General features: G+C 38.9%; 1 protein-coding gene and 1 long non-coding RNA gene across 6 annotated transcripts; one reads left to right on the top strand and one right to left on the bottom strand.

Moving 5' to 3' along the window:
* Positions 1-15581: 15581 nt before the first annotated feature.
* Positions 15582-42307, bottom strand: LOC125482950. Its single transcript, XR_007261941.1, has 3 exons — positions 41410-42307; positions 20506-20563; positions 15582-15897 (listed from the first exon to the last, which is right to left on the bottom strand). It is a non-coding gene; the product is annotated as an uncharacterized LOC125482950 (long non-coding RNA).
* An 83-nt stretch (positions 42308-42390) lies between these two features.
* gata6 (GATA binding protein 6) lies at positions 42391-65046 on the top strand. Of its 5 annotated transcripts, none has more exons than XM_048595961.1 (8): positions 42391-42516; positions 44780-45696; positions 53493-53659; positions 55238-55288; positions 60678-60803; positions 61287-61374; positions 61470-61591; positions 63975-65046. In XM_048595961.1, the coding sequence occupies exons 2-8, from the start codon at positions 44817-44819 to the stop codon at positions 64035-64037; spliced, it is 1497 nt and encodes a 498-aa protein (XP_048451918.1). In that variant the 5' UTR covers positions 42391-42516; positions 44780-44816; the 3' UTR covers positions 64038-65046. The 5 variants fall into 5 exon arrangements, with proteins under 5 accessions (XP_048451918.1, XP_020375802.1, XP_020375808.1 ...); XM_020520213.2 differs by lacking the exon at positions 42391-42516 and adding an exon at positions 42995-43143; XM_048595962.1 differs by lacking the exon at positions 42391-42516 and adding an exon at positions 43130-43216.
* Positions 65047-72089: the final 7043 nt, after the last annotated feature.

The raw sequence follows: 72089 nt of genomic DNA, 5'->3' as shown, positions 1-72089 counted from the left end.
AGAAGGCGTATGGTGTGTTGGCTTTCATTGGCAGGGGAATTGAGTTTAAGAGCCGTGAGGTTATGCTGCAGCTCTATAAAACTCTGATTAGACCACAATTGGAATATTGTGTTCGGTTCAGGTCACCTCATTATAGGAAAGATGTGGAAGCTTTAGAGAGGGTGCAGAGGAGATTTACCAGGATGCTGCCTGGACTGGAGGGCAGGTCTTATGAAGAAAGGTTGAGGGAGCTAGGGCTTTTTTCATTGGAGCAAAGAAGGATGAGAGGTGACTTGGTAGAGGTTTACAAGATGATGAGAGGCATAGAGTGGATAATCAGAGACTTTTTTCCAGGGAGCAAATGACTATTACAAGGGGACATAATTTTAAGGTGATTGGAGGAAGGTTTAGGCGAGATGTCAGCGGTAGGTTCTTCGCACAGAGATTGGTGGGCATGTGGAATGCGCTGCTGGCAGTGGTAGTGGAGTCAGATACTTTTAAGCAATTCTTGGATAGGCACATGGAGGACAGTAAAATGTAGGGTATGCAGGGTAGTTTGATCTTAGTAGGATAATAGGTTGGCACAACATTGTGGGCCGAAGGGCCTGTACTGTGCTGTACTGCTGTAAATCAGGAACAAAAGCAGGAAAAGTTGGAAAAGTTCAGCAGATCTGGCAGCATCTGTGAAGAAAAACGCAGAGTTAATGTTTCAGGTCCGGTGACCCTTCCTCAGAACTGATGGTAACTAGGAAAATGTCAGTTTATATGCAGAAAATAGGGAGGGGTAGGATAGAGAGTAAACGATAGGATGGAGCCTGAAGAGAGAGAAGAACAGTTGGATAGACAAAGGAGTTGATGACTATCTGGCTCAGAGGGTGAATAGCTGTTAATGGGGGCTGTTAGTGACTAACAATAGGTAGTGTGTAATGGCAGGCTATGTGATAAAAAGGCCTGGTGTGTGGGGTAGGGGGCTCGGACATGGGGGAGTTTAGGCCCTAAAGTTATTGAACTCGATGCTAAGTCTGGAGGGCTGCAGGGTCCCCAAGCGGAAAATGAGCCGTTGTCCTTCTAGCTTGTGTTGAGCTTCACTGGAACACTGCAGCAAGCCAGAGACAGAGATGTTGGCCAGGGAACAGGGTGGTGTGTTAACGTGGCAGGCAACAGGTAGCTTGGGGTCTTTTTTGCGAGCAGAACGTAAATGCTCTGTGAAGCGGTCACCCAGTCTACGTTTCATTTCCCCAATGGAGAGGAGACCACATTGTGAGCAGCGAATGCAGTAGACTAGATTCTGGGAATCTGGTGTTGCTTCACCTGGAAGGTATGTTTGGGCCCTTGGATACTGGGGAGGGAGGAGGTAAATGGGCAGATGTTGCACCTTCGCAGGTTACAGGGGAAGGTGCCTTGGGGCTGTGGGGGGGTGTTGGGGGTGAAGGAAGTGTGGACCAAGGTGTCCCAGAGGGAACAGTCCCTGTGGAAGGCGGACAAGGGAGAGGAGGGGAATATGTGTCTGGTGGTGGTATCTCACTGGAGGTGGCATAAATGGGGTCTGATGATCTTCTGGATGTGGATGCTTGTGGGTTGGTTGGTAAGTACAAGAGGTACCCCATCGCTGTTGAAGGAGGGAAGAGAACGGGTGAGGGCAGAAGTACGGGAGATGGGCCAGACACAGTTGAGAGCCCTGTCGACAATGGTGCTGGGGAATCCTCGGTTGAGGAAGAAGTTTGACATTATGGAGGCTCCCTTGTTGAAGTTGGCCTCATCTGAACATATGCGATGGAGATGGAGGAACTGAGAGAATGGAATGGAGTTTTTACAGGTGGCAGGGTGTGAGGATGTATAATCCAGGTAGCTGTGGGAGTCAGTGGGTTTATAGTGGATATTAGTGGCCAGTCTATCCCCAGAAATGTAAACAGTGATTTCGAGGAAGGGAAGGGAGGAGTCAGAGATAGACCAGGTGAAAGTGAGGGCAGAGTGGAAATTGCAAGCGAAGTCGATGAACATCTCCAATTACGGACAAGAGAGGGAAGCAGCACCAATATATCGGACAAAGAGTTGTGGGTGGGGGGCAGAATAGGACTGGAACAAGGAATGTTCCAAGTACCCCATGAAGAGACAGGCATAACTCGGCCCCACGCGGGTACCCATGGCCATCCCTTTGAACTGAAGAAAATGAGAGGAGTTAAAAGAGAAGTTGTTGAGGGTGAAGACGAGCTCAGCCAAGCGGAGCCTAACGGTTCTTAGTGCTCTCCGCTTCTTCCTGGAGCAAAGATCTGAACCATCCCCACCCTCCACCATCCTCCTCCTATGCCTGTCTCTTCATCGGGTATGTGGAACATTCCTTGTTCCAGTCCTATTCCAGCCCCCACCCACAACTCTTTCTCCGATATATCGATGATATCATTGGTGCTGCTTCCCTCTCTCATCCAGAATTGGAAAAGTTCATCAATTTCACCTCCAATTTCCACCCTGCCCTCACTTTCACCTGGTCTATCTCTGACTCCTCCCTTCCCTTCCTCGATATCTCTGTTTCTATTTCTGGGGATAGACGGGCCACTAATATCCACTATAAACCCACTGATTCCCACACCTACCTGACTATACATCCTCACACCCTGCTTCCTGTAAAGACTCCATTCCATTCTCTCAGTTCTTCCATCTCCATCACATATGTTCAGATGAGGCCAGCTTCGACAAGGGAGCCTCCGTAATGTCCACCTTCTTCCTCAACCGAGGATTTCCCAGCACCATTGTCGACAGGGCTCTCAACTGTGTCCGACCCATCTCCTGCCCTTCCGCCCTCACCCCTTCTCTTCCCTCCCGCAAGTGATGGGGTACCCCTTGTACTTACCAACCAACCCACAAGCATCCACATCCAGAAGATCATCAGATGCCATTTCCACCATCTCTAGCAAGATGCCACCACCAGACGCATATTCCCCTCCCCTCCCTTGTACGTATTCTGCAGGGACCGTTCCCTCTGAGACACTCTGGTCCACACTTCCTTCACCCCAACATCCCCCCACAGCCCTACGGCACCTTCCCCTGTAACCTGCGAAGGTGCAACATCTGCCCATTTACCTCCTCCCTCTCCAGTATTCAAGGGCCCAAACATACCTTCCAGGTGAAGCAACACTTCACCTGCACTTCCCAGAATCTAGTCTATTGCATTTGATGCTCACAATGTGGTCTCCTCTATGTTGGGGAAATGAAGGGTAGACTGGGTGACCACTTCACAGAACATCTACGTTCTGCTCACAAAAAAGACACTGAGCTGTTGCCTGCCACTTTAACACACCACCCTGTTCCCTGGTCAACACCTCTGCATCTGGCTTGCTGCAGTGTTCCAGAGAAGCTCAGCACAAGCTGGAAGGACAACACCTCATTTTCCGCGTGGGGATCCTGCAGCCCTCTGGACTCAATATTGAGTTCAATAATTTTAGGGCCTAAACTCCCCCATGTCCTAGCCCCCTACCTGACACACCAGACCTTGTTATCACATAGCTTGTCATTACAGACTACCTATTGTTAGTCACTAACAATCCCCATTAACAACTATTCACCAGATTGTTATCAACGCCTTTGTCTATCCAACTACTCTTCTCTCTCTTCAGGCTCCATCCTATTGTTTACTCCCTACCCCATCCCCCTTCCTAACCAATGTTTTCCCAGTTACCATTAGTTCTGAGGAAGGGTTACCAGCCCCAAAATGTGAATTCTGATGTTTTTCTTCACAGATATTTGCTAGACCTGCTGAGCTTTTCCAGTAACTTCTGTTTTTGTCCCATGTGCTTTAATCTTGCACACTTACCTCTTATGTGGGCCTGTATCAAAATCTTTCTGAAAATCTAAATACGTCACATCATCTGGTTCTCCCTCATCCAATTTCATCCTCAAAAAACTCCAGTATGTTTGTCAAACATGATTTATTTTTCATAAATCTACATTGATGTTGTTTAATCACATTGGTATTTTCTTCATTTTCTGCGATTACTTCCTTTATAAAAAACTCTAGCATTTTACCTTCTCCTGTTGTTGGACTAACCAGTTTGTTATTCCCTGTTCTCTCCCACCTTCCTGTTTAAATTAGTGCAGTTACATTTGCTACCCTCTAATCTGATGGGATTATTCCAGAATCTACGGAATGTTAAGAGATAAGAAAATTTTGCCCTGTATCACTGATTCTTCATCATCACTGAGTCAAAATCCTGGAACTCATTACCTAAGAGTTATGTGGAAGTATTTTCACCACAATGGCCGAAATTCATTCAAGAAAGTGCCTCATTTCCTCCAGGGCAACTAAGATTTAGCAATAAAAACTCAACTTTCTAACAGCACCTATATAAGGAGAATGAATGAAAAACAATTCACAAAAGTATTCTTCCTTTTAATTTCTAGTGGTGAAATTTATTTAAATTCAAAGCTTGGCTAGGAAGACACTGTACTTATTGCTGTAATACTTTGCAACATAGTATTCCCAATTATATTTACCACTTGGGATACTTTTGACTGGCAAACCTTCCAAGCATGAGATTAACAGCGAGGCAAAAGGTAGAAAAATAATGCAATTGCATACAATTCGGAAGAAGTTTGTGTTCAGGAGAATTTGCTTTGAAATATATAATTTAAAAGTCAGATCAATTTTTTTAGAAGTAGAATTAAAAGAAAAACTCAATGTAGGCATGAATTATTCAAACTTCAGAAGCTAGAAGGTTATGAGTTAAATGTTTAAGAACCAATTTAAGTAGCTAATTTATGAAGATTAAATTAATAAATTGTGAACCACACAGTTTCTCTTAATTATAAATATGAACAAAATGTTTGAATTCTTTCAGATTTGCGGTGAAAGAAGAGTTCTTTACAATTAATGCTGCCTGTAAAATCAACTTTATGTGTTCTTTTCCAGTAATGGAAAAAATAGGCAAAATCTTTTCTCTTCAAAGGATTTCAACTAGCAACAGAAATGACTCACATTGGTATTTAATTATTAGAATATATTGATAGAATTGGAGTGTGACATGGTGCTTGGTTTTGTTGTAATTTTTAAAAAATGAGAATTTAAATACTTCTCTCAGAAGGACAATGTTACCCTGTTTGGCAGTACTTTCAACCTAGCTTTTTTTTAAGAATCTAGACCTTGACATATTATCTCATGAAAGCAAAATATCCTCTGTTACGAAATGCAGTTAATATGTTGCTTTTGCAGTTGCAGTCTTGGAGTGTTTTGTATCAAAATAGTCCTCAATTCCTTGCATAGTTGAACAAAAAATCTGTGCTTGTGTTTCAAAATCTCAAGGCTGAGAATGGCCATATGAACATAATGAGCCCATTATTAAAAGAGCAATGTTCTTTGTAAACCTTGCAAATTTTACATGATAGGATGTTTCACGAGATAAGACACAAAAATTTTGCAAATGCAAGGAAAAAAGATGTGCAGCACAATAATTACTCAGTGCCCCCGGTTATAAAATGCAATGACATTGCAATGCCCCAAATTTAAACAGATAATTTCATCTCCATTTAAAAGTGACAGGTTTTCATGTTCAGTAGTCAACATGCATTATATTAAAGGTGCTAATAATAAGACTCATGTTTCAGTTTAATGAACTTTTCATCCACTAGCAATAACTATTTTCAAAAAATGTGTAAATGTGAAGCATTTAGCTTAAAGTACAGATTATTGATTGCTGTATAACACAATGCATGATAAGAACTGTAGCATTAGTTCCAATATCTTTTCCCAGCTATCCTTTTCTTCCTCTGCTCCCTTATCCTTGGTTCTGAACTTGTTTAAAAGCGTTTCATCTCTAACATTTTCCAGTTCTGATGAAAGGTCATCAATCTGAAATACTAATTCTGTTTCTATCACCAGAGGTGTTCCGTGATCTGTTCATTCCTGTATTTCAGTTTCTAATTTGTGGTTCCAAAGTCTGCAGTATTTTGTTTTTGATTAATTAATCGTGCTGTGTGATATTTCTATTATATATGTTAATACCTATGTCTGAAATTCTTTTATCATCTCATATTTCCCTGAATGGACAACAAATTTACTTTATAAAGTCACTGTTCAGTTTAGTACATGCTATTGATAGAGGTACCCGGTTAGTTGCTATGTTTTGTGCACTTTGGGTACAGCATGCGATGTGAGTGGTCAACATGGTTTAATGACAGTTCCTAAGGCATAACTGAATAAGGAATGTCTTTGGACATTACTCTTTGTGGAGCTCTGGTATGGTGGGGGGATTGGAGGTTTGTAATCCCCATTTGACAGATTATATATTTCTAGGAATATGTTGAAAGCAGCAATCATTTTGGTTTTTGACTGACATATGTCCCATTGATGGTTCATCTATGTGTTTGATACAGGGAAGATACTGCACTGTATTAATGAGATGATGCATCAGCTAACAGCAAGCAGTAATACGATTAATCTGAGTGCTGTAAGGGTGTGGGATTTTTTTTCCTTATGAATACACTGAACAGCCATATAATTTAGGGTCTTCTAGACTGATGATCAGGAGTGTTGAATGGCAGACGGGAAAGTGACAGTGGTTATCATCATGTGTCCAGTAGTGTACACCATTAGCAGTGGCTCTCCACCAGGAGGAATGGAATTTGTGTAGGCCAAGGTGCATTCATTATGTTATCTTGAACCTATATTTTATTGCAAGTAACCACCTACTGATGAATATAAGGATAATTAATTCTATTCTTTCCCTGTTTCTGATAGCCAAAGTCACAGAACAAAGCCAGTTTTAGGCTTTCTATGATTCTTTTGACTTGGATCCACTCACAGTAAAATGGATGGGAATATTTTGATGAGGTAAAGTCCAGTACAGGGAATTTGATTTATGTTTGAATTATGCAGGTTTAACTGAATGCAGTTTTGTTTTGCTCAAAGATGGAGGAAAACCTCATGCTTTGTCAAATTGCATTTGTCTTCCTTCAGCCTACTTGTTGTTGTAAGAAATCTAGCCTCTGTCAGTGGGTTGCATTGGTTTTGCAGGTGACTGGCAGTATGTTCATCTCCTTAAAGTGTGATAGAGTTTTAGTTGGACAGGTGCTAGCCTTGGGACCAGAGCCACAAAGTCTTCGCAGGACAGTTATTGGGTCCTAGCACTTTCATAAACTGGGGACTTCCTATCAATATTTGGATCTTGGCTGAGATTGAACAGTGTCTGCCTTCTGCCTGGCTGACATCTGAGTGTAGAACTATGATAAGACAATGTAATGTTTCCTGTGGGGTGGTCTGAGACTTTGAAGTATGTAAATGAGGTCATAAAAAGCAAGCTCTTTGTTGATTTTAATGAGGTAATAGTTTAGCTCAGCTGCTTTCCTAACCGATGTGGCATTCTGTTCTGTACCTATTGCTGCAGAGTGTGCTATAGCCTTCTTCTTGATTTGTCCTCTGCTCACAATATTTAATCTTGTCCTTCTCAAGTGCTATTTCTGCTTCAATTGACACCAGATTGACAAGTTTATATCTGTTTCGGGTTCATTCCTTGAGTGCTGGCTGTAGATCTAAGTACAAGACTCGGGTGACAGGTTATCAAGGGTGAGCTAGATAGTTACTAGTGAACAGACAGCGAACAGATCTCGATTTTGTGAGATAGGTAAAATTGATGATGGTGAATTGTGATTTCAAATTCCATTATAAGAATAGAGGGAGCTACAAAATGGTTTAGCAAATGGCTATCAGCCACTTCACACTTTTAGACAAAGACAAGAGATTGATTCTTGGAAGAATTTTATGTATGTTTGAGCAGAAGGTTAACCTCTTCACTGGGGATGCTTTGTTTTCCGGTTATCTGTAAGGACATGGTTCTTACATTGCTCACAGATTGTTCTGGCAGTTTACCATAAATTGTGTAGGAGGTTGTCAATCTGTGAACAGAAGGGACAATTTAAATCATTTCGTCTGAACGCCAAGTGTTCCATGAAAGGGAGCAGGTGAGAGAATTTAGAAAGTGATAAATTTTGGGAGGAATCCTCATTTGGTGTGCAGATAGTGATCAGCTCTCTTGTGATCTGATCATTAAGATAGAACAGGATGGACAAATCCAGTATTTTAGATTAGTTTCCAGCTCATTACGAGCAACTGGAGAGGTAGGTTTCCTCCAGAAATCACCTCCCTGCTCTCTGTTATGAAGAAAGTCAAAATTTGCTTCTGTTTTGTTTGGATGATCCTTGTCCTAGATACTTAGGGACAATATTTTGATTTTAGCGAAGGGGAAGGGCCATGGAGTGACACAGTGACCTGGAGTTTTGGTTGTCTTAGAGGCATAGAAATGTACAACACGGAAACAGATCTTTGGAGCACCTCATCTATGCTGACCAGATATCCTAAATTAATCTAGTCCCATTTACCAGCATTTGGCTCATATCCCTCTAACCCCTTCCTATTCATATACCAATTCAGATAACTTATAAATGTTGCAATTGTACCAGCCTCCACCACTTTCTCTGGCAGCTTGTTCCATACATGCACCACCCTCTGTGTGTAAAAGTTACCCCTCAGGTCCCTTTTAAATCTTTCCCTTTTCCCCTTAAACCCACGTCCTCTAGTTTTAGACATCCCTACCCTAGGGAAAAGAGCTTAACTATCCATGCCCCTATCCATGCCCCTCATGATTTCATAAACATCCATTAGGTCACCCTTCAGCCTCCAATGCTCCAGGGAAAATAGTCCCAGCCTATTCAGACTCTCCCTAAAATTCAAACCCTCCAACACTGGCAGCATCCTTGTAAATCTTTTCTGAACCCTTTCAAGTTTCACAATATCTTTTCAATAGCAGGGAGACCAGAACTGAATACAATATTCCAAAAGTGGCCGAACTAATGTCCTGTACAGCCGTAACATGACCTCCCAACTCCTGTACGCAATAAATTGACCAATAAAGGCAAGTATACCAAACACCTTCTTCACTATCCTGTCCACGCGCGATTCCACTTTCAGGGAACTATGAAACTACACTCCAAGGTCTCTTTGTTCAGCAACACTCCACAAGACCTTACCATTAAGTGTATAAATCCTGCCCTGGTTTGCCCAACCAAAATACAGCATCTTGTATTTGTCTAAATTAAACTCCATCTGCTACTCCTTGGCCCATCAGCCCATCTGATCAAGGTCCAGATGTACTCTGAGTTAACCTTTGTTGCTGTCCAGTACAACTCCAATTTTGGTGTCGTCTGCAAACTTACTGAACATACATCCCATATTCACATCCAAATCATTTATATAAATGAGGAAAAGCAGTACTCCTAGCACCAATCCTTGTGGCACTGTGATGGTCACAGACCTCCAGTCTGAAAAGCAACCCTCCACGCTATCCTCTGTCTTCTACTGTCAAGCCAGTTCTGTGTCCAAATCGTTAGTTCTCGCTCTATTCTGTGTGATCTAACATTGCTAACCAGTTTACCATGCAGAGCCTTGTCAAACGCCTTCCTGAAGTCCACATAGATACAGGGAAAGAGGATTTTCCTACTACTTTAGGATCATTTCTCCCAGTATACTTCTCAGGTATTAAGATTATCCCTTTCCTCCTCACTTCGTTGTGTGACATAAGAAAATAGTTTTCCTTGAGAGATGTTACCATGTTTATTTGCACAATAATGTATGAACGACTGCCTTAGCACTGCGTTTGAGGTATAGTTCTTGATTCAATAAATATTTTATGGTTTTTTTCCATAGATTGTAGAATTAAATCGTTGTGGCTGTAACAGAGACAAGGCTTAAGGATAGGGCAGGACTAGATGTTAATTATTCCTTATTACGAAGTGTGCAAAAAAGATAGGAAAGGAAAAGAAAATGGTAGAAGTGTTGGTTAAAGAGACAAATGGGAGTTAGAAAATATAATTGCAAACCAAGCTGAATACAAAAGGTTTAGAAGTGAAGTGAAGAGACAAACAAGAGTTGCAAAGAGGGAATATGAGAAAAAACTAGCAGCTAATGTAAAGGGGAATCCCAAATTCTTCCATAGGCATTGTTATGACATGGAAACAGATAACTGAACCAAATCAGACTCTGCTCCTATGATGCTGCTTGGCCTGCTGTGTTCATCCAGCCCTGCACCTTGTTGTCTCGGATTCTCCAGCATCTGCAGTTCCTACTATCTCAGACTCTCTACCTCTGCGTTCACAACACCGTAAAATTAAAACCTTTAAAGACCCTCAAAATTGACTGCAATTGTTCCTAACCAGACTTTTAAATAACCCAACCCAGCAGGTGCGAATAGTTAATTCCAGACACTGGTTTGTATTTTAAACAATAGATTTAGCAATTTATTGCCGACATAATAGCTTTGGCACAGTAAAACGAAACAAAAAAGTAATCTAATTGGTCCATGCTTCAAATCCAAAAACGTTTGTTTTCAGCACCATTCACACAAAAGACAGACAGCTAAACAGGTAAGTGATAAATAAAAGAAAATATCTGGCCAGATTACTTAAATGGTTCACAATGCATTGTTCCTCAGGCATAGATGGCTTCTTGGTTGATTTTCTGAAGGTAAGAGTCACCTTTACAGTTTGCACAGATAAAGGCAGTAATACATATAACTTAGTTTTCAATTTGCTCAACTTTTAAGATCTGCTTTTGGGAGGTTGGGCAGGGAGCTTTCAAATTTTCATGTCAGCATCAACAGCCAGACTCTTTCTCACTGGAAAGCACAATCCAAGAGCCAATTCAAATTCTGACCATCCCTAACAGACTGACCATCTCTTCCACGAGATTCCAGTTGCCATTCAATATCTGCCAATTGCTTGAGCATAAGCCTGTTCCAGACTTGCTGGTACTTGTTCCCAGATACTGATCTCATCAATAGTCAATGTCTGCCATATATTTAAACATAATACCCCTCCTCAGTGACGAAATGTCCGCAGAACCTTTTGATTGGGAAGCAACCTGTAATTAACTTCCAGGCCTGGCCTCATGAATAAACAAAAACGTGTTTGGTCTGTTTTCCTTTTAACACAAGCTGTTATCCACGGCTCAATATTGATCTTTAGCTTAGAGTTCCCAGTTCACAGCTCCAAACCAAAATTGGTCAAAGGATAAAATATAATTATTAAAAAATCAGCAACGTCTCTGACTCCACATAAATAGAAAAAGAGTGGTAAAAGAGAGTGGGGCTGATTAAGGACCATAAAAAGGGATTTACACATAAGGGACAAGGCATGGCTAAGATGTTAAATGACTGCATTTGTTTTTAGAAAGGAAGCAGATGCCATTCAGGCCCTGGTAACAGAGGTGGAAAAAATTAGAATTGATAAGGAGGAGGTATAGGATAAGGCTGCAGGTACTTAAAGTTAATAAATTATCAGGATTGGATGGGGTGCATCCAAGGATATTGAAGGATGTAAGAATAGAAATTGCAGAGACACTGACAATAATCTTTCAATATTCTCTAGACTCAGGGATCATGCCAGGGGTCATTGTAAATTTAGCATTCTTGATCTAGGATGGGCCCAGCAATTTCAGACCAGTCAGTCTAACTTCAATGGTGGGGATAATTCTTGAAGCAATTATTTGGAATAGAATTATTAGTCATATGGACAAATGTAAGTTAATTATGGAGAGTAAGCTTAGATTTCTTAAAGAAAAACAGAGAGAGTAAGTGAGGGGAATGCTGTTGATGTGGTGTACATAGACATCCAAAAGGCAGAAGAGGAGAAGGTGATTGGAGTAGAGGGGATGAGTTTCGGGACCCTTGCTTTTCCTGATATACATTAATAATCTCGGTCATAGAGGAGACGATTTCCAAGTATGCATCTTAACCAAACTTGGAAGCATTGTAGACTATGGAGAGGGCGCTGTAAAACTACAAAAAGACATTGACAGGTTGGTGGAGTGAGCAGGTAGGTGGCAGATGAAGTTCAATGCAGAGAAGTGAGAGGTGATACAATTGATAGAAGGAACATGGAGATACGGTATAAAATTAAAGGTGCTGCCCTAAATGGTATGCTGGAGCAGACAGGCCTGGGTGTATATGTACATAGGTCACTAAAACTGACAGGACAGATAGAGCAGTCAAGAAAGCAATGACTATCCCATCCTGATTAAAGGAGATATAGAAACAGGAGCAAGGAGCTTGTGCTGAACCTGAAGAACACATTAGTTGGACTACAGTTGAAGAATTATATACAGCCTAGTAAGAAGGTTATGAACACATTGGAGAGAATGCAAAAGATGTTTACAAGAGTGGATTCAGTAATGTGAAACTTCAGTTATGAAGCATAGGTCAGAGAATTTGGGGCAGTTTTCCTTGGAGAAAAGATTTGACAGAAGTTTTGAAAATCATGAAGGTTCTGGGCAGAGCAGATGAGTTAGTCTCATAAAAGAATCAAGAATGAGAGGGCACATATATGAGCTAATTTGCAAAAGAAGCAATAGTGATGTGGGAAAAACATTTTCACACTGTGACTGGTTAGAGGATGGAATGCTCTGTCTGGAAATGTGGTGAAGGCAGGTTCAATTGATGCATTCAAGAAGACACTAAGTGGTCATTTAAGTAGAAACAATATTTACAGTTATGGGGGGAAAGCGAGAGAATGGCACTAAGGCACAATACTCAGTCAGAGAGCCAGTGCAGATACAATGATATCCATGACCTCCTTTGCACTGTAACAATTCTGAGACTTTGTGGATTAACTGTGCTTTATGGAATGGGATAGGATAGTGCTGTCTGATCTATTCCTGGATCTTGTGCTTGCTCCTGATGCTATGAAAATAACTGGTCAAAATGCACATGAATTTACTGAGCCATTCGCATTAGGCTGATGATCATAGCTTATGAATTCCTCCATTTTTGGGGGTTTGCAACCTACATGTTGGCATAAAATATTCACCAATTGATTTGTTCCGACGTAGTGACGAGGCTAAATTTTCCTCTGCCATATTTTTAGTGTGTGAAGGCCCAAATTTGTCTGTTTAGGTAGATATGAGTAGGCACAAAATTAACAAATTGATCACATCAGAATGATAACAGATAGAAAAGATCACGTTGCAATGCGATCTATGAATGAAGTATTAAAAAAAACCAGCACCCCCATTTTTAAGTGTTTCTTTAGCTCAGGAACATAATGATGGAGTGGCCATGGATTTGAAGCTATGGAACATGCAGGCAAGTCCACAGGAAAATATAAAAACCGGTCAAATGTTCAAGATGAGGGACAAGTAGCCAGGGCCATGGATAAGAGTAGAGATATTAGAGAACTAGAAAATGCAGTTCCAGTACTGATTCAGGGCATTCCTTCAAAACAAAAAGGCCACATACAGCAGATGTCTTGATAGGACAAGTCCAGACAGGTCTCAACATAAAAAGTGAGGCCATAGTTGGACAAGGCAACCATAGACAATGGAGAAACTTCTGAGACAATCGATAACAGTAGAAATTCCCATGATAGAGAAGTGTTTGTGTCTAGATCTAAAATGGATGGTAGGGTGTAGAAAAAGGCTAAACTAGAAGTTACAGAACTGGAAAGAATTCTGAGTATATTTGGAAGTTGAAGATAGAGGTCAAACTGCTTTGTCACATGGGAAGATACGGCTAAGATCCACCAGATTGGGCCTACAAGGACAAGGCTAAGTTGGCAGCTAGAGGACCTGAGGAATGTTTTTGAAAAAGAAATTAAGGTGGTTCCTCCTAATGTCAGGAAGGTAATTTTGAAAATCTGTTTAGCCATTTTAACAGGCATTCCTTGAAGTGTGGTTCTACACATATCAAAAGTCCTTGAGGAATATAAAGGATATCAAAGTGGCATGCCTTCAGGGTAACCTGCTAGAGAGGGAAATATTCTTACAAGCTTCAAAGAAAACACCAGGAATGGAAGGCGAAAGCTGTGAAAATTACTTAAGTGCATTTATCGGTTAAAAGAAGCTTCTTGGGTGTGGTAGTTTAGAGTAGGGGTAATTCTATCAATGTTAAAGTGTTCAGAACAGAAAGTGGATCCAACGATATTCTATTGACATTACAATAGAAAATTCTCAGCCATCTTTATGATGCATGTAATGATCATTTTTTTTGTGGGGATAGGTGGATGTGGTGGTGACACCAAAGACTTTCAAGGAGACATTATTAATTGAATTAGGAAAGAATTCCAAACTTGTAGTGATGCTGCTAGAGTTTCCAAATGTGTGGGTTTGGAAATTAATCAGGGTGAGTCAAATGTAATTCTACACCAGGGGTTTTACATGAAAATGTCAATCCAATTGCAATTAGAAGTACCAGATCTGAACAGAAAGATGAAGCTGCTACCAAGAATGAGATGGAACATATGAGAAATCTCACAGGCAGCTCAACTGGTTAGATGGACAGACTAGACCAGATGAAAGATTCATTGTTCTGGAATTTAGTCAGACCATGAAAAATACAAAGGTGGAGAACATCTTCAGACCGAATAAAACTTTTAAAAAAATAGAATATATCCACTTTGGGTGATCCCAAAATATAACTTTAATAATTTTTAGTGAAGTTTGCTTGCAAATCCTGGTGATAGGTTTTCCAGTGTTGGCGGATATGTCAAATTCCTTGTGGGAGAAAATCAAAAAGTTGATTCTTGGCATGGGAGGCAAAGAAAATAAGATCAGCAAAGAGCACATTAGCTACTCAAACTCTGGCTCTTGTTGATGCTATTGATATGGTGTTCTATTTGTCGAAGATCGTGGAGGGATTGAAAAAAAACACAATAGAATGTTACATCAGTATTTGGTCTTTATGGGATAATGTGAGAATAAGCATAGAATAGATATAACCAGTTTAAAGCAAATACTGGAGAGGAGAGAAATCTCTCAGCTTGAGTGGGTTGATATTAGTCATCAGCTATCTGTAAAGGCCCTGCCTTTTTCTTTTTCTATGTTTTCAATTATAGACTGTAGTGATTGGAAAGAGACCAGGTGGATCTCATTGAACTGTGAGATCTTTGATCGGGGCTGTTAACCTGGGAATCCTGGCTGACAGTCCCAATCAAGGATCTCAAAGTCAATAGATCCACTTGGCCATTGTTCCAATCACTACAAGACCAAAATGGAAACAGGACTATTGTAAAGCCAAGGATTGTTGAAAGGTTACTGCAGTTTTTAAAACAGACACTCATTCTAAGCACTGTATACACAGCTGTTGGTTCAAGCAATGATAGGAGAAGGTGCAAATGGGCTTAAGTCAAGGGCGTGTACAAATGGAGATTCAGCTGGCAAAGAGTAACTGATTACTCTGTGGACTATTGACCTATTATCAATGAGAAAGGCTTTCTGCCTGCCAACAAAAATGTGATTTGTTACCAGGTAGCTGAGCAGCTTGAGGTGGTAAACAAGGCAGGGAGAAGTCATGAGATCTCCACCAGCTGTGTCTGTTCTGTGGAGCAAAACCCACTTTAAGTTTGAAGAAAACCATTTCGTTTTTCCTTCATCAGCTGCTGTAAGCTGTGACTCATAATTCATTTTGTAAATCCGAACCAGTCACCCTGTGCCTCCAGCAAATCAGTGAAAGCATCCAGAGCAGGGAGACCATGAAGCAGCATTCTGATCAGCACAAGAACTTTTTCAGTAGATCCTGTACACAGGGTTCACTGAACTGCTTTCCTAGTTTCCCCATAGCGCTTTTGCCCCCAGTATGTGTTGTGACAATACCAAGGCTTTAAGAGGTGTGTTTTGTCCTAAAATTTATTGTGAAGAGAGGGTGAGATGGAGGTGACAAGGGTCTCTTCCAAACCAATAAAGTAAACAGCTTGTGAGGCCTTGCATTTTTTAAAAAGTTGGAACAATAAAAGCAGCATGAATGGGTGGAGTCAGGGTTCCACAGAATCAGGATTTTAGTTTAGCTTTCAGTGGTTGCTGGAGTTTTGAACCAGCATACATCTCTTCCTTCTACAGCTTGATGCTTGAATTCTTCCTCTGTCAGAATTTTCTCTTGATGTTCTTTCCTCCTGGACCAGAAAAACATTGCATGTGAGATAATCTATTTTACTGAATTTGCCTTTGCCAAGGTTGTGTTCATGGGACGATTTTCCATATTGTAACAGTTGCTGGTGAGTAGTTAAATAATTTATTATTCTGTTAATAGAGGTAAAGTTATACCAATTATTTTTCCTTTGTTTGTATTTTAAGTGTATGATAAAATTAAGTGTGTTTTGCTTAAAGCTGAGTAGTGTAACCAATCAAATTACTCCAGAACCCAGCACCTTAAACTGACCATTAAATAAGATAAAAGTTGGGGCCTTGCTATCTCCTTGACATATTTGAAGGGTATGCGGTCGGGTCAGAGTTTTAACTACATGCCAAAGGTTGATAATGGTTTACCTGTAACTAGCGTCCATTTACCTGTAATAGATGGTGATTCTTGTTAAGTACTAAATCTAGTTTGTGCTTTCTGTCAACCTGGGTCAGAAAATCAGTTAATTTATATGTTCCTGTATAAATATAGCTTATATTTCTTAAAAGGAAGATATTCTGTCAGTATTTGAGATGCAGGTCCCTTTAAGAATCAAACACGGCATTGAGTCTGTATCACTTATACTAGTCCCATTTTCCAGAACTAGACCAAGAATGTTATGGCATTTCAAGTGCTCATCCAAGTACTTTTTAAAGGATGTGAGGTTACTCACCTCAAGTACTCTCCCAGGCAGTGCATTCCAGAACCCTATTATACTCTGGATGAAAATATTTTGTCTCAAGTGCTAAACCTCCTGCCTTTCACTTTAAAATTATGACCCCTTGTCACTGACCCTTCAACTAAGGGAACAACTGCTTTCTACCCACCTGGTCCATGCCCCTCATAATCTTATACACCTCTTTCAGGGCCCCTCTCAACCACCTCTCCTCCAAATAAAACAGCTTGAGAATCTCTTCATAGCTAAGATGCTCCATTCCAGGCAGCCTCTTGGCAAATCTCCTATGCACCCCCTCCAGTGCAAGCACATCCTTCATATAGAGCAAAGAGTCATAGACTCATTGAGATGTACAGCATGGAAAAACACCCTTCAGACCAACTCATCCACGCAGACCAGATATCCTTGACAAATCTAGCCCCATTTGCCAGCATTTGGCCCATATCTCTCCAAACTCTTCCTATTCATATACCCATGCAGATGCCTTTTAAATGTTGTAATTGTACCTGCCTCCACCATTTCCTCTGACAATTTATTTCATACACGCACCACCCTCCGCATGAAAAAGTTGCCCCTTAGGTCTCTTTTAAATCTTTTCCCTTGCATCTTAAAACTATGGATTCTCTCACCCCTATTTACCCTATCCATGCCCCTTATGATTTTATAAACCTCTATAAGATCACCCCTCAGCCACTGAGGCTCCAGGGAAAATAGCCCCAGCCTTTTCAGCCTGTCCATAAAACACAAACCCTCCAACCCTGACAACATCCTTGTAAATCTTTTCTAAACCCTTTCAAGTTTCACAACATCCTTCCCACAGCAGGGAGACCAGAATTGCATGCAATACTCTAACAGTGGCTGAACCAATGTCCTGTACAGCTGCAACATGACCTCCCAACTCCTGTACTCTATGGACTGACCAATAAAGGCAAGCGTACCATACGCCTTCTTCACTATCCTATCTACCTGTGACTCCACTTTCAAGGAACTATGAACCTGCACTCCAAGGTCTCTTTGTTCAGCAACACTCCTCAGGACCTTACCATTAAGTATATAAGTCCTGCCCTGATTTGCCTTTCCAAAATGCAGCGCCTCACATTTATCTGTACACAGTACTCCAGCGGTGGCCCAACCAAAATCCTGAACAGCTCCAGTACAACCTCCCTGCTCTTATAATCTATGCCTCGACTGCTAAAGACAAGTGAGCTACATGCCCTCTTAACTACCGCATTAGCCTGTCCTGCCACCTTTGGGAATCTGTGGGCAAGCATCCTAAGATCCCTCTGTTCTTTGGAGCTTCCTAGTGCCCTACCATTCATTGAGTACTCCCCTGTTTGTTAATAATTCCACAGATTCATGACCTTCTGAGAGGAAAAATTCTTCCTTGTTTCTGTCTAAAATGTGCAGTCCCTTGTTCTGAGATTATGGCCTCTGGTCCTAAACTCTCCCACAAGTGGAAATAACATTTTTGCATCTACCTTGTCAAATCCTCTACAAATCTTGGATGTTTCAATAATGTCACCTCTCATTCTTCTGTATTCCAAGGACTACAAGCCCAACCTACTCAAGGTCTCCACATAAGACGGTCCCTCCATATCTGGGATCAGACTAGTGAATATTCTCTGGACCCCCCCTGCAATGCACTATATCTTAGATAAAGGTCCCAAAACTGTTTACAGTATTCTAACTGTGACTTGACTAGGGCCTAGTAAAGTTCTGGAAAAACCTCACTAATTTTTATACCCCATTCTATTTGCCTTCTCTATTATCCACTGAACTTGGATGCTAGTTTTTTTGTGATTCAAGGATGAGGATTCCCAAATCTCTCTGTTCTGTAGTTTTTTGCAGTCTTTCTCAATTTGGATAATATTCACCTCCTCTATTGTTCCTGCCAAGTGCGAAAGCTGATGTGTCTGCACATTATATCCCATCTGCCAAGCTGTTGCCCATCCATTTAACATGTCTATATCCCTCTTCAGACTCCTTGTATTATCCTCACCCTGTGCCTTCCCACCTGTTTTTGTCTCATCTGCAAGCTTGAGTATAGTACATCCAAGTCATTAATAATTGTGACCCCAGTAGAACTCTGTGGCACATTACTAGTTACAGGCTAAAAATGTCCCCCTACTCTCAATCCTATCTTATATTAGTTAGCCAATCCTTTATCCATTCTAATACTTTACCTCCAAAACCATGAGCTTTTATCTTATTAAGTAACCTAATGTGTGATGTCCTCTGAAAATCCAAATATATTATATCCACTGCTTACTCCATCCTGCTTGTTACCTCCTTAAAGTATTTCAGTAAATGATTTCCCCTTCATAAAGTCATGCTGACTCTGCTTGATCACATGATGTAGTTCTAAATGGTCCGTGATTACATCCTTTACAATAAACTTTAACATTTGTTTCCTTAAGCTAACTGGCCTATAGTCACCTGTGTTTTTTTTGTTTGTTTGTTTGTTTTTCTTTTTAGATAAAGGTGTTACTTTGGCAGTTTTCCAATCCTATGGGACTTTCCAGAATCTATGGATTCCTGAAGATCACTATCAGTGCATGCACTATCTCTGAAGCTACTTTCTTTAGTATCCTTGAAGGCATCCCATCAGGTCCAGGGGACTTATCAATCTTTAGCTCCATTATTTTCCCTAGCATGTTCTTTTCTCTAGTGATAGTTATTATATGTAATTATTCACCCTCCATTTGAAAATTTTGTGATGATATTAGTATCTGCTACTGTGCAGACTGATGCAAAGTATTTATTCAAATTATTTGTTATTTCCTTATTCCCCATTATTACTTCCCCAGCCACATTCTCTAAGAGGGCTATCTTTACTTTGGGTTCTCTCTTACTCCTTATTTTTTAAAGAAGCTCTTGCCCTCCATCTTGGCATTACTTGTGAGATTAATCTCAAAGATTATTTTCTCCCTCATTATTATTTTCTTATTTTCTTTTATGGATTTTTAAAACTTTCTCAATCCCAGATAGGATAGTGAAGAAGGCGTTTAGTATGCTCACCTTTATAGGTCACTGCACTGAGTATAGAAGTTGAGAGGTCATGTTGTGGCTGTACAGGACATTGTTTATGCCACTTTTAGAGGGCTGTGTGCAATTCTGGTCTCCCTCCTGTAGGAAGGATGGTATGAAACTAGAAAGGGTTCAGAAACGATTTAGAAAGATACTGGCAGGGTTGGAGGGTTTGAATTATAGGGAGAGGTTAAATAGGCTGGGGCTATTTTGCCTGGAGAGTCGGAGGCTGAGGGGTGACCTTATAGAGGTTTATAAAATCATGAGGGGCATGGTTAGAGTGAATAGCCAATGTAGGGGAGCCCAAAAATAGGGGGCATAGGTTGAAGTGGAGAGGGGAAAGAGTTAAAAGGGACCTGAGGGGTGACTTTTTCATACAGAGGATGGTGTTTATATGGAACAAGCTGCCAGAGGAAGTGTTGGAGGCTGGCACAATTACAGCATTTAAAAGTTATCTAGGAAGGGTTTAGAGGGATAAGGGCCAAATGCTGGCAAATGGCACTAGATTTATCTAGGATATCTGAGCGGCATGGACTTGTTGGACTGAAGGGTCTGTTTCTGTGCTGTATCTGCCTCTGACTCCATGACTGTCTCTCAATACACGCTGTAAAGATAGCTTTTTTACTTTTGGATTTTTTATGGGATGTTATTGATGGATGTGTATATCTGATGGGAAGCTATAAAGAACCACAAAAAAATGTCATTATCTTTTTATCTTAGATTATCTTATATTGTTTTAAGGAAGTGAGGGTAAAATTGTTGATAATACCAGTGCAGATATTTTTGATATTTTTTAGAATACCATTTTATGTCTGGTTAAGTGTGTCTAATTCAACAGTACTTCATTGGTTGTAATCCATGTGCTGGTCAGATTGTTAGTGATAATTTCTCTTAACTTACATTCAGTGTTTGCGTGCACACAAGCTGTTCTTCCATGAAGCACAGAGATTTGCGGCTCCTGACAAAGATAAACAAATCTATTATGGCAAGGAAAATGTCACATTGTTTTCTTACAGGACAAACCCATGATCCCCGAGCCGGAGAATATTTATGCAAAGCTTCTGGAAAAGGTAAAGGAAACTACTGTCAGAATGAAGAACTTAAAAAGAGATATAATTTTAAAATATAAACAAATGTTTCAGTTCTCACAAATGTATGTATTTTTGCATTTCTTTTTTACCAGGTTTCTCCAGAGGTACCTGCTTTCACCTATCTTTGCACCAGGAGTAAAATGAGAGAGTAGGAGATGCATTGTACACCTCTAATTGTGTCCAGATGAATAGTTACTCCAGTTATAGCGTTGCTGATTGCCCACTTCAGGCAGAAATTTATGTGTCCATTGAGGATAGTTAATGTTGATTGATGAAGTCAGTACTCTCTTTTCTATGTAAACTCGATGTTAATGATTAGAAACTCCATAAGCTAACATTTTGCCACACTTTCAGAGCTCAGGGTGAGAAGTAAAAGATGTGTCCTGACAGGAAGATAAGTCTTTCGACATAATTGTAACTTAATCCACTCAGTGAGGAACTTTCAGGATTGGATTGGCTGCCCATTACACAGCCCACTCAGTTTCATTGTCCGTTCGCTGATGTGTATAACAGACAGGCATGCCAATCCTGTCAGTTTCTTGCTGAGTAGTTTGTCTTAAAATAAACTATGTTTTGCAGAGATTTTTTCTTCCAAAAGAGCATTGATCATTAGGACAGGGTTGTCCTGATTTTACCTTTAACTTATTGGGTTGGTATTGGACTTTGGCCTGCTGTCTTGACCTTGTTATGACTTTGACCCAACATCCGTGTTGAGACATTTATACCGTCCCAGTCCAGAATTCCACTAGCAAGTGGCAACTTACCTGCAGCTAACAGGAATTGTTGGTGCTGATGTGCGTCAACAAATGTAGCAGCAGAAGAGGTAGGAGTGAAATTAAAGGTATATAAGATCCATGAAGACTACAAGGAATCATCAACAGTATTCCTTAACCTCAGTGAAAGAAGATGTTGCAACCAAACAATTTGCTTCCATTTGTTACTTTAGCTGTCATTCCCAACGCTATCCCTGGTAAACTTGCAAGCCTTATCTGGAAGTCCCTAGGAGTTATAGAAACAGGAACGGACAGAAGGGAAATAAGCTGAGAACATGTTCCTATCCTTACTTATTATTGTCAGGGGCTGATGAAAGGGATGTCAGTGATATTCCTAGTGCGTGTAGTGGGAGGAAAATTGATGTTATGGTGGTGAGGCACATAATTTTACCCAAATTTTTGTTGGAGAATATGGTTGTACTACCTTGAAATTTATTTGCCCTATAAATTGGTTGCTTTTTTATGTCAAACAATTTTTTTCATGAATTGCAGCTAAATTACTATGGTAACAAAACGTTTATCCTTCTCAAATAATTATTTTACTCAGGTATAGTGTGGATAATTTGCAGTACATTAGCTATCTATATCATTCAAAACTATACCCATTTCCAATTATTGCTGTAGAGGTCTGATGTTTGTGATATTTACATCGATGGTAAGTATGATTAATTTTATTTGCAGATCTTGGAAAATGCATTGAAATAAATATTTACCAATCTACCCAATATAAACAGTAAAAGATTCCTTTTATAATCAGGAACATACTGGATACTTTTAACAATATGATGTGTTATTTAAATTGGGTCCTTCGTTATAATTTTTTTTAAGGATTTGCCAATATTATTGTACTAAAACCATTAAGTCTATGATTAGAGATATGTCGATATATATGAGTTTCCGAACGTTTTGTTTAAGTTGGAAACTTTCAAGGAAAAACTGATTTAATGATGCCTGCTGTCTGTTCACAGGGAAATAAAAACCCAAAATAGGCACCAGATCCAGGAGAAATGTCCTCATAGTCTGTTAAAAATTATCCAGTATTTAATACAGTGTCCACATTCTCCTAAATCCTGGCAGCCAAGCTGTAATGAGTAATTTAAATTCAAACTAACCAAACTTCTGTAGAACCAATGCTTTAGCAACAGAGGAGTGAACCAAAAATGGAAGTAAACTATGCATGTGAAATACTTGATGTATGTAGCACATATTGGACATCGATCATAACTTAAAATGTAGAAACCTCCCACGCTACAGTCACCTCAAATGACACATGGTATTTTATCTGAGCACATCTTTCACAGATTTTTGTTCCAGCTGAATTTCTCTATAACCTAAAATTCCAATGACTTCGTGCAGAGTTCCTGGAAGAAGTGGAGCAACTCTGAAAGAAGTCCAGCATTTTTATTCAATGTTTTAAGGCCCTTTATGAACTCAGTCCTTATCAGAATATAACTTTGTGAAACATTCTTCAATTGATCCAGATCCTAATCTTTACCAATCTGTCACTGATAAGGTTTTGTATCCAATTCCTCGTGCCCTTTATAGTATTTACGTTTATTATGTTTAGTATTAGTAGGAGTAAGATATATTTTATTTCAGACTAAAAGAAGATAAGAAGAAGCTGGTGCTATTTGAATCAGAACAGACCATTTCTCTGTCCTGATGATGAACCACTGGACTTGAAACATTAACTCTGCTTTCTTCGCATAGATGCTGCTAGATCTGCTGAGTTTTGCCTGCAATTACTGTTTTGCTCCTATGCCTCCTATGTTTTAAGACGAGGGAAAATTGTAATGAAATAATCAGCAACATTAAAAGAGTTTTCAATAATTTAGAAAAAAGTCACACAACTGAGACCTATGATGGGTAACAATTTAGAGTAAACTTTATCATGTCTATAATAGATCCCAAAAGCAAGAAAATGCATTTATGGCTAAGTACTCAAAATTACCCCCAGTATTTAACTTCCCAAACAGTACCTTGCTAAATACTAAGAAGAGTTTTAAAAAAGCTTAAGCTTCGATTAAAATTAAGGAAGTCACCTCTTTTGTTTGAAAATCGTATCAGTGAATCAGGAAGGAGTGGTGAGATTCAATTCATGGAATAGTTCAGAAGAAAAAGGAAGCAGATTTTGTTCCATGGTTGCTTAAGAATTTGAAAATTAGGTAGAGATTGTCAGCATTTCTCCGCACTATCCAGTCTAACAACTGAAATTCAGCACAGATGACTCTGAACTCAAGTGTCAGCTTCTTTTTAAACTGGAACCTTCAAACACTGCAAAAATGAACTGCTCAGGAACCTGTTTGAGGCCTTCTTAACTAGTGGTCACTGCAGGGAATTGTGTGTCTGATAGTCAATCGAGTTATTTTGCCCCTTTTAAATTCAAATTTATGATAAATTATTTTATTGGTTGTGTCTTTTTAAAACAAGGAGACGTGGAAATTTGTTTCTTTGTGTCATCTTTATGGATCAAGCAAAAAGACACAGCGTCACACAAAAGTTTTCATTAAGTAGCCTATGAGAAAAATATACTTTTGCAAAGCTTTGATATTCAAGTTAAGAGTGACTTGCAGCAATTGAAATGAAAAGCATATCTGCTGTAATATGAAAATATAGGAGTCACAACGGTAACAAAATCCATAGGAAAATAAGTTTAAGGTGGGATAGAATTAAAAATAACTCCTGCTATGAACGCTAAATATCTTGATAGCTGTAAACTGACAGGAAACTCTAAATTTTAAAGGTGTAAATACTCTGAGAATAATTTGAAGTCATTTCAGTATGAATTTTAATGTGTAGAAAACAAAGAATATGAAATAATTCTCCACATTATTTTCACAATTGATGGTTGCAAAGTGCTTTAAGCTGTTCTGAGAATGTGACCTTAAATGATGTAAGTACAAGATTTTCCTTTCTATTCTATCTTATTTGTCATAATGTTTGTGATAAATAGCCCATTAATGAAGTCCATTGGACAACTCATGATAAATGTTACATGTGTTACAACAGATAGCTAGGCGGTGAAAGATGGAACTGGAATCCAGTATTCATATGCTTACAAGCTTTCCACTTGCAGAGTTGCAAATTACACTTTGTACAACCAAATCAATATCCTTGGTTTCTGTCCATGAGCATAGGAGAATCCCCAGTTAATACCCACTTCCTGAATATAATCAAATACCCAATTAGTTTACAATTAACATATGGTTGATGACAACCTTTGTGGTGCAATATTTTAACAGACTGCCAGCCAGCACATGTTCCTATTCCTAACTCATGGCAAGAATTCAAAGGAGAGAAATTAATAGCATCAAAGTTGCCATCAAAATAGTAGAGAGACTTTGTGCTTGCCAATACTTTGTGCAAATACAACAGCAACTTCAGGCGAGCACACATGCATGATCAAATAAAGACATTAAAGAGTTACAGCTTTTAGACCAATATGTTTGATGTTCTTGTACCCCAAAACGTTGTTGAAATTACTTTATCATTCTACTTTATCTTTCTCTGTAATGGTTCCAGCAAAATTGTAAACATTCATTTCAAAACATGTTTATGACTTTGCCATAATCTTGCAGAGAAGAAATTTTTAAGAATTTATTTTCAATTGTATTTTTTCATGTAGACATTTATGTAAGGTCATTGAAACATAAAAAAGAATAAAAATTGGAGCAGTAATAGATTATTCCACCAATAAGCCCACTCCATCATTCAATATGATCATGTCTGATCCTCTACATCAATGCTATATGCTCATTCTTTCCCCAAACCCCTTGATGTGTTTAGTGTCTAGAAACCTATCTATTTCTTTTTTAAATATTTTCAATAATTTGACCTCAACGGCTTTCTTAGGTTCACCGCTCTCCTCATTTCAGTCTTAAATAGCCGACAACATATCCTAGGACCATAACCCCTTGTTCTGGATCTCCAGGTCAGGGTAAACATCATCACTACATCTAGTCTGTCTGGCCCTGTCAGAGGCCCTTTCATGGGAGCCCCTTTTATCCTTCCAAAGTCCAGTGAATGTAAACTCAGTTGATCCAATCTCTCCTTTTACCTGCAATCTCAGAATCAGTCAGTGACCTCTTGCAGCACTTTATGACAAGTGTATCTTTTCTTAGGTAATAAGACAAAAACAGCATAAAATATTCCAGATATGGTCTCACTGAAACCCTATACAGCTGTAGCTCCTGTACGTAAATATTCTTATAGTGAGGACCAACGTCAACTGTTTGCTACACGTGCGTGCTTACTTTCAATGACCAGTGTAGAAGGATATCTATGTGTCTTTGTACATATAAATTTCCCAAGCTATCACCAATTAAATAATACTTCGCCATTTCCCACCAAAGCAGACAACTGGCACTCGTTCATGTTATACTGCATCTTCCATTCATCTGTCCCCTCACTAAGGCTCTGTGTATCCTTCTAACCACTCACAGTCCCGCCTAGTTTTGTGTCATTAGCAAACTTGGAAATATTACTTTTGATTCCCTCATCCAAATTGTTGATGCATTTTGTGAATAGCTGGAATCCTTGGTACCCCACATATCAATGCATTCCACTCCTGTAAAAATCCATTCATTGCTACTCACTGTTTCCTGTCTGTTAACCAATTTTCAAGCTATATTAGTATATTACAACCATGTTCTTTGAGTTTGCACACTAACCTCTTACGTGGGATTTAATCAAAAGCTTTCTGAAAATCCAAATACACCAAATCTGCTGTTATTGACTCATCTATCTAGTAGTTACTTCTGTGCAAAACTCCAGTAGGTTTGTCAAACATGACTTTCCTTTCATAAATTTACACTGACTTTGTGTAATTCCATTGGCATTGTCTAAATGGCCTGTATTGCATACATTATAACAGACTTCAGGATTTTCCCTTCCGTGGGTGCTATTCTAACCAGTCTGTGATTTTGCTGCTGGCCCTTGTTTCTTCTGCTTTCTATTTTTGTTTTCTCCAGTTACCTAGCTTTCATTTCCATCTTTGTTTCCTGCACTCCTGTTTCCCCATGTGGACACATAGCACAAGAGCAGCAGATACATGGGAAAGTTCCCCTCCAAGTTACTCACCATTCTGACTTGAAAGTATATTGCTGTTACTTCAGTATCACTGAGTGAAATCCTGGAGCTTTCTCCCTAATGGTATTGTAGGCTTACCCACAGCACGTGGACTACAGCATTTCAAGAAGGCTGATCACCACCACCTTCGCGAGGGTAGCAAGGGATGGGCAATAAATGCTGACCATAACGGCTACATCCCATGAGTGAATTAAAAAAAAGCCAGTGAGAAGTTAAAAAAAAGGTGCTAAATTTGTAGACAGGCATTTGGCTCTCATCTTCAGTTATTTTCACCAACTGATGTTTATCATACATAAGCAAAGGGTAATCCAGGAATGACAGAATTTTTTTTTTTACAGTTCAGACATCATACAGAAACCACTAAAGTTAAACCTGTTAAATAATATATTTTATGATGGTGTATCTAATGTTTAGAATTTCCCTGCAAAGTTGTAAAGAAACTAAATTGGCTTCTGTAAGTGACTCTATGGAACTAAACCAAAGCTAAAGTAAATTTAATACTGGTAGGCAGGACACTGGATGCTGCAATAATTCAATACAATTTGCTATAACTCTAGTTGCTGGGTTTGAATTTCCTTCAGTTCTTAGTTGAGTCAATCACAGCATATAGCTAGCATCAAATTGTCATTCTGACTCATGGACACCATAAGGAACACAGAATTTGCACTTATACTATGAATCTCTATAAGGTAATACAACTTTTTTTAAATTTCCCTATTTTGTATCTAAGATTTGTACCTATGTACTTTTTATCTAAGGTGGTGCTGTGAAGGGCGACATTGTGAACTTTTCACTGTACTCCTGTACTTCTGTACGTGAGTACAAATGACAATAAAGCTAATTCTGATTCCATTTGGTGACTTCACAATTTCCCAATGTCCGAAACACTTTTGAAGTGTAGCCACTCATATATCGATAAATGTGATTTTCAATTTTCATCCTGAGAAATGGCAACAAAATAATTAAAATAAACTATTTTTGTCTTATAGAATGAAGGATAAATATTCAGTAAACTCTCCTGCTGTTTTTTTAAAAGTGCCATGGGATTTTTTATGCGAAGGCAGAATCTCAGTTTAGCATCATCTCATCTGACTGATGGTTGAAGGAAATGCAAGAGTGGCAGCTCAACATACCAGGATGCAGACGTTTCAGGTGTAATAGTGGGTTCAGTAAGAGAGGTGGGGGCATTGCATTATAGGTAAAGGAAACTATCACTGCAGTATTGAGGGAAGATGTCCTGGATGGATCTTCAAATGAGGCCATCTATATAGAGGTTAGAAATAAAAAAAACAGGGTGATTACTTTTCTGGGATTTTACTACAGATCTCCCAGCTATCAGAGAGAGATGGGGGAGCAGATAACTATGCAAATCACAGAAAGTTGCAAGAGAAATTGGGTTATAGTTGTAGGGGATTTCAACTTTGCTAACATTAACTGGCATAAGCTTAGTGTGAAAGGATTAGATGGGATGGAATTTTAAAAGTCCATCAAGGAGAGCTTTTTGTACCACTCTATTGATAGTCCTTCTTGAGACGGGGCCGTGCTAGATCTAAACCTAGGGAATGAAGCTGGTCAAGAGATTTAAGTTTCAATGGCTGGGCATTGTGGGAGAATAACCATAACTCAGTAAATTTCAAAGTCATTATGGAGAGGGATAAGATACTGCAGAAGTTAAGTGTCTAAACTGGAGGAAAGTCAATTTCAATAGCATTAAACGGTCTGGCAAACATAGACTGGGAGCAGTTAGTTGCAAGTAAGTCTACATTTGGAAAGCAGGATTCTTTTAAAAACTAGAATAGTGAGAATTCAGGGCCAGTGTGTTCCTCTAAGAGTGAAGGAAAGGGCAGTAAGTCCAGGATATCCTGCATGTCTAGGATGTCGTGAGTTTGATAAAGAAAAGAAAGCATGGTATGTCAGGTACAGCACATTATAAACAGGAAAGTCCCTTCAAAAATACAGAGACTGTAGAGGATTGCTTCAAAAAAAAAACTAGATGGCAAAGAGGAGTCTTGAAATATGTTTGGCAGATAGGATTAAGGACTAAGGAAAATTTTAAGTTTTTTTTATGAGTTTATTAAGAGTAAGAGGATCACCAGAGAAAACCAGAGGGGCATGGAGACTGAGGATTTCGGTGAGGTCTTAAATGAATACTTCTCATCTGTATTCACAAAGGAGAAAGACATTGTAGTTGGGATTTCATGCAGTTGGATTTCAGTTGGGGTGGTGAGTTTCTGAAACATGTTAAGATTAATGAAGAGGAAGTAGGGTTATAAGGCATTTGGGATGTATTAGATGATTTAGTGGGCGTAATGATACATAAATTCCCAGGGCCTGATGAGATGTATCCCAGGCTGCTATTGGAGGCAAGGGAGGCGATTGCTGGGTTGATGCTGATATGTTTAATACTTCACTGGTCACAGGGGAAGCACCAGATGGCTGCAGGAGAGCTAATGTGGCTTATTTGTTCAAGAAAGGCAGCAGGGATAGGCCAAGGAATTACAGACCAGTTAGTCTGATATCATTGGTAGAAAAATTATTGGAGAAAGTTCTGAGGGACAGGATTAGTCAGCACGGATTTTTTAAAGGGGGATCCTGTTTGACGAATTGGATTAACTTTTTTGAAAAGGTGACAATATATTGATGAAGGTAATGCAGTTTATGTGATTTACATGGAATTCAGTGAAGCCTTTGACAAGGTCCCAACTGGAAGTCCAAAATGTAAAAACACATGGGCTCCAAGGCAAGGTTGCAAATTGGATTCAAAATTTGCTTATAAATAGGAGGCAAAGGGTGATGGTGGAGGTCTGTTTTTCTGATTGGAAGCCTGTGATTACAAGTGTACCACAGGCATCAGTGCTGGGATCCTTGCTGTTGGTCATGTATATGAATGCTTTGGATATGAAAGTAGAAGGTACAATTAGTACGTTTGCATATCACAAGGAAATTGGTGGTGCTGTTGATGGGGCGAACGATTGGCTCAGGCTACAGTCTGATATTGATGAGCTGGTGAAGTGGTCAGAGCAATTGTAGTTGGAATTTAAGTGCAAGATAAGTGCAAGGTGATGCCTTTTAGTAAGTCAAATAAGGAAATTATACCCACAATGAATGGTAGATCCCTGGAGAGTATTGAGGAACAAAGGCACCTTGGTGTACATAGTCCACAGATCCCTGATGTTGTCAGCAACAGGTAGACAGGCTAGTGAAGAAAGCATATGGGATGCTTTCCTTCATTACCAGGGTGTAGAATATAGGAGCAAGGAAGACTTGTTACAAATTAATAAAACATTGGTTAGGTGACAGGTAGAATCCTGTGTGTAGTTCCAGTCACCACAGTATCATAGTATCAGAAGGATGTGACTGCACTGGAGGGGATGCAGATTTACCAAGAATTTGCCTGGGATGAAAAGTCTCAGTTATGAGGAGAGACTGGATAGATTGGGTTTGTGTTCCTTGGTGCAGTAGAGGCTGAGGAGGGATCTGATTATGGTATACAAAATTATAAGAGACGTTGACAGAGTAGATCATGAGAATCTTTTCCCTATTGCAGAGGTGTCTAAGACCAAAGGGCATAAGTCTAAGATGAGGAGTAAGTGGTTTAGAGGAGATCTGACAAAAAATGTTTTCACCCAGAGGGTGGTCAAAATATGGAACATGCTGCCTGAAAGGGTTGTGGAGTCAGGTACTTGCACCTTATTTAAGAAGCTTCTGGATGAGGACGCAGGTAGGCCAGAAGTGAGCAGTGTTAAGAGCGTAAGAGAACAGCCCTAAGATGCAGCCGATCCAATCTTTTAGCTGTGACACTGTTGGTGCATGCAAAGTGTCCCTTCTGGAAACTTCCAATATTAGTTGCCCTTGCGTCCTGCAATGCAAATCTGAGCTTCCACACTCCCCTGCCAGTGTGTTAACAGGTTCCAAGATTACCATGTTGGCTCGGCAAATGCCAGATGACAATATCTGTGGATGACGGATGCTTGCATATTGTGTCTGTGGAACATGCCCCTGCTGAGGTTTGATCGACTGCAGTCTTGTCTGCCAGGCACTCAATCTGGTTTCCATATCTAGTTTTATCAACATCTAGCTTGTTTGGCGAATTTAGTTAGGTAGAAAGCTGAACATTTTTGAGATGAGTTGAGCTGTTAACAAGGCACTTAACAAACAAAAACTGCCTCCCCCCTAGTTGGCGACTTACTGCTGCGTATCAAAAGACTTCTCTTGCTAGCTAGTTTATAAAAAATATAACAGATGAAGCGATATCGGCCTTGCCAGGCTCCTTGTCTGATTCTGCCACAAACATTGGCATAGCCTGTGCCCAAATGTTGCAAGGTTTGGAACCAATTTAATCAGGTGAGGAAGGGGTGACAGGTGATGAACACTTAATGCAAGTTAGGCTATGGGCAGCATAGTTTTAATTGATGTAGAATTAATACCGAGACCCCCAGGTGAATTCAAGAATAATAAAGGCACAGAGAAAGGGTTTAATTACACATAAGCCAAGATGGGGCAGAATTGTAACTTTTTATGGAAATGATTGTATGTAGTGGCACAGGTATGGAATTGAAAGATCCTCTCAGAGTTAAAATGCTTAGCAATCTTGTGAGCAGTCTTCTACAGTGATACACAGTGAACATAATTTCTGTTGTTGTGAAAACGATAGCATTTGCACATGAAATGCTTTCTTTATCATTCCAGTGAATAACCACTGAGAAGTCTCAATAGATTGAATTTGCTTTTCCTCCAAATGCAACCCTACAAAAATAATATCATGCCACGCTGGAATTTTGTTGCATCCGCTGTGCCATCAAAGTTTTTTAAACCTACATACTCAAACTATTTGAGTTTCATGTTTCCTGGTTTCAATGTGATCCAGGTTGTTGACCTGTATCTCAAGTTACACTGTCACTTTCACAGAGGTGCATAGACAACATCAGTTGGCATTAACACAGAGTCGTAGAGTCATAGAGATGTACAGCACGGAAACGAATCCTTTGGTCCAACTTGTCCATGCTGACCAGATATCCTCGATAAATCTAGTCCCATTTGCCAGCATTTGACCCATATCCCTCTAACCCCTCCTCTTCATATACTCATCCAGATGCCTTTTTAAATGTTGTAGTTGTACCTGCCTCCACCACTTCCTCTGGAAGCTCATTCCATAGATGCACCACTCTCTGCATGAAAACGTTGTCTCTTAGGTCCCTTTTAAATCTTTCCCCTCTAACCCTAAACCTATGCCCTCTAGTTTTAGACTTCCCCATCCCAAGAAAAAGACCTTATCTATTTACCCTATCCATGCCCTTCCATGATTTTATAAACCTTTATAAGGTCACCCCTCAGCCTCCAACGCTCCAGGGAAAATAGCCCCAGCCTATTCAGCCTCTCCCTATAGCTCAAACTCTCCAACCCTGGCAACATCCTTGTAATTCTTTTCTGAACCCTTTCAAGTTTCACAACATCTTCCTAAAGCAGGGAGACCAGAATTGCACACAATATTCCAAAAGTGGCCTAACCAATGTACTGTAGAGCCACAACATGACCTCCTGACTTCTATACTAAATGCACTGACCAATAAAGGCAAGCATACCAAACGCCTTCTTCACTGTCCTATCTACCTGTGACTCCACTTTCAAGGAACTATGAGCCTGCGCTTCAAGGTCTCTGCTCAGCAACACTCCCTAGGACCTTACCTTACATTAAGAGTATAAGTCCTGCCCTGATTTGCCTTTCCAAAATGTAGCACCTCACATTTATCTAAATTAAACTTCATCTGCCACTCCTCAGTCCATTGGCCCATCCGATCAAGATCCCATTGTACTCTGAGGTAACCTTCTTTGCTGACAACTATACCTCCAAGTTGGGTGTCATCTGCAAACTTACTAACCATACCTCCTATATTCACATCCAAGTCATTTATATAAATGTCAAAAAGCAGTGATCTGAGCACCGATCCTTGTGCCACACCACTGGTTACTAGCCTCCAGTCTGAAAAGCAAACCTCCACCACCACCTTCTGTCTTCTACCTTTGAGCCAGTTCTGTACCCAAATGGCTAGCTCTCCCTGTATTCCATGTAATCTAACCTTGCTAACCAGTCTACCATGAGGAACCTTGCCACATGCCATCAATCCTCTTCATTACTTCTTCAAAAAACTCAATCAAGTGAGACACAATTTCCCATGACATAAAAGGTAGACAACAGCACTGACATGTCTCAATGATTTCTCATTTCCATGAAAATAATCTGAACTTCTACTAGAAATAATAGGTAGACAAATTACTTTATTTCTAATGAAACAAAATAACTCTTGAATTAATCTGGAATGTTTTTGAAAGACTTCTTATAAGATACACTTTGTTATGACTTTGTCCTTTCATTCTCAAGTGTTCAGTTTAAATTCAATCCAAACGAATGGAATGGAAGTTTCTGGGTCTCATACCTGCCAGGAACGTTTATGAAATGAATTTGGCCACCAGTTCCTAAGGAACATGGACCCACACTAAGAAACTTCTCACAATTTATCAATAAATTCATAGCCTCACTCAGAAGCACTATTTGGATGGAAATGGAAAATCTCACACTGCTGCAGTAAGATGGACTTTGGAGGCTGCAATTACAATATAGTTGTGGGGTGCATTTGAATGAGCTGAAAAGTGCTTTATTGCAACAATAAGAGAAAATTTTGCTGCAATCATTTACCTCACCTTGATTAGCATAAAAATTCCTCTAAAGATAAAAACTAAGCCACATGTGAAAATCACAACTAAAATTGATTATCTAATTTCACTGACCACAATGATATAGATATTTGAAAGAATTATATAGAGATAGTTATGACACTGGCATGGTGGTTCAGTTTAGAAGTTCATAAATAATTTCAATCAACACTGTTGCAAATACAAAGCAGAATGTATATTCCACATTATGTCATATATTAGTGTGAAACCCAAAACCTTAAAAATCTCCTTAGCTAACATCAAACATTTGAAGAAACGAAACATTTGGCTTTTGGTTCTCAATAGATTAATGCAATATAACATGTAGAGATTTTATATTTTAGCATTTTGACTCTCAAGAATGTAAGAAACTTACGCCAAATTGGAAAGTTGCCACTCATTGCACAAAGGCCATGTTCACTCCTTTTTTTTGATACAGCAACGTAAGTGAATACAGCAGGCACCTCAAAAAGTTTGAGTCAATGGGTATTTACCCCAGAGAACATGGACCTGATCTGAGCAAAAATAAAAATCAGCTGAAAAAAGCAATTCTATTGTAAACATTTCCTGATCCAAGCAAAATAATACCAAATATTTGAAACTGAAGCATAAAATAGAACACAGTTATTTGCATTTAACACTCTGGCCTGAATATTAATCCACTGCCAATTTTCACTGTTGACATTGTTGTGCTGCTGCTACTACTTTGACATTGGTGTCTCTGCTACATTTTTGGCTTTCATTCTTCCTATTTGTTACAAGCTCAACATCTCAGTCCATACGCATGTCAACGCTCCATATTACAAACTGCACCTTTACTTGCCCAATGATTAGGCAACTAAATTTAGGAATTGAACTGGGGTGTCTTGTCATTGTTCATTGACAGATTAGTTATATCATACACTTAAACCATGATCTTTGTGAACCTTCGAAGGGAAGGAAAATTTCACTGGACTATTATTGGACAAACTGCCAAACAAATTTAATAATCTGTTACTGGATAGATGAACAGATGCATTAGCACATTGGGTACCTCAATCAAAACAAGAATTACTGACAGAGATAAAAGGCACCCAAACATAGTTTCCAAAAACTACCAATGAAATACAATGAAATCTTGATCAGCCAATGGGCTGAGGAGTGGCAAATGAGGTTTAATTCAGGTAAATGCGCAGTGTTACATTTTGGTAAGACAAATCAGGACAGGACTTACACAGTTAATGGTAAGTCCCTGGGGAGTGTTGTTGAACACAGAGACTTTGGTTTTGGAATCATAGTTGCTTGAAAGTGGCATCACAGGTAGGCAAGGTGACGAAAAAGGCCGCATACTTTCCATCATTGGTCAACATATTGAATATAAGAGTTTGGACATCATGTTGCGACTGTACAAGACATTGGTGAGGCCACATTTGGAGTACGGCACACAATTTTGGTCGCCCTGCTATAGGAAGGACATTATTAAATGGAAAGAGTGCAGGAAAGATTTATAAGGCTGTTACCAAGACTAGTGGATTTGAGTTATAAGGAGAGGCTGGATAGGCTGGGACTGTTTTCTGTGGAGCATAGGAGGCTGAGGGGTGACCTTATAGAGGTTTATAGAATCATGAGAAGGATAGATAAGGTGATTAGCATTGATCTTTTCCCCAAGGTAGGAGTGTCCAAAACTAGACAGCATAGTTTTAAGTTAAGAGGGGAAATATTTAAAAGGGATCTGAGGGTGCAGCGTTTATGGAACGAGCTACCTGAGTAAGTGGTAGAGTCAAGTACAATTACAATATTTAAAAGACATTTGGACAGGTACTTGAACAGGAAAGATTTAGAGGGCTATGGGCTAAATGCAAGCTAATGGGGTTAGTTCAGTTTAGGAAACCATGGATGAGTTGGACTGAAGGGTCTGTTTCCATACTGTACGACTTTATGACTCTAAATGTCTACATAAACTAAACTCATAAATTTTTGTTTCTGAATTGGCTACAGCTATCTGACATCAAAGCTCACATATAAAAATAAAGTAGGCGTTTTTCTGAGTAAACCTGACTTCTAGTTGCATATTGTACTGTGACTACAAGATAACAAAAATTACATAACATATGAGAAACTTAGGACCTTGTAGGATTCTTTACAATATTAATTTATAGTGCCAACTCCACAACAATCTCTAGTCAGGAAAAATGTGTGTTTTGGAAAGATATCTTTATAAACATTGCAGTCTAAATACTTGTTATACTTTAAATGTACATAAGAGCTGTCTGACAACTCAAAAATATTAAAAAGTAATGTAAAAATTCAGGCTGCACTGTATGCAGATTACTGAAGTTGGTGTGAAATTAAAATGAGATAAACACAATTTTATTTAGATGGTCTCATAATATTTGCAAAACTTCAATGGGAGGGCAGGCTTGATAACTTTATTCCAAGGTATTATCATATGCTTACTCTACCTATGCTGCTACTTTCTATGTTTCAATATTTACATGGATATGAAACTGAAATATCTTCATTTTAACAAAGAATAAGCTGGTCTACTACAGATGGTAACATCTATCATTTTTGTGTCTCACATAGGTTGAATTTATGATTTTATGTATATAGATAAGGAATTACTGATTAATTGCTAAACAAGCAAAGACAGAACAGTATACCTTTGAATTATTTATTTATTTGAAGATTGATAAAATCCAGAACATGAAATAAGCCTGATTTAAGTATAATTTTCCATTAGAACTTCATGAGACTTTTATAAAGAATTCAAGTTTAATCTCTTTATTAATAGAAATCCTAAATGTTGATTAGCCATTGAGATATAAAGCAGTGTTCAAATTGCCTCCTGACTGATAATTGTAGTTAGCAGTCTGTAGCATTAGTAAGTTGCAACGTACAACTTGGCTGTTAATATTAAATCTCTATTGCTTGTGAAAATAGATGGAAACAAATACCTCATTTAAAATAAATATAAGACAACAGTACATTACAACTATTAACTATAGTTTTGATATTATTAATTCTAGATGAACTACTAAATGTGAAGTTCCCTTGTCATTAACTTCAGAAGTGGCCAACGTTCAGCATGAATTCTATCTCTAGTCAGTGGCTATGTGCATTCACTGGTGTATCTATAACTCTTGGGTCAATAGTTTATGACTATAGCTCCAGACTGTAAACAATATTTGGATTATGCACTGGACTCCACATAATCCCCTTCTAAATCAAGCAACATCAGACAACTTTCTGACAATGAAACATAGGAAATGTTATCAAATTGGAATTTTCCTTCCACCCAGGATTTGGTCATCCTGTAGAACAACGACACAAGCCAGAGGTCACAACTATCAGTTACACTGAGACTACTTTTTTAAAATCTAATATTCTGTGCAAGGACCCAACGAAAAAGAGCAGAACACGTTCTGATTGTCGTACAGAAAGACTGACTTTCTGTAAGTCAGATAGGAATGTACTTAACCAAAAAATTAAGACAAAGGATCAAAAGGATGCTCGGTTGGAAGGATTATTTCGCATGGCAGAAGAAAACACTGGCTGTTTGGTTTATATCTGGAGTGAGAATAATGGAAAGATAAGATGACCTATGACAGTACTAGCGCCAATTCTATCTTTGTTCCTTCTCCATGTTTACCTTCCGTAAGCCATGGGAAGATACGCTGTCCCGTTTACTTGAATATATTTGGATTAGCTGCGCATTGCATGGCATCAAAAAAATGAAGGGTGTGTTATAAAAAAATCTAAAAGACGTGATAACACTTCCTCACACGGAGGAAATGTTAAATCAAAACTCTGGGTCTACTGAAATGTAACCAGGGAAGAAGACACTGACTCGTTTATGGGGAGCAGCCAATGAAACAATGTACACTGTATATCAATAGACTACAAACTTGTATACGAGCAGTAAGAAATGCATTAGCTTTCTGTCCAAATGTTTCAATTTTACTCAATAACCACCATACCACTTGGATTTGTGGCAATTGGTACAAAGAGAGAGCCCAAATGTATTCAGTTTGCACCTGTCAATTCTTTCACTAGGTTTATCGAAATATAACTGTTCATCCTTTCAAAAAAGTATTATGTGATTGATTGCCGTGCAACAATATATTGGTAAAATAATACGCCTGAATATTTACTTCTCTTATTCCTCCAAAATCCGAAATATTTGAATCATATTTTAGTGTTGAAATAACAGACGAACTGACCTTTGTAAGCGTGAACCTAGAGACTTTATTTTTTAAAATTATACACCTGCAGTCGTGGCAATTTCAGCTGACATTACAGATACTTCACAGATTTTCGATTCACATTGGTATCAATTTCGCCCTGTCTATATTAGTGGCTATATTTTTAGTCTTTGTTAACGACATTCCTAAATCATTTACTGGTGATTCGTGCTCTTTTGTAACGAATGTTTGCAAGAACACAAAACGAATACATGTATATATGGATAATGGCGAATTATAAAATGCAGTTAGCGCTGAAGTATTGGTGATCACGAAGGTTTAATTCACTTTTGCTGCTTTTAAGTGGCAACTTCATAAATAATATTTATGAATTTAGGGATTTGACATCTACTTGGGAAATTTAAAAACAGAAATTGGAATCAGGCATCAGATCTCTCAAGTAGTCTCTCCACTTCACGCTTCAGTGACCCTTCACATGTAAACCAGAACGTGTTTTATTTTGTGTGAAGAACAGACTGGGAGTGCGATCGCGTATATTATTCCGAATACACTTGTAAATAGATAACAGAAATTAATGTATATATAGAATAATAGTCCTATACTATAAGGCGTAAAATGAAGAATCCACACGTGTGAACTGCATATCACATTTAGAAGGAAGCAGTGTCGATAATTGTAATATTTGGTCTCATTAACTGCACTGCACCGAAATTATTTATTTATTACATACTATTTTGAAACTTTATCACCAATATCTCGTTAATTTACTTTCTCAATATCTGGGTGATGACGACATATTATTTTACTGTTTCTACGTTGCACCTGTAATTGTGGAAATGTATAAAATCGAATCTTCAATTGTTTAGTGATGTGGTTATTGTAACCGTTAGGAAGGGCATGCCGCTATCATTTCTATAATATATTTTTAAAAGTATCAGCCACGCATTTAAAAAAAGAATTTGAAGCTTGAAGAATTAGCCAGCTTATTGTTTAAAATAATCGAGATGCTGACTCCGAACTCCTCAGCTCCAGTCGTAAAGCTGGGATTTCGTACTTTAGCTAGTAAGTTAAACATGAATTTCATCCTAAATGTTAAGATGATGTCCGGAATGGTCATTCCAGTTAGGGTGAAATCTCGAATGAAATTAATATAGAGGTTGCATTCTGCTCAGTTCGAATGCTTAATACTGTTCACATTATTTGGTAATGCACAAAAATGCGGAAACTGAGCAATATATGTCTCCATTGATCAGATCCATATTAGAATTTCAGCAAGTGGCATTGTCTTATTTTGTTTTAATGTTTCTACACCATCAGTCTGAGAGCTCTAGCGCTAGTTCTTTATTGTTTAATTGTATTTCTGATTAAAGAAAGTGATGTTTCGTACCAGAACGTGAATCATAGAAAAATGGATATTGAGTCAAACAAATCATGCAAAAGGTCGTGTAACCCGCACTCGTTTATTTTCTATTCAGGGCTAAACACATCAACACACAGATCAACATTCACTGAAAACTATCAATGGATTGTCTATGTCTTCAGTTTTTTGGAACTCCATACATAGGAGACAAACCTAGAGTTTGCTTTATCCAAATGTTGAAAAAAAGGTCACTTCTTGTCTGGATAGTATTGGTAGAAGTATGTACTCAATACTTGGTGGATCCGACGTTTCTATATAGATTGCGGTGTCTGATAAAGAGCGGGGCAGTTTTTTTTTCCATTCGAAAGTTTATATCACTGTGATGGCAACCATATTCCATTCACTCTATGGTCTGACTACAAATTATTTATAAGGATAAAGCACACCGCCTCCGATTCGTTCGCAATCAATCAGGGTTGATTCTATTTTCGATGTCTTTTTTAATTAATCAAATTATGCATTCTTTTGAATGTGCTGTCCAACATATCCAACCTCTTTTCATCAATTGTTCGATTGAACGTAAGAAACTAGAACTAAAAAAAAAGTTTGAAATTCATTACTGGAACATTTCGATAGCGTGACTTTGCTAATGAATCAGTGAAACTTTGAGCAAACTCATTTCATCTTGCCCATGCACATTCATGAACTTTTGAGATATGTACTGTACTTCACTGGTTTCAAAAATAAGGACAGATTTTTAAAAAAAAAATATATCACTATGAACACGGGGAGAGTGAATGTGCGCAGTTTGACTTGCTTCAGTAAGAACCTGCAGCTGACCGGCGTGTAATGATTGACCGCTGAAAAGACTGTTGGTTTACAGAACCTCTCCGGTATAGTCATTTATTTTTCAATGTTGGCTGCATTACAGAAGTTTGAGAACTTATGTGAGGAAAATGAATTGTACGCCGCTGGATTTAAAACTAATTTGTCATATAGTTAAGTAGCCAGAAAAGGTTAGATCTACTACTGGTATTGCTAAATTGTAATGCCAGCGTTGTCAAATGGCGAGCTGTTGGAACTTTTGAGAGCCTCCTGGTGAATAAGCAAAGCACAAAGAAATAGAAAGAAGTCACCTTTATTGACAATGATATCATCATAATAGAACCAGAGTATCATTTATTTGAAAGCACATGAACACCTTTAATCTATTTGTTAAGAATTTGTTACCAGCATGGTTTAATAGGATGTCTGATGGAGTATATTTTGCATATACACAAACATCACTCTGACTTTGACATATTAGGTGGATTAAACTATGTTAAGACCCGACTCTAAGTAATTAGGGAATGTGAATGTTTTGATGTTGTTTTCCTTTCTTCCCTGTTAAAACGTGAGAGAGGTCTCGGATAGGGAGACAGTACGGCGTCCAGCAGTTCATTCCTGTGTGCCATTCTTTAACACTGCTATCAGAAGAGAACACACACAGCTTGTTCTGTTTAGCCCAGTCACCTCATCACTCTTTCTGTTGACCGCGGCAGCACAACAATCTGTACAGCTCAGTGAGCCAGCAGCCGTTCTCGACTGCAGCAAAGAGCCAGACACTGAACGTAGAATGAAATTCTCAGTCTTTCGACTCGGCGCAAAAAAAAATATATATAACTAGCCACCTTTCACAGCTGGGCGACTCGTTTTAAGCCTAATCAACACTCAGAATTAGACTGAGAAGGGCTATATGCACCGTCGGCAAAAAAAAGTTTCATTCTTATTTTTCACAGTAATCCCATCAACTGTTTTTTGTATGATATCAGTTACAGTGTTATCACAGCAAATCCAGCAGATTTCTTCAGTTTTTCTATTAGCAATGCAATTCCGATTTGGAGGATTATACTTTGACTCAATTTACTAAACAAGATATTTGAAAAGCTTTATGAAAGTTCGCTTCTTCAGAAACATTAGAAACTACAGGATATATCATATATCTTCATTTACCAAAGTGAACTCATACATGGACGTTTGCCACGTCTGAGTGGAAATCGCTATGAACAAAAACTGCTAAATTACTTACCGTTCCCCTGAATGAATACACAAATACAGTCTAGAGAACGGTCAAGTGCACCTCAAAGCTGTTTAACAACTGTCTGGCCGCGTTGCAGGCTCTACACCACATTGCGAGTCTTATTTATACACATGTAGACATATGTATGCTGAGCCTTAGATGTACTAAACTCATGTAACTATTTCTATCAGAGATATAAAGTATATTTATTTTAAAATTCCTGACAACGAAATCCTAGACGAGTTTTCTAATCACTTTTATCTTTGAGCTGTTTTTGGACGTCGTAAAAGGTCATTTAAATGCTACTTGTAAAAACTTTTAAAAGATGGCCATTGTGGCTGACTTCTCTATTTATAAATCACACATAGACACAATCTGATTCATTTTTTAACCAACGAGATGCAAGATCATCCCACAGTTTCGATCAAAGCGGTTTAACCACTGACGTGCCTATTGAACGAATTTGTTTGTTTTAATTTGCACTTTGTTCGATTTACAGTTTTTTTTGCAATGAACTCAGGCTGTAAATTATCACTTACTTTTAAGGTTCAAAGAAGGATCCCTGGTAAGGCAGTGAAGATGTCAGGCCGCTGACACCCAGATGGTTCGAGTGCAAGACAGGACAAAGCATTAATAAAAGAAAAAAGAAACTAGTTATACAGCGATACAGAAAGATTTGTAACTCTCTCGCAGGACTGGACGTGAGGATTTTTCAAAACTGATAACGAAATCAAAACCATGTCTTGGAAACGACTATTGCCCAATTGCAGTCTCAATACAAACCACTTCTGTGTCGGAATTAAATGCCCACATTACCAGTGATATGATGGCGCGAGAATATCGATATTTCTGTAAGTGTAGCGACAGTTTCGATCGGGCTTTGTTCGGGTAATGGAGATAGCTGCATTGTTGCCTTTTTTTGTGAAGTTGGGATTCCTTCGAGTAGGGAGGCAAAGACACTTTAAACTCTTGAAGACAAGCTATTTTACGGTTTGGGGATTCTATCTCCTGTGTTGTTCAGCATCATACAATCCTGCCAGTTTATAGCAGGCAGGCAGAAAGCACTGTTATGGTTAAATTTGTCAGTGACTCCAACAGATGAGACTTCCCAAATTGGATTTTTTTTAAGGTTTTCTTTTTTAAACACTAGGGTCTGCACAAATAAAGTTAAATAAATGGCTCGTTCATTTAAATCGAAACCTTGCACTACTTCCGAGTTTCTCCAAACCACTGCCTTCGCTGAAGTTATGATTTTTTTTTAAAAAAGAAAGCTTTTATTTAACTCGGAATTTTCTTGTAGCGAGTCCAGCTCGTGTCCTCTGTGAAACCCCGGCCAGTTTTTTGTCGGCTTGGGCCAAGATTGATGAAAGGAAGCTGAATGTTGTATTGCGCACCTGACCTCAGGGCAAACAAGTTATTTTAACCGTGCAACATCTCTCTCGCTCTCTCTCTCTCTCTCTCTACCAACCACCACCGCCCCTCCCGCCCCCAGCGGTGGGGCCGCTTCATCGTTTACAAGATAGTACAGGCACAGCAAACTAGCGGCAAGGGTCGCGTCCACATAACGTTGCATAATATCCCTTAACAAGCATTCGTCTCAAATTAATTGGACCTTAAAGAAAGTCAAATCGACAGCAGTGGACGAAGTACGTTGAGTATTACCCAATCCTGGCATCATTGATTCTGCTGAAACAAAACTCTTTCTTACTTTTTTTGTGTGTGTTGCTGAACACGGTTAATTATAATATTAGCTCGAGTTTTGGGTCGTTATCACATTCTTCGACTAGAAGGCAAACTGGTGTTAGTTGGAGTGTTTAAAAGTGGATTCAAAGATTCTCCAACTCCCCCTTCTCCACTCGATCATTTTCACATTCTCTCTCTCTCGCTCTGTCTCTCTGTTTTGTTTTTATCTCTTTGTAGTTGCCACCCTATCTCTGATTCCTTCGGTCTTCCTAACTATGGGCACTGGAGATATGAACGAGTCCCGTAGATCACTGCGGAGACTTTCTGTGGGTCAGTTCTGCATGGGGTCATGGTGTATGTTAAGAGCTGACACTGCTGTGGAGGCGCTGCAGAGTCTGTGTTTAGTCAGCACTGTGTGAATCCAATCAGGATCTCCAGTTTTGCAGTGAATTGTGTTCAAGGCGCTGCCTCCACTCAAATAGTCCAGCAGAGTGCAGAACCACGCACTCTACCACCCAGCACCTAGACACACTGGTCTTAAGGCACACTGGACTTCTCCAAACACCTAACTGATGGCAAACCACCATTAGGTCGGCACCTTTCTTTCCACACTCTTCTAGATGCAGAGCGGTCTGGTTCAAGTGTAGAATGACGGCTGTGATAGTACGCGGATCTTTTTGTGGTTATTTATCGTGCGTTTAGTTCTTATCTGTTATAGTTCTTATCTCGGAGTTATCTTACACTAGTCTGGCGTAACTAAGACATATTACTTACTGTTCGTTTTGGGCCTATCTCTATCGATGTGTGGTTTCTGTAATTTCTGATGAACTTATCTCTCGAAACCTCAGCCCTTTTTCGCTACTCTGGAGAGAGCTAATTACTTTCGAGTTTGCAAGTTGCCGATTTGTCTTGATCAGTTCGGTCGAGGTCCCTGGTTATCAACAGGGAATTATAAGGAGTGGCCCAATTGGTTTTAATGCAATATCGACGTTAATGTCATTTTATACATTTATATACAAAGAGAAAGCTGTGTCGGCGGCAACGGCGGAACACGCCATTGAACAGGTCCCGGCATGTTTCGACACACGCTTGCCTTGTGGATCCGTTTAGGAAGGAATGCGAATGGTCTTTTTAACCTAAAATTTAAAGACAGGATTTGGGATGATTTAGATCGATGCCGTGTAAAATTCAGGGCATGTAAACCAGGTGGGTGAAAGGTACAACGATGAATAGCGAACTCTGTTGAATTAGGTTGCTGCATTGTAGGTTTGTTCTTTCTGAGTTTCCACTGTTTAATCTCGAAGCCTTTTAACCTCCTTTTTAAAAAGTTGTGGGGTGGGGGCTGTGATTTTTCCGCCTGTAACGCATCTACGGGCTTCGTTTCTTTTCGATCACGCTGCAGTTTTTGTCTGCTAGCCAACAGAGTGATTATATTAGATATCTGATGCAAAATGAATAAATGCAGTGAACCATACCTTATCAGAGTCGATACAGTCAGAACCAAACAGAATGTGTACTGTCTGCTTTACTTGATGTATGTTGAAAAGCGCTACATTGGTTTATAGGTGACTTCATAATCAGCAATTACATGCCACCAGCTTCTAAGTTTCTTAAGGACACTTCACACAAGTCCAAATTCAACCATGTGTGATGACAAAAATAATAGCGCTACTTCTGATATTACACGGGTTATTTGCGCTTTCCCATTCTTGTTTTTATTCCTCATTTTCGTTTTTACTTGAAGACCAGTGTTCTCTTCAAAATGGGACGCCTTTAAATCCTATTTGTACCTCGGTCCATGGCGTTAATCACTTTAAACTTTTGAGAGAAAATTAACGCCATTGATAAATGGTTTAAAGTACCTCTGGAATATTTAGATCTCATCATAGATGCACAAAGCAGTCTCTGAGAGGAGATAGGCCGTAGCAAGTCCCGAGGATCCGTTATGGAAATCAGCAGGTCAATTATCCTGAACCATTTTATCAAATCAAATTGTGTTGAAAAAGAACAGACATGCCAAATTGCTGGAACGTTTGTTTTTAGGAGATGCTTAAATGTCTGATCCTATTGTTCATTTTGTCTGGTAAGCGACAGCATGATAATAGAAGACTCGAGTTAATTGAATTAACAACTAACTGGAGAATAGTTGTCTTGCTGTGAGTGTGTTTTTCTGCCCCCTATTGTTATTGACTCTTACTGTGTTATTTCTTTCGGGCTGCTCCCCAGGACCCCATTTTTGACGTTTGGATTGCTCAGAACCTGGATGGACCTGAATGAGCCGGACTGGTCAAACGTGGCAAAACATCTAACGTCGAACGGGCTAAACTCGCCGGCGGCGGAGCAGCCTTACCTAAAATTTGCCGGTCGTCCTCAGCGTGAGGGAGAGGGACGCTCGGGATCAGAAGACAGCTTGAGACTAGAGGCATCCTCGGCCAGCAGTCTGAACACTGACAGGCGTCAGCTTTTACAGGAGAGATCAGTGGACACCTACGTTCACTTTGGTCAGAACTCGGAAGAGCTTGCACCTTTTATAACGGATCTGGATCAAACAGGCAAACTGTTCCTGCCCAGAGGAATAAAGAGGGAATTTGTGACACCTCCGTCTATTGAAATGTACCAGAGTTTGCCTGTGGCAGCTGCCCAGGGTCCGAGTGCGTACCCTCACGATGTTCCAAACAATTTCATGCACTCCAGTACGAGTTCTCCGGTCTATGTTCCCACCACCAGGGTTAGCTCCATGATCCAAAGCATCCCCTATCTCCAGGGCAGCGGCTCGAGCCAACAGAGTCACCCTGTTACTAACCACTCGGCCTGGACTCAGCCTGCCACAGATAGCTCGACCTACAGCTCCAGCAGCCCTCACCATATGGTTTCCAGCCGATTCTCCTTCTCCCCGAGCCCTCCCATTTCCAACGGAGCTGCTCGAGATTCCGGCTATAGTAACAGTCTGAATATGAATGGCAGAGATCAGTACACTAGCCCCTTGGCCAGGCCTCTTAATGGATCTTACCCCAGCCCTTACACTTCTTACGTTGGGCCACAGTTGACTTCGGCTTGGTCAGCAGCGGGATCTTTTGAAAACTCAATGCTGCACAGCCTACAGAGCAGACCGACAGCTCTACCCGTCCGAGGACCCAATGGGGGTAAGTCACCTGTGTCGGGATCATTCACTCGCTCTGACCCTGTCTATGGCCTGAAATTATGTTCTTGGCTCTTGTCTTCCAAAATCTGACAAACGTTATAATTTGGTGTTGTGTTGGGCTTACGGGCAAAATCGACGAGTCGCCACTGCGAATATTGTTTCTCAACGCATTTTCGGGTTTGTCCGGAATTTCTGAACCTTATGTACAAAAGTATTGTTTTAACATGGCACTTTCTGATACTAAGAGTAGAAGGTAGGCGTTCTTCAATATGTTACTGGAAATTAGCCAATGTTCTTGGGCAACGTATATCATTTAACCATCAGTAAACAGTGTTATGAAAGTAGAAGCCAAAGTCGAGAGGAATCAATTTGGAATGGATATAATCGGGACAAAATGGGTGCTTTTAGGACTTAGGATCAGTTCGCCTATTCACTTTTCGCTCAGTGACAACTACCTTAGCAGCATATAATAGGATAAACCACTGTCTGTACTGAACAGTTACAAAATGATTACATGTGACAAACTTTGGTGACATTCAGGGATATTCGAGGACAATGTAGCAAATAAGAATTTTAACAGTGAAGTCTTAAGGCACTGAACAGAAAAATAAAAGCATCATATCCGCAAACACCCCGCAATATTGAAATATATTATTGGTAATCTACAGAAACTACAGCAAGATACAAGTTTCTTAAACTGAAATGGTGAAACAACATGCTAAGCTATGATACACTGACAATTCCTGCTGCTCTGATACACCACATCTGGCCCTATTGTGTGTATTCAACTTTTTAATAGATTTACAATATCGCACATTCGAGTATACTTGCAAATTTATTTGCTGTTTAAACCAAGTTTTGGTGGATAATATGCATAAGTAGTGAAGCCATGTCACTCTATGTAAAAACATATAATGGTTTGCGAGCTCTCAGAATACAGATTTCCTATGCAAAAGGAAATAAAAATAAACACGAGAACTGTCGTTCCTTTCCATTGAGTCTTCAGACCATTGCCATATTCTGGAATAAAGGCTAAACTGCTGCGCCCATTTACATTATGAAAATGTGCAAGTTGTGATGGCCCCAAATTCAACCGACGCCAATCTGGGGTGGAGCAGATTGTATCTGAAACGGTTGCTGACGCAAATATATTTGGGAATCGCCATAGTCTTACCAGACCATAGAGCTGCTGTCTCATTACAGAGACGACGAGTGGCGATTTAACCCGAGGGCCACCCATCCCTCAGGCGAAGGGGAGAGGTCGAGGAGAGCCCTTCATGGGTGACCTCAGCCGGTGATGGCAATCGAACCTATGCTGTTAGCATTAACATTACTTCACAGCCTAACCATCCTGCCAATTCAGCTAAACCGATCCCCAAATATATAGGCAGTCCACCAAACAGTAACAAAATAATTTTAAAAATCTTGCAGTTCTGTCACCATTTCAAAACTTTAAAGGCTTTATGTATATTTGTACGATCATGTGGGATTTAATAATGAAAACAAGTTGGACCTGCTCCCCGGGTTTAATTTGCCAAATAATTGTAAGATGGAGCTAGCATCGTGCATTCTTGTTAAAAGGCTGTGTAATTTCTCAATCATATTCTGGTAGCCTCGAACCACTCTTGATAAAGGGAAATTATATGATTTGAACAGGAAAATGCATTCTGAAGGGAGACAGACAAAACCATATTACTAGAAGTGCTTAAACGACGTCAAATCTGCATTTTGACTTAGGCCAGATAAAATTCTGCTCAACATCTTTGTTTTTTTTTCTTTGGGAACTTGATTCTCTACGAGGTAATCAAATTCAGTTCATCATTTCTTACCAAAAATAAAGCGAGTCCAAAGGGATCGCATGTGTGTCTTTTCCACCGACGGTCAATTACGAAATACAACAATTTCCTTCCCTTCATTGGCCATTTCTTTTAGTCTTTAATAAAAGAAGATCCAATGTTACAAGTCCCCGAGCCTGTGCAACTCTTTCTTTCTGAACATAATCTGTTGATAGATTCTTAATATGAATAGTAATAGGAACAAAAATAAAAGTTGCTGAAAAAGCTCAGCAGGTCTGGCAGCATCTGTGAAGAAAAATCTGATTGACGTTTCGGGTAAGGTGACACTCAGAACGTCTGAGGAAGGGTCACCAATCTAAAACGTTGACTCTGATTTTTCTGCACAGATGCTGCCAGACTTGCTGAGCTTTTCCAGCAACTTCTGTTTTTGTTCCCAATTAACTGCATCTGCAGTTTGTACAGTTTTCATGAATAGTAATAGCCCTGCAAACAACAACAAACCGTAGGGAAATATTCAAATGCCAAAATCATGGTAAGAATTTCAGAAACTGAGAGTTTAGGGTGAGAACAATAAAGAAAAATAGACCATTCAGCCTTCCAAGCCTGTTGCTTCATTCAATATGTTCATGGCTGATCATCCAACTCAGTAGCCTGTTCCCACTTGCCCCCATATCCTTTGATCTATTTAACCCTGTGAACCAAAGGAGAGAATGTTTTTGAAGTTTATTAAATGTTTTATAAAATAATAAGTATTCTCTCCTGGACCAAAACACATTGCAAACTTGAATTCTGTTGGCTTTTAAAAAATGTCAGCTCTCTTATAATGTTCTTTATTTTAAGGTATTCAGCCTGTAATCCAGAATCCTTTGTGCTCAGAAGTCACATTGATCAACTGTAAATGTTGGGAAAAATAAATGGCAGAATTACATAATGTCATTCTGGCGAATGCTCAGTTGTATATTCTTGCCATTGCGCTCTAGCCTTCCTAGGCCAAAGGGATGGTTTAGGGTTAAGAATGCCATGCTGAGTGGCACAAAAGATCGCCTTTGTTAGCCCCAATTTTGCTGAATATTGGCTACATTAAAGCACAACTGCTACTTGGGTCAAACCACAAAGTTTAATTGCTTCAAAACGCTCGTATTAGCGACATTAGTCATGGTTATCTTGTCTGACCGATTTTAAGGGATAAAATAACTTTTGGAAGACAATGACACAATGGGGTTTGCAACAAAGACGAATCTTTAACATCAATTGCAATGACTAAATATTAACTTAAAAGTGATAGGTTTAGGCATTTGTAAGAATCTAGAGCTTTGGAAAATCAAATAGATTTCATTATTTGGATATTCCGCAATGGACATTTTGCAATGTGTTTTCAAGTAAGTCTCTGCATATTGGTATTATATTAACAGTGTGGACTCCAGCATCTGCAGATCTTACTATCTCTTGGAATTATGTTGTCTTCATTGCAAAATTAATTGGCTGGTGCCCCTTACTCCTAATGTTGAAACTTTAGGAGAATATTCTTTAGGCAGGAAAATCCAGCTTTAGGGAGGTCAAAGATTTGTTTAGGACTCACTTGCCACTCAGCTAATCAAAGGAAGCGAAATAAATATCAACCTTTACTCCTTCAAACAGTTCGCAACTGGAAATGTTTGAATCAGACAAAAATAAGTTGACATTTTACTTTCAGAAGTTGCCACTAACGTTAAAGTTCACACGTTCTTTTCGAACAACTCTTCATTTGTAGAGATCTAATTTATATTGCAAAGGAATATGATAGGCCCTGATGAAACCAGCTAAATTAACACAGATCTTTGCTGAAGTTTACTAAATATTGGTTACAACGTCCCACAGTAGGCCAGAGAAATTTTACCCCGTTTCTACTAATCAGAATTTTTCAATAGTACTGTTTTTACAAGTTCAGATTGTCAATCAAAGAACACGAGCGACTTTGTAGTCAGAGATAACAAGGAGTAGAGCTGGATGAACACAGCAGGCCAAGCAGCATCAGAGGAGCAGGAAAGCTGACGTTTCGGGCCTAGACAATCTTGCGTTTAAAGCGTAGCAACACAACATGATCCACTTTAGCAAAATTCTCCGAAACTGCAGCCATATTTGTGAGTGAAATTTGGTGTAATTTCAAGAAATGGAGGCATGAGATATGGCCTAGTTTAGTCTTATTGTACATAAACTCATTCTGACAACTTTGATGAACAATTTGGAATGAATTTTTTTTTACCCTAGGGTGACAGTGTAGCGATGGAAAAATTGGGTTCATAAACACTCCCCTCTGTTTGGTATATTTCCTTCAGCAAAAATCGGAAACTCTTCCTTCCCACGTTTTCCTGGAATGTTGGTTTGCTTCAGCCAGTTAAATCGGTGAAACCACAACCAGTTTCTTCCCCTTACAAAACGTGGTGCAGATTGTGTGTTACATGCCGTGTTTCTGCAAATACGTTTCGCCTCTCAGATATACATTCTGTTGAGCGGTCTAGCCCGATGTCTAAAACCACTATTAAAACAGCACAAAGACTTTCGATTTTCTGGTCAGTATTTTGAATGCTGAACTAACAACGAATTGTTAATATTTCATTGTTAGGAACTAATTTAGCAGGATGGTCCTCCCTTCACTTATTGAGCATTTTTGCGTTTATCTGGTAGTTTCAGATTTCCAGAACTCGCAACCTTCTACCTTTTTATTTAGCAACTTGTCGGTTTTAATTTTATAATAAAACTCCACTTTCAATACAAGTGTGAGGGCAAAGATAATCGTGTCAATGTCGATTCGTATTTGCCAGCTCATCAGGGCGTTGTTAGTCTCTTCAGTCAGTTACAATCACAAGGTACATGTGGGAATGACGGTGCTAAATCAATTAACTTCTAAACAACCCGCAAAGTAAACCGTTCTGTTGTGGAAACATCGCAACTTATTTGCAGATAGCGTCTATGTAGCAATTGCTGTGAAATATAGAGCGAAAAAAGGCCATTCTCTCCGGGCTGCTGGGCTCATGTTTGTTGTTTTAGTAATCAGTCTGGGAGATTATCCCCTCGCACAATTATTTGTTGTGTAGACTTGTAGGTTACATTTACAGTTTCTGAACAATTTTGCAGCGTTTCCTTTCCAAGGCTCGACTCCTCACAGTGTTTCGATTGGTCAATTTCGATAGAGGAAAATGTTTAAAAAGATTTTGAGAGGAAAGAGCCCTCACTACATGTTTGGTCGGAAATTAGCAAGAGGCTTTATTAAGTACCGTGTTATTAGGTAATACACTAGAGGATGACTTCGTTTATGGATCCCACGAGGACTCGCTGGTGCATTCATCATCATTATTAACGAGGACAATTGCAGGAAAGTCCAGCCGTCTTGTTTGATGGCATTATAGCGCTATTGATTTACAACCTGAGGCTGTGGGTCGTGCACTTCCATGAGGACGGAGAACAGCACGTGTTCTTGCAGTTGTACAACCAGACAAGAGACAGCGTAAACTGCGGCTTTCCCGCAGTGCAGCCAGTGGAAGTGGCGACACTTGTGTGTCATTTTCATTGCACACAGAAGGAGTCAGTTTTTAAACTTGCTATCCACATTACCCATCATCCTTACATTGGCCATAAGCAACAGAAAATGTTGTATCAAGGTCAGGCTGGCCAACATCAGTGCAGAGAAAATACAGGTTCACGGTTCGGAGGGAACTTTGGGTCAGAATCTATTGTATTCCCTATCTGTGTAAGGGAGAGAAAAGTGAAACTTTGATCCCGAAATGTGATCATCTCTGTCACTTTAGAGAATAATTTAAAAAAAAACGAACGTCACGTGCAAGCAATGCTAGGCTACTGAACAAATCGCTTTAGCTATCGGGTTTATTCTGCTTAACAGAACTCTCCGTGGTGTCTAATTTGTTCCAGTCTCTCTTTAATGTAGTGGACTAATGGTCTAAGAAATACCAACAGAAAATGAGTGCAGACACTCACTGCCTGCTCACAGCACCCAGACAGAAAGGGAAAATCTCATTTCATTCCAAAATTCCAATTTCTGCTGCAGTGTCTTGTCAAGCAGTCTGTCTGTATGCATGCACTTCATAACCCACTTAAACCTCCTTTTCGTTCCTTATTTTTTGTGCAAATATGTACTTTTGGAAGATGGTTTAGTTATTTTTAAATTACAAGTAAAACTGCCAAAGAAACTAACGTCCAATTAGCAACAGACGAAAGGTTAATAATAAGAACAGGTAACATGTTCTATTCATAGAATCATACAGTACAAAAGAGGCACTTCGGCCCATCTAGTCTTTACTGCTAAACGTATGTTTGTACCTGCACTAGTCTCTTGTGATATGTTTATATTTTTGTGGGTTTTCGCAAAAGAAAAATAAAATCAGCAAGATGAGGATAATCTCAGAATTATAAATAAGAGACTTTCTTGAATCCATTTCTACTATTCTCCTAACTACCTTAGCTGCGGGTGGATGTATACCCAACTTTAAAATGTTTCACCAGTTTACCGACACACCTGACTTTATGATATAACAGATAATTTACAGCCTTGCTTTTAATGATCGGTCTAAAGGAAGTTTTTGGTCAGATTTGGTCTGATACAAATCATGAAGTCATATCGATAAACGAAAACACTGATTGATAACGAATTATGATTACCTACTAAATAGGAAGAAATTATCCCGTTTGTTTAAAATGATTCAGATAAGCCAAGGACAATAAACAGCGGAATGGATCGAGCAGACGGAGCGATATTCATCCATTTTGTGGTGTTATTTTTAGAATGTTCCAAATGCGCAGGATTTGAGAGTAGCCCAGTAGTCTGCAGTTATACTATCTCGTTAAGTCGAACTTTTCCTTTGAGTGTGCAGCGTGGCAAAAATAGCATAACTGAGGTGCTAGCTGACCAGGTCAGGAGTTAAGAGAGAGTCGAGGGGTATACAGTCAACAGTAAAACTGTTTGGAACAGGCACTAAATGAGGTATAACCCCAGGCAGATGGCAAATCCCAGCTTTTAAAATGTCTTTTTCAACAAGCATGTGCATTTGTTGGAGAAATCTGAGATATACTTCCTGCAATTAGACTGTCCCTACTTTTCATAGTACTTCTGAATTTCCTCTCGGCTATTTTACTGAGGAAGAAAAAAGAAAAACCCATTAAATTAAAGGAAATACCGCGTTAGTGGAGAGTGCGAGCTCAGCATGGCTAAACACTTAAAAAAGACTGTTTAACGTTATTTTTCTACTTAATTCTAAGGATTGTGATGTTTAACTTCTAAACCTTATTTATTTTCTACTTTGTACTAAGAGGGATAGTAATGTTTAACTTTTAACTTTGTTTCTTTATTTTTCTACATTGCTCCTAAGGTTTTGTACTTAGGTACCTTTGTACCTAAGATGGCGCCGGGAATGGTGACTTTGTACACTTTTCACTGTACTCCTGTATTTGAGTACACGTGGCAATAAAATCTAATTCTATTTCTAATCAGAACAGCGGAGGGATGAATTTTAGACGATGTGTCCTCCTTCATTAAGTGTTTGCAAAATAACATTAGATTTACCCTGCAACAAGATTAACGCTTATTTTAAGAAAGAAAATGCTGAAATTCTTCTCACTTCTGAGGAAGGATTCTGATACATTGAGAAAGTTTGATTTGAATACTTTGAAAGCACTCGCGGTCGAAATTTGGGGAATCAGTTTTATTTTCCCCTTAGACAAACAAGAGGCTGGAAGAACACAGCCTGCCAGGCAGCATCTGGAGGAAAAAGCAGTCAACATTTCGGGTAGTACCCTTCTTTAAACGAGAGCAAACATAAACCTCAGAACTTCATGTCCTTTGGTGAAATTTATCTATCACATTTCAAACTTGTACAAAGGGTATACCAGATGAATATTAAACAGTGGGACCAGAGCGCGATGTTATATTTTCGTTTGGTGCAGTATTTCAGTGTCGATAATTCTTTCAATAACTTAGCCTTATTTCTGTTTGTGTGAATGTGGATGACAGAGCTTTTGGATGAGCTCTCCGAAGCCCGAGAGTGTGTGAACTGCGGCTCCATGTCCACTCCTCTGTGGCGACGCGATGGCACCGGACATTACTTATGCAACGCCTGCGGTTTGTACCATAAGATGAACGGACTCAGCCGACCTCTTATCAAACCTCAGAAGAGAATGGTAAGCGACCTATGTAACTCTTGCCAGTGTAATCCAGATACAGCAGGTACTACTGATAAGAATGTAAGATAACCTGACTCGACAATGCAGCAAAAGTCCTGAGAACATGCATCAAAGTATATTACGAAGAGAGGGAAAATTGCATTTTTGCCTTTGGGATTTGTAAACATTGATCCAATCACCCGATTATTTAAAAGGTCCTTTTTGTGATTGTAAAGTGTAACATCTTACTATTAACACTCTATTACTCAACACCATAAACAGAACTTTAACCTTGACATGTATTTATCACTTAAGGCCTCACCTATAATAAACAGTACCTCAGCATTCGTAGCTACAACGTTATTCATATAAAATATGGCTCGCCAACAATACACTGAAATGCATTAATCCAATTAATGTTTTCTATTATTCGTCTGTTTTCCCCGAGGTTTTCCAAAACCCCTGATAGTTCACAGAAAGACGCAACAGGAGAGGAATGTTTAACGATAATAGATTACTCCCAATGGGGAATCTTTAAATACAGCGAAACCAAAATTAAGGAAAAACAATGTTGGCCTGAAATACTCAAAAGGTCTGTCAGTGTCTGTGCAACTGTTCTGGTCAGAACAGAATTTGTAGGAGCAAATGACTGCAGATGCTGGAGTCTGTACTGAAAACAAAAAAAAATGCTGGAAATCACAGCGGGTCAAGCATCATCCACGGAGAGAAAGCAAGCTAATGTTTCCAGTCTAGATAACTCGTCTTTTGTTGTGTTTTAGAATAGAATTGTAACGTCCTAGCTCTGTTGCAGTTCACATTCCAAAAGACATGGTACCAAGTAAATTCAGCCTTTCCCGCTTCTCCTAACCCCTCCCCCCAGGGCCAACCAGCTTGAAACCAATTTTTTTTTACTTGAAAATGGAAACAGTTTCTCTGACAATGTAACCAGGAATAACCAAAGACCAAAAAACATGTGATTCGCCCAATGGGAATTTCCAAACGAGTTTGTGTGAACGTTTTTTTTGCTGTTGGTATTAAATGCGTCTGCCACAATGTGACAAAAATCAGTTTTCATGTGCTGCCGACTGAACCGAGTCGACGTAAACGGTTAACTAGGTCGACAATCACAACAGGAGAAAGAAAAACGATTGTGAATCTACAAATAGGCCGCCATCGACACCTTTCTTGCATTCATTGTCAGGCGTTAACAGTGAGAGACTTTTGAAATGAGTGTTAATTAGTTTTATTTTAATCACTGATTCCCACGCCCTCCCCCACTCGGCCGGCTGAGGGTCCCCTTTTATAAATGTGTTAAAAACGGTTTTGAAAGTCAATTCTGAGAGAATACCTGTTCGATCCCTTCATTTAATGAGACAAATGGACACGGTAGGATTGACATTGTATCTGTATAAGCAAGGGAACTGAGAGCCTCTGCCAGATAAAATAAAAGATTGCAATCAAGAGATCAGACACTCGATTTTCCATTTTGTTTTTTCAATCGGTTTTGGTAGAGGATGAGTTAGAATTTGTTGTTAGATTGCAGGGAACATTTAGCGCCGATATATTACACGATGGCATTTTGTTTTTGATTTATAGCAAGATATATCAAGTCTGGATCTAAAGGGCAACGCGGCGAGAACTGATAAAGTAAGAATTTAAAATCTTGAAAATATAATTAAATGTCGACCCACCCCATTATTAACAAACTTTGAACCGCAACCCAATTGAACCCTGGGTTTTCCAGTTTGAAGACCTCTTGATATGAAGCAATTGAGAACAGGGAGTGGAGGGGGCGAACAGAAACCTGACAGTTTAATAATCCACCTCCCGGTTTAATAATCCACCAGAGTCCAACTGGCAATTCGAATAAAAGATAACCAGATCCAATTTCGAATTGAAAATGCACGGAATATTCCAGCCTCCAGGCTACTTGAGTGAAATCTTACTACACTTGGTGACTAACCTATAATATGAGTATCTCACAACATTGGATAATATTCAAATTAACAAAAAAAAGTAGTTTAGCTTTTCATTGTTTTTATTTACTTACTTTTCATCATCAAGCAAGACACTGCTGGGGTTGTGGTGATACTTTTAGCAGTTTTTTTTTGGAAGCAAAAATTCACTAAAAAGCAAGAATTAACTAACATAATGTCCAAAGAGAAAGGAATAGAACGGTATCTTTTGAAGATCTAAGTCACCCAAATGTATGTTTTTGAAATGTTGTTCTTTCTAACTGCTGCAAATATTGCAAAGCAAATTTTCTGAAGGGCCCTGACCTGAAAAGTCAACTTTCCTGCTCTTCTGATGCTGACTGGCCTGCTGTGCTCTTCCAGCTCCACACTGTTATCTCTGATTCCAGCATCTGCAGTTCTGACTATCCTTAATCTATCACTGAATGTTTTTTTTCCTATACGCCTCATAGGCTAATCTGACATTAGAACATAAAGAACTGTGGATGCTGGAGAGCTGAAACAAACAAAAACAGAAATTGCTGGAGAAACTTAGCAGGTGTGGCAGCATCTGTGAAGAGAGAAACAGAGTTAACATTCTGAGTCCAAGGTCAGAAGTCACACCACCGCAGGTTATAGTCCAATAGGTTTATTTGAAATCACACGCCTTTGGAGTGCTGCTCCTTTGTCACTTAACGAAGGAACCGCACTCTGAAAGCTTGTGATGGACCATAACCTGCTGTCATGTGACTTCTGACCTTGTCCGCCCCAGTCCAACATCAGCACCTCCACATCATTCTGAGTCCAGTGACCCTTTGTCCAAATGGTCTGAAAAAAGGTCACTAGACTTGAATCATTAGTCCTGTTTCTCCCTCCATAGATGCTGCCAGACTTGCTTAGTTTTCCAGCAGTTTTTGTTTTTGTTTGTTTTATACCTGTATATTCTTTACTTTCAGCTTTACATCTTTCATCTTTACTTTCATCTGGTCTTGTTATCTGCTTTGCACCACATTCATTTATTTATGATGGCAAATGTACTGTGATGTAAATGCGCTTCGTCTACAATGGTCTGCAGTTCTACGTTATAGTATCACTCAGAGCAGTAGGAGAAAACTAAATTAGTGTACCATTATAATGTTTTGGGGCTATGACCTCCAGCTAGCATATCTGTCCACTGCTATGCTCATCTTGCTGCATTAAGTTCTTTGGCCATATCTCAAATTGATGTGAACATTAAAGGGAATTAGTTTACATGCACATATGCTGCCAGAATAGATGTGTAAAATAGTTTTACTGCAGGGAAAATGTGACCAACCTGAGCAAAATCTAATGTTAGAATACTCCTAGATCTCATATGTTGATTGATTTATTGTTGTCACATGTACTTAAGTACAGTGAAAATTGTTTTGTGAGTAGTACAGTCAGATCATAACAAACAACAATATACAGATCATAGAGTGCTTAGACAGAGTGAGACATACAAGGTTACAACTGCACAGAAGGTGCACAAAATCAAGGTCAACATTGGATTGAAATTAGAGAGGTCTAATAACTGCAGGTGTGAGCCTGGCTTTTAGAGGTGGTCTCATTGTCTCTTCCATAAATGATGTTGGGAGTCAGATTAAAAGTAGACTATGCTTCTTTTATTGTGATGATATAGAGGCATCTCTCTATGGCTGAACTCATACCACCATCACATTGGGGAAAACATTGAATTCAGCTTGTGTTAACAACTCAACTGTTTTAACAGGAAAGCTTGCTGTTGGTGATATCTTGGTCCATTTGGGACCTTTTGATAGGATCTCTCATAATAATATCGAAATTGACTTGAAATTGTGAGGTTTCTGACTGTCAGTAATTGTTACTGAGTTATAGAGTCAAACAGGATGGAAAGAGATCCTTTGTTCCAACCACCCCAAGGCGACCGTAATCCCAAACTAAACTAGTCCAACCTGCATGTGCTTGGCCCATATTCTCCGAAACATTTCTTATTCATCTACTTATCCAAATGTCTTTTAAACATTGTATTGTACCTACATCCACCACTTCCTCTGGAAGTTCATTCCACACACGCATCACTTTTTGTGCGGACCTTTCTCCTCTCACCTTAAAAATATGCTCCCTAATCTTGAAATCTCCTACCCTATGGAGAAGACACCTGCCATTCACCTTGTAAGGTGACCCCTCAACCTCCTGTGATTCAGTGGAAAAATTCTCTGCTTATACAGCCTCCTCTTATAACTCAAACTCTTCATTCCTGGCGACATCTGGTAACTCTTTTCTGAACTCTCTCCAGCTTAATAATATTCTTCCTATAAGAGGGCAACCAGAACTGGACAGAGCTCTCCAGAAGAGACCTCACCAACGTCTATACAGCCTCAACATGACATCCCAACTCCTATACTCAAAGGTCTGAGCAATGATGGCAAACATGCTAAATGCCTACTTAACCACCCTGCCTTCATCTGTATCTGAACCCCTAGGTCTCTCTGTTCTACAACACTAGCCAAGGCCCTACTTTTCACTGTATAAGTTGATGGCCCAATTGGAGCAGCATCTCACAGTACAGTGATGTCGGTTTTCTAATAACATATTCTTCCGATCATATTGTTTTGCTTAGTAGCAAATAAATGGAAATGCAAATTGATAAGGGCATGGGTCACCACCAAAAACATTTGGGATCTCCTGAACATTGAATCAGTGATTTATCTCTTTAGGACAATGCAATTTAAGGATAGAGAAATCAACTCTTGTGTGACCCCAAAGGAAAAAGAGTGAATTCCTATCAAATAAAGCAAACAGATAGAGAAAAAGAAGAGGGGTAGGAAAAAGAGATAGAAAGGAAAAGAAAGAAATAAAATTGCACATGCTTCAAAAGAACTAGGAACCACTCTAGGAAATGGTACAGTTTTATTATTACATTTCTGGGCCTCCAAGATGAAGTGACATATCAGGACTATAAGTCATATCATGACAGGGTTCTGTGAAATGAATTATTATGCCCATAGGCTTGCACAAACATTCATTCATAGTTGCAAAACCAATTTCCCAATGATAAAAGTGTCATTGATGTGTTATATTCCTCAAGCTGTTCAGCATGTACCCTGAAGCTATCTTAAGAGACATAGAAGATTTACCTGGCTACACTATTGGGTGTTGGGCTTGAATGTCAACAATTGGAGATATGCAAATGACACTACATTGGTTGCACAGTCTTGAAGAGGCACTACGGGAAGTTGTGAATAAAGTGAAAGCAAGGAGTGAGGAAAATGCATTAAGAATGAACATGAAGATGGCCAAGAAAGTGATAATAAGTAGGGACTTATCCCCAGAAGTGAAAACTTTAGTAAATGGACAGGTCCTAGAGTGAAAAGGTTCACATGCCTTAATTGGTTTCACAGATGTGACTGAGATTTGAATGAGGATTGAGACAGCCAAGGCAACTTTTGTCAGCATGAAGTACCTGTTTAACGTCAAAGAAACTAAACCTGAATCTTAGGAGAAGAATGCTGAGGTGCAACATTTTGTGCCTTGGAGATACATAACAGAAAAAAGGCGATTAATAAGCTTAATGCCTTTGACATATAGATACAAATGCGGATGTCCTGCATATCCTGCACAGTTAGAGTAATGAGCAAGTGTTTGAAATGGCAAGATGAAATTAAAATGTAACATCAAAGGAAGAAAGATACATTACTTTGGTCACATCATTAGAACTGGTGGTGGACAGAGACCACTATCAGGGCTCAGGGAGCGAAATAGTGAGAAAATGTAGGAGAGGGAAGAAGTGGAGAAAAATGGATGATGGATCTAATGGACTGATTACCTCCCACTTATATGGAATGAATAAGGGCAGAACAAAGCAGAGATGGGGATCCATGGCAATCAACCTCTTGGTAACGATACGGCATCAAGAAATGAACAAACAAACAAAACTAGCAATTTCATGATGTCTAATGACTTATGGTGATCTGGTAATTTTTTTCATATGGCAAGTTTAATGGAGAGAGTATAAATTACCTGACAATTTGTAACAAATTGGAACTCGTGGCCTAGCTTTATTTTACTGAAAATTGTCATGCTTTACACACTAATAACACCACATGCCATCAATGAGCAACCATTTTTCCAGCAATTTCTGGACAATTAAAACAAAAATATATTCTGTTCATCCATTTAGAAGCTACTCAAAACTATTATCTGTAAGTATAAATGCTTGGTTGAGTTAAACCATAGTCAAGTGTGAAGAAGAGATGAGGTGAGACTGCGTGTTGAGATCTGTAGCCAAAGATTGATCTTGAGCCAGCCGTATAATGCAATCTATGCTGCTGCAATGCCAAAAAAAACAATGCTCTATAAGACAACAACAAAATACATAAATGGAAATGCAGTAACCCTGGTTGAATGTAAGTTTTGATAATAATCCAAGGTGCAACAATTCTTGCTTTTCTGTATTTTCTGTGCACTTCACTGCTGTAGATAGTGCCTGATGCATAACTGCAGTGAAACCCTGTGCTGCAACAAATTTTGGACAAACATCTGACACCATTATTTCATAATATGGCTCAGGTTAAACATCTACCAGCAACAGCAATTGCTTGTAATCTGGAACATATGGTAAAAGTGCCTGTACTGATGTGAAAATCAAATTTAAAAACTAATAATAATCCTAATAGTTGCAAATTATGAAGCATTTAATACATTGTAATGCTAATGGTGTGTAATTTTCCTGTGGTTTATAGTTAACTTCGCTAGTGGAATAAAAAAACTTACAAAATATTTCTACATCTAGTGTCCATTAAGGTAGTGGTGCACAATGTATGATCAACCTTTAGAAAAGGTTGCATCAGTCTGGTTATTAACCCAATTCCTACACTGGAGATACTGAAAATGTCTAAATATGAAAATATTTCTAATTCTTAGTCTTGCTTCAGTAGATTGCATTTTACAGTCAATTTCTGAGCAGTTTTAGAAGTTCAAAGTGATGACGTTAACTATGAGCAATTATGACTGAAAAAAGACCTTCACTTATTTGTGCATCTTGATTATAATAGTCTGCCTGTTTGTGTGTCATTCTCTTACAGTCTTCATCCAGACGTATTGGTCTGGCTTGTGCCAACTGTCATACAACTACCACCACTTTATGGCGCCGAAATGCCGAAGGAGAGCCAGTTTGCAATGCCTGTGGACTTTACATGAAGCTCCACGGGGTACGTTACCTTCTCTCTTCCACTGGGGACATTATAACAGAGACACCAAGAAATCCCTACCTTAGAAAATGTTTCACTAACTTTCTTCAGATGGAATGAAAATTTTGTCATTCAACAATGGACACATAAAATATATAATAATTGTTTCATTTGTTGAAGACAAAAATAATTCATTTATTTTAAATTGGTAATTGTATCTGCAACATATTAATAATCATCAAGTGAAAAAGAAAATATTTTACATTGACTTACTTGGTTCCTATTGGACATTCATCTTATAATTTTGCGTCAGGAAAATAAATTGATCATTTTTAGTGTTTTGTAGTAATGAAATGTAGTGATTTTAATGCTATATACTACATGTTCATTCAGGTATTGTACATTTTACAATCTGCTAAAACAACTATCTTGCAGTTTTAAATGGTTAATTGTTATTTCATAATCAGTTGAGTTTTAAAAATATGTTTTCATTTAAATCAATAGGTACCACGGCCTCTGGCAATGAAGAAAGAAGGAATCCAGACTAGAAAAAGAAAACCTAAGAATTTAAACAAGTCCAAGAGCACTTCAAGTGAGTCTGAGATTACTGGTTGAAAGGAACTTGAAAATACAAACACTGTACCATTGTCAACCAAATAATTGAACGGCTGACAAAATATTTTGCAGGCACAAGCAATACAGTCACAATGACTCCAACTTCATCATCGTCTTCTACACCTAACCAAGAGGAGATACCCAGAGTTAAAAGTGGCTCACCCCCTGGTCAGACCACAGTTGCAGCTTCAGGGGTAAGTTTGTTAAGCAAATTGCCTTTTCTGTTTCTATAAATTTCAGAGGTCCTACTAATGCAAGAAAAATAACATAATTGTGATATTTTTTTTGATACATAGGAGGCTTTTTGGCAGTGTTATACAAAATACCTTTGGGGTTGTTGTGAAATTTTCTGCTGGGTCACCATTTCAAATTTACTTTGACTCAGATAGTCACTGCAAACTGTTCCAATTTGGAGAATGTGCTAAGTTGATGAGGCAGTCAAATGCCTGGAAAATGGTAAGGATATAAACTTCAAAATGGGCTGAAAAATTTCAGGTTAGATTTATGGGTAAGTAGGAAGCCATTGTCCACAAATGCTCATAAGCATTTTGCTCCATTACGAAAAAGACAATGGCTGTGTTTAGGTCGAGGGTAAGCACTCCACAATCCTGGGGTAAAGTGAACATCACAGCCAATATGCAGATTCAACCCACAGTGCTGACTTTATTCTGCTCCATACTCTAGCTGTCGAGCCAATTGAACTTTTTACTCAAGTAAGGAACAGCTATAACATGTATTAGAAATTACAGTACACGGAAACAAAAATAGCATCGGCAATAAATTGTGTCAAAATACCAGGTAAATTTGGAGAAGTGATTTTGGCAGAAATTATTTTATGTATTTCATAGAATTTACAGCCCAACAAATCTTTGTTATTTATTGACGCCACGAGCCTCTTCCGATCTTATTTCATTTCATCCTATCAACTTACTCCACTGATGACATGCCCCGTCAATATAAGTAGCAACCAGAAAAATAGCAGAGAAGAATATTTTGCTAAGTTGAGTATAAATTGACCGAAATGATGCTAAAACAGTACACTATCCTGACTGCAAAACACCAGATATATTATATACTGTTTTACAGGTAAGTCAAAGAGGGATGAAAGGTGAGTCTTGGCATAATTTAGGATGCAATTGGATGCTGGGATTGGCAGAGAATGGCTTGTTCTATATGCATTAATGAATGGCCTCCATCATTTGTATTTTACCTTGCGATCTTTTGTTCTTTTGATTCTTTATAGTAGCAACGATAAGAAATCAACTTTCAGGAAACTGCATGGTTTTATAACATGGCCAAGAAACTTAGTGCAAGCTTTGGGACATGATTGAGCTGTAGGAAATGTATAGAAATAAATCATGTGAAGGGGAGGTGATGTTGTTGTAGTAACAGGGCTAGTGATCCAAAAGAAACAGGATGGGGACGTGTGTTTGAATTCCACCATGACAGATGGTGAAATCTGAATCCAATCCAGTATAAATCTGGAATAGTAAACTAGCCTAATGATGGCCATGTAGCCACTGTCAGTTGTCATCACAAAATACCTATCTGGTTCACTGATATGCTTTAGGGAAGGAAATCTGCCATCCTTCCTTGGTTTGCCTTCATGTGACTTCAGACCCACAGCAAAGTATTTGACCTTGAAGTGCCCCCTGGGCAATTGAGGATGCCTGCCAGTGATGTCCGTGTCCCATGAGAGAATTTTAAAAAGATGTTCTAACATTATTAGTTAATTTCTATGTTTTGTTAGTTCACATTCTTTAGCAAAGGCAAAGTTCAAACTGTTTCTCTCCTGAAAATTTGCATGATTTTTCCTTAACTGAAGGCTTGAAAAGGGATCAGACACCCTGCTTCTTAATTAGTTTTGTATTCAGCTAAATTTGTGACTTGGAAGAAAGCTTACTGCTACTGAGGTGATTGTTTTCACCTGCGGAGAACTGATGAAAATTTTTCTGATAATTTTAATGTTTTCATCTAATGCTAATTAAGTGACACAACTGTACTCTTGAAGTTTTTTTCACATACAATAGTCATTAAAAAAAAAGCTTTACTTGAATATTATAAGCCCTGTCCCTCAATAAATGATTTTGTACTTCTATTTGACATCAAAGATTTCTTGTCTGGTTATTTACCATATTGTGGCAAACCATAGAACTTTGATGTAATCTAATGCTTTCACTAATCTTTATTGGCCACTATGTTTTCAGCAGTGTCAGGCCAAAGAGAAAGAAACAGCCTAGAAAGCAGTGCAATTATTAAGTTTGTACAGTAAGAGTCAGGCTTTGCAGGAATAAATCTAAGATCTGTATCTGAAATTTATGATTCTTCGGATAGGATTGGTAGGGCAGTATGATTCTGATGGCATTGATATCCCTCCCTCGTGTGTGTATACATTTTAAAAATTATCCTCTCCTCAAATGTTCAGATGTTTTGCCAGTTAAAGTAGAAAAAAATAATCACAAGCAGTAAAAATGGCAAAGTGAATAAAATATTTCTAGCTTTTACAAGGTTTGATTGAAGAGGCAATTTGCCAAACTTTCTCTTACTCATTTCTGTCTTCTGACTCCAACTTTGCAGGACTATCAACCTTTCCAGCAGCCAATGTGGACTGATGATGAACAGCTCCATGGAGTCAGATAACAGCACATCTCTGAACATAATTTCTCCCATATCTCCAAGGAAAGGCACATCCTCCAGCAGTCAGTAAAGCTGCCTGTTTATTTTGGATTCGTTTAGTTTTATTTAACAAAAAGCTGTAATGAGTACTTTCAGAATACATATGATCCAGATGCCGAAACGCATCCAAAGAAACAGCTGAGGCATGTTCAACACTGTAGTCAAGAGTAATCTGACATTACTTAATCTTCACTAACATGAGAAATGGAAATGAGCCTCCCACATTACTGTTTGAGTTTGTTCCTTCAAATATTCCAAGGGAATCAAATCATATTTGAAATGACACACTGACAATGACCGTTAGTTAAGAAAATGCATATTCTGAAAGTTCCCATTGCAGTCATTGGCTTCATACTGGTCAATGTTTTAGAGACAGGGTAACAAGCGGATGCATTCTTCCACATTTTAACAACTTCATTGTACAAAACAAAATGCAAATAGCATTGCAGCAATCAGTATTAAATCAAAATGGTTCAAAATTAAACAACCTTCTTCTAGCAATGAATGTAAACCTTCTAAGTTAATGGTACTTGCGTAATTTAAAGATGATAGCTAAGTCAGTATCTGCAACGAGATACTTTATTCATTTTCTGTGTTTTAAGAATCATCCGTATAGTCTTTTTGGTAGTTTGGGAAAAGAAACATTATATGTTAAGAACAAATTTCCTCTCAGGTAAATTCGTTATTGCATTACATTTTGTAAGTTTTGTAAAAAAAAAACAAAAATGTTGCCTAGCTATAGGCTAAATATATGCAAGACGAAATGAAATGCAAACTTTACTACCTATGTGATGAAATGTAAATATTTTTCTGAAACAATTGTCTGAGGATTGTTTGGCTCCGATGATGCAAAGTGTATAAAAAGTGACAAACTGGTGTTTAGACCAGTACATGCATTTTTAAAGGTGTATGTCTTTGCTTGTATTGTTATTTGTTTCTTGAAAACAGATTAAAAACTGTCATTTTTCGAAAATATCACTGGTGCTTTACTTCATATTTCACCACTGTGTTACCAGTTACAATTTTCAGTGAAATACACATCTAAAAAAGACAGAGAAATACAATTGTGTACTAGTAATGGTTAAGTTTCACTGTATCCTTTTATATTTTTATATGTGTCTTTCTCGTAGAGAAGAGTTTTTTTGTTTGAATTTGAAAACATTTTACAAAAATTCAAACAAGTCACAATGATAACTGATATTAGTCCAACCTCTTTAGTATTATGTTTAACATTTGAAAATTATGGGTGTAAGTTTTCCCTTTTTGCTGTGGTGTAGACAGTGGTGAGAATGTTAGGAACATACGTCAAGAATGAAGAACTCAGAATCTGGATATCGGGATAACTTTTTCGTATTTTTCCCTTAAACTTTAAATGACAACTTCTGAATCTTGTTATTGAGTGGTGACTACCTCATTTCCATGCACTTATATCTCATTAATTAGCCCAAGTGAGAGCAGGTGCCTGGAGCTACAACTCATCGATGGCTAACCATCATCCAATTGGTTCTTCATAATGTCACTGCATGCTCCATGCCTGCCATCCTCCTCAAACCTTTGTCCATGCAAGTTAGCATTAGCAAACCACCAACCTCTACACATGATCATGCCTGCTGTTTGCTTAACTTTCAATAACTTACCCTGGAGTTCATGGATACCCAAGATTGTATGCTTCTGCAGGCAGGGACACAGGGCCATCTCATGCATTTAAATGAGATACACTTATGGCTTTGATCTTGCTTTCTTAGCACCCATTCACTTCGGAGTCTGCCTAACATTGCTTTTAGTGCACAGGACTTTCATTGTTCAGTTATAGGGGGCTTTTTTTATGCAGAGAGTGATGCAGGAAGATTTTCCCATTGAAGAGCACTGAACAGTCAAGGAAGTGGGCATATCAATGTGTAGCATGATGCCACATCAGCATCAAATTGCAGCAGATGGTAGTAGTTTACATGGCAAACATATTGCATGTGCTTCAAACAAATGGCCATTTGGTTGGAAAGTCAAAAGGGAGCTGTCTTTAGTGGGGTCAGGAGAGGATAACAGTCAGCTAGGGGATGTGGCCAATTCCGGTCAGCTGTACACCTTGTTATCTCCAGTCCAAAGAGTTGGCCACGGTCAGGTAATTGGTCCTACCAGTCACCTGGTACCCAGTCATTGTCAGTCCAGCAGATTCAATGCTGGGGGAGTGTGGCATGCTCATTTAGTGTTGTTCTGCTAAGTCAGTCTCAGGAATGTTCTCAACAATGGCCAGGGGACAGTCCATAAGAATCTTAGGTAAAGTGGGCAAATGGGAATGGGCTACATTGCATTATGCTGCTGAGACAATATTTACAGTGAAAGGAGCAATTCAATTTAGAAGTGTGAGATCTGTTAAGAGTATGGGAGGGAACTAGGAGCTGTTGAAGATTGGAGCTTTCCTCAGGTTATGGTAACTTTGGCCTCTATGTGGGAGGGTGTAGGGCCAACAAGGGCATGGCAATTCACAAAGCCATGGATTCTGAAGGTAACATTGGGACATAGTTAAATAAAATGGCTCAACAGGATCATGGGGAAGCTGAAAAATGATTGGTACCACAGGGACGTAAGAGAATAGAAGGATGGGGAGATTTATATTGTGTATCAAGTGGAGCTGGCAAGACACCCTCAAGAATACAATGTTACAATCTTATCAAGTTAGATCAGAAGTCAACTATACAATTATTGCACAAAATAGCTGACATTGTGGACCAAAGTGGAGGCATAAGGTTTTTTTACTTCAGGGGTGGAGTAAATATTTTGGAATTTGAGATGTTGCAAGGGATAACCGCAATAATCATGACTCCACTGATTCAGTAATGTCACCCATTTGACTTCAATTTTATTGGCAAGTCATTCAATGTCCAAAGAATGCACCTTACAAATTATGGCCTTAAGCAATCATGACCATTACATTATTCATGACAATGGTTTCATTGTAATGCCAGCTAAGCAAATGTAATTAGACAAGTGTATTTAAAAACATCATCTGAGCTTTTAATTTCACAAACGTTTTCAATAGCAAGCATTGGAAGATAACACTTTGCAACTGCTACAATCACGCACTAAACTGTAAGTATAAACAGACAGTGATTTGATTTATTTATTGTCACATATTTTGTTACAAAATACAGTGAAAAGTGTTGTTTAGTGTGGCCACTCTGGCACCATCTTAAAACGCAGAAAAATAAACTGAAATATAGAATACAAATGAAGAAAAAAAAGAAATAAAGAAAAAGTTTTCAACTTTACAGTCCTTCTTGTTAAGTGCTCTGTCTTGGGACATGGGTCTGGTGACCAAGCATGAGTCCCTTTCACCATGCTGCCACATCTAGAACGAAAGTTGCCATTCTTTGGCACCATCTTGCCTCCACCAATGCCCTCACCACTTTGATTTAGGAGAATGGGGTACTATCATGTTGGCTTCTGGGCAGAATTCTATCCCTTAAATTCTCCCTCCCCCAAACAATGTATCATGAAACTTGGTTGTACAACATACATTTAAGCCAGGTTACATACTTCACAACTTCTTATCAGGCGTGCCAATGACCACCTTGGGAAATCTTCAAACCACACTGTGTAGAAACATATAATGAGGCTTCTTCTGATGGATATAAAATTGTGTTATCTTTCCGACATTCCCCACAGGTTATATGCTCATAGATCTAGGTTGGAGATAGCAGTATCTGGAGTCCTTGAGCCCTTGAAATCGGAAGACAGCATAGAAGAAGACAGCAATTATAACTTTTTTAGCAAGTCCAGGGGCAGCAGCAACTTCTATTCCTGCTACAGAATCTTTAGAGGGAGAACAGGTAATGATCTATCAAGAACAATTCAATCCCACATCTACAGGCCCAACTGTCATTTTTAGCAAATTCCTGAAAGAAAGTTCAGGTGTGGATTAAAGATGTCCAGGCCACCTTCATGGTAAAATTAAGGACAATCCTAAGATTTTTTAAAAATCAGTACATTAAGACCAAAAGAGTGACTAAGGAAAGAGTAGGGCCTGTCAGAGAGGTGTACATGGCAACTTGTGTGTGGATGTAGAAACTGTGAGTAGTGGTTCTTAATGGGTACTTTGACTCTATCTTCACAAAGGAGAGGAAGGATGATGCAGACATTCTGGTTAAAGACGATGAGTGTGAAATATTCGATAAAATAAGCATAATAAGAAGGGAAGCACTGGAAGGACTGACGACTTTGAAGATGGACAAATCACCAAGGCTGGATGCATTGTATCCTCAGCTGTTAAAGGAAGCCAGGGAGGAAATAATGGATGCCATGAGGATCATTCTCAATCCTGACTAGATACAGGAGAGTATCAAAGGATTGGAGGTCTGCGAACATTGTGTCATTAATCAAAAATTAAAGGTGCGAGGGATAGACTAAATAATTATAGAGCAGTTAATATGACCTTGATGGTGGACAAATCACTGGAATCAATATTGAGAAATGGGATTAACTTCTTACTTGGAGAGGCATGGATCAATTAGCAATAGTTAGCATGCTTTATTGAAAGGAAGTCATGTCTTACCAACTCAATTGAAGCTTTTGAGAAAGTAACAAAGAAGTTTGATGAGGTTAGTAAGTTGATTTTATTCTCATGGATTTTCTTAAGGTTTTTGACAAAGTGCCACATGGCAGACTGGTCAGAAAGTCCACAGGATACTGCGATTGTGTTGAGTTGGATGAAAAATTGACTCATTGACAGGAAACTCATTCTAATGATTGACAGATGCCTTTGCAAATAGAAGGTGGCTTTTGCTCGTATTCCACAGGGCTCATTGTTGGGCCCCTTGCTCTTTGCAGTACATGTTGATGATAGAGACTGAAATGTGGGGGACATAATTGGGAAATTTGTAGACAACACACAAGTTGGTTCCGTAGTTTGTAGTGATAAAGAACAGCTGTTGACAACAGGAAGATATCAATGGTTTGATTGAAATGGGTGGAAAAGTAACAAATGGAATTCAATTCGTTAAAGTTGAAGTAATGCTCTTGGAGAGGTTAAAAAAATCAGATGCATACACAATAAATAAGGAGGATATTGACAGTGAAAGCGGAAGTGACAGACTTTGGAATGTATGTCTAAGTCCCTGATGTTGCCAGAGAACAGGTAGATAAAGTGGTAAAGTTAGCAGGTGGGATGTTTTCCGCCTTTGCGTGCGGTCCCAACTACAAAAGCATGGATGTAATGCTGGAATTATATAAGACATTGGTCCAGCCACACCTGGGTTTTTGTGTATAATGCTGACCACCATTTTACAGAAAGAACACAGTTGTTCTAGAGAAAATACAGAGGAAATTTTTAAAAAATGTTGCCAGGGCTTGAAAATTGCAGCTATGAGAACATATTAGACAGGTTAAAGTTGCTTTCCTTAGAACAGAGGAAGCTGTGGTGTGGATTAATTGAGGCATACACAATAATGAAAGACTTTGATAGAATGGACAGCACAAACCTGTTTCCCCTAGTGGAAAGATCAATTACTAGTGGCACAGATTTAAGGAGTTTGGCCGAAAGATTAGAAAGGACATGAGGAAATATTTTTCACCCAGAGAGAGTGGTGGATGCCTGGAATTCACTGCCCAGTTTAGCATTTGAGATGATAACTCTCAACTCATTTAAAAGGAATCCAAACCTGCACCTGAGGTGCTGTAACCTCACCTTATCTTAAACTAACGCACTCAGGTCTTAGACACATCTGCCATAGGGAAAAGAGCTCGATGATCAGGCCCTGTGGATTTATGCACTTTTAAGCCCACTAAAGCATCTGATACTTCCTCCTTGTTCTATACCTCTCCATCCCGACTGAAATCCCCGATTACAATGCCTTTCTCCAGGTGAGAAGTATTCATTTAAGACCTCACCCATGTCCTCAGGTTCCGTGTACAGGTTGCCTCTTTGGTCTCTTTCCCTAGTGCTCCTGTTATTAGTAACATGCTTCTTAAAAGCCTTCGGGTTTTCCTTGTGGGTCAAATTTTCCTGCAATGTGACAAAGAGGGAGGGACTGATTGTGACAAACGTGGATGAAAGCAGCTTATGGGGTACAGGGGTAGGAGAGCTGGTCAGGTGTCTCCAGTGAGCGAGTAGGAATTGCAGAAGGCAGAAGTGTTCATAATTTGACAGGGTAAATTGGTGAAAGCCAGTGAGCAGACACAATGCATTGCAATATTGAGAGTTGTAGTCCACGAAGTGATGCATAGCTGGACTTTAAATATAACACCAGCAGCTTTAACATTGGAAGCTTCTGGAAGTGGCAAGCATTCGTGCCTCTCCTGCTGTGCAGACCTCGGTCTAATGCTTATTTTTCTTCTGTGGGTTGAATTTATTAAAACAGATAATCTTAAATGTTTTATAGTCAACCAATGATTATCAACTTTAGTTAGTGACATTACTTGAATCTGACTAAGAAATCGTTCTGTTGTTCCCGCCATGAGTGGAGATTTGGCCAAATTTGATGCAAAGATGCGACATTTTAACATTTACCTCACATTTTACCAATAAATGTGGGTATACTGCTGTTTACAGGACAGTGGAAACCATCCCAGGAGTTAGTTTTACATTAATGTTTTGGAGGCAATATTGTGGCAATGTAAACAGCTCTCACCATTTTTTGGGGGTTATTAATGAACACAGTCAAATAAGACTGTTTTCACATTACTGAATGTAAAATGCTTTTGAACAGCTGATTTGCGAGTATTGATGTGGAAGGCATTGTCTAATATGCAATACAAACAGAATTGATTGTATTCGACTAAACATATTGTTCAAAGAATAAAATACGCCTTGGGAAGATACTTATCAAGATATTCCTACATGCATGCAATTCTTGATACTTGAGTGATGTGATACCCCCAACAAAAAAGACATAATCATATTGTATAGTTTTTGACAGGAACAAAAGACCTTCAGAACAACTTAAGAGGGAGGACTGTTTGCCTAAACTAATGATATTAGATTCATCTCTCTGAAAAACATTAAGCACAAATTTCAGACTGGAAAGTAATAGATTTCTTCTGTGTACAATGATATTTCAAAAATTATTCTATCTAAACATGCTTACATCTTTGCTAGTCACTACTCATTGAAGAAATCTTCACCATATTGCCCTGGTCTGATTAATGAGCATTTTATTAAAAATTAATATTGAATCTAAAGACAAAAGGAGTATTTTTTGTGTTGTAATTGATTCAGGCTTTTGATCACATAATTGTAACTGGTTGGCTGTTCTGGCCATTAGTGGAGATTTGGCTGATTTTGGGTTTCCCCATTGGGACCTGTACAAAGGACACTAAATTCTTTGCAATGATTCCAAACGTATATTCTGGAACTCTTCTTTCATCCACTCAATTTCCTTCACTCTGAGAATGTTAGATCTAATGAGCAGATATCATCAGATTGCCTTGTTATAGATAATGAAATAAAACCAGGAACAAATATCATGGACTATAGAGGTTTTTCAGTTGAAGCATACTGGTCATAAATTGTGCAATGGTGAGTGATTTGTTGAGGAACAAAGAGCACAAATGTAGAGGTGTTTACCATCCTGCATTGATGGTAACAAATGAACTTTGGCCAGTACACAGTCCTAACATGAGGCATGCAAAAACAGGCATGTTGAAGTAAGAAATCAATTTTTCAGAGCCACTTTATTATAGTCTCTGTTCAGCAAACATCATGAATATCTATCATAAACTTAATTCCACTAAATGTTTGTCTTTCTTAATTGCTTTTTAAAAAAAATAGAGAGAAGGTAGATTGAAAAATCAATTAAGTACTATTGTGGTAAACCAAAAGCTGACAGTTTGCATTGAATTCTGGATTTACCCTTGACCACTTGTCACTACGTAAATCTGTCATCATTCTTGGAAAATGACTGCTCATTTAGAATCAGTACTTGCACATCAATGTAGTCTCCATATAATATCTTAATGAACGATAATGTCCTCATGTGCATAAATAAAAATAAAGATCTTCCAAAAGTCCTGTTTGACTTTTGT

Source organism: Rhincodon typus, chromosome 4, assembly GCF_021869965.1.
Source record: "Rhincodon typus isolate 14 chromosome 4, sRhiTyp1.1, whole genome shotgun sequence".
Lineage (NCBI taxonomy): Eukaryota > Metazoa > Chordata > Chondrichthyes > Orectolobiformes > Rhincodontidae > Rhincodon > Rhincodon typus.
Note: the sequence above shows the minus strand (reverse complement) of the source record. Positions and strands in the feature narration are given on the sequence as shown.

Coding starts and splice junctions, on each gene's coding strand:
- gata6 (XM_048595961.1), top strand. CDS start 44,817: ATGGACCTGAATGAGCCGGACTGGTCAAACGTGGCAAAACATCTAACG. Junction 55,289..60,677: donor ACGCGGCGAGAACTGATAAA/GTAAGAATTTAA, acceptor ATTCTCTTACAG/TCTTCATCCAGACGTATTGG. Junction 61,375..61,469: donor CAAGTCCAAGAGCACTTCAA/GTGAGTCTGAGA, acceptor AATATTTTGCAG/GCACAAGCAATACAGTCACA.